This window comes from Micropterus dolomieu, linkage group LG05 (assembly GCF_021292245.1).
Source record: "Micropterus dolomieu isolate WLL.071019.BEF.003 ecotype Adirondacks linkage group LG05, ASM2129224v1, whole genome shotgun sequence".
NCBI lineage: Eukaryota > Metazoa > Chordata > Actinopteri > Centrarchiformes > Centrarchidae > Micropterus > Micropterus dolomieu.
Genome location: NC_060154.1, coordinates 4,911,834 through 4,976,861, shown reverse-complemented (window position 1 = coordinate 4,976,861; position 65,028 = coordinate 4,911,834). Strand labels below are relative to the sequence as shown.

The 65,028-nt window shown below is 40.1% G+C and overlaps 2 protein-coding genes and 1 long non-coding RNA gene across 12 annotated transcripts in view; all 3 read right to left on the bottom strand.

Moving 5' to 3' along the window:
- The window catches only part of fxr1 (fragile X mental retardation, autosomal homolog 1), a 13,820-nt gene extending 3,002 nt beyond the window's left edge, over window positions 1–10,818 (bottom strand). Inside the window, exons 1-16 of one of the 6 annotated variants that reach the window (XM_046049422.1) lie at window positions 10,515–10,815; window positions 6,669–6,721; window positions 6,468–6,561; window positions 6,297–6,368; window positions 5,906–6,054; window positions 5,613–5,706; window positions 5,285–5,401; window positions 4,589–4,759; window positions 4,186–4,264; window positions 3,741–3,850; window positions 3,488–3,583; window positions 2,453–2,584; window positions 2,069–2,294; window positions 1,839–1,932; window positions 1,550–1,671; window positions 1,214–1,423 (exon numbers count right to left, since the gene is read on the bottom strand). In XM_046049422.1, coding sequence (XP_045905378.1) covers window positions 1,214–1,423; window positions 1,550–1,671; window positions 1,839–1,932; window positions 2,069–2,294; window positions 2,453–2,584; window positions 3,488–3,583; window positions 3,741–3,850; window positions 4,186–4,264; window positions 4,589–4,759; window positions 5,285–5,401; window positions 5,613–5,706; window positions 5,906–6,054; window positions 6,297–6,368; window positions 6,468–6,561; window positions 6,669–6,721; window positions 10,515–10,649 — 1,954 coding nt within the window. In that variant the 5' untranslated portion in view covers window positions 10,650–10,815. Of the gene's footprint in view, window positions 1–1,213; window positions 1,424–1,549; window positions 1,672–1,838; window positions 1,933–2,068; window positions 2,295–2,452; window positions 2,585–3,487; window positions 3,584–3,740; window positions 3,851–4,185; window positions 4,265–4,588; window positions 4,760–5,284; window positions 5,402–5,612; window positions 5,707–5,905; window positions 6,055–6,296; window positions 6,369–6,467; window positions 6,562–6,668; window positions 6,722–10,514 lie in introns of all 6 variants that reach the window. The other 5 variants (XM_046049425.1, XM_046049423.1, XM_046049426.1 and 2 more) reach the window with 5 other exon arrangements.
- A 22,113-nt stretch (window positions 10,819–32,931) lies between these two features.
- ttc14 (tetratricopeptide repeat domain 14) lies at window positions 32,932–46,022 on the bottom strand. Of its 5 annotated transcripts, none has more exons than XM_046049984.1 (12): window positions 45,398–46,021; window positions 44,904–45,034; window positions 42,000–42,199; window positions 40,783–40,867; window positions 39,675–39,804; window positions 39,373–39,528; window positions 38,620–38,691; window positions 38,178–38,297; window positions 37,417–37,539; window positions 36,791–36,908; window positions 34,939–35,042; window positions 32,932–34,805 (listed from the first exon to the last, which is right to left on the bottom strand). In XM_046049984.1, exons 1-12 carry the CDS (start codon window positions 45,529–45,531, stop codon window positions 33,833–33,835), a joined length of 2,346 nt encoding a protein of 781 aa, XP_045905940.1. In that variant the 5' UTR covers window positions 45,532–46,021; the 3' UTR covers window positions 32,932–33,832. The 5 variants fall into 5 exon arrangements, with proteins under 5 accessions (XP_045905940.1, XP_045905941.1, XP_045905943.1 ...); XM_046049985.1 differs by having other exon boundaries at window positions 44,904–45,031; XM_046049987.1 differs by having other exon boundaries at window positions 34,663–34,805; window positions 34,939–35,020; window positions 45,398–46,022.
- Window positions 46,023–46,419: 397 nt separating this feature from the next.
- On the bottom strand, window positions 46,420–48,000 carry LOC123971574. The gene is made up of 3 exons (XR_006825229.1): window positions 47,444–48,000; window positions 46,745–47,340; window positions 46,420–46,673 (listed from the first exon to the last, which is right to left on the bottom strand). It is a non-coding gene; the product is annotated as an uncharacterized LOC123971574 (long non-coding RNA).
- Window positions 48,001–65,028: the final 17,028 nt, after the last annotated feature.

The following is a 65,028-nucleotide window of genomic DNA, read 5'->3' as shown; positions in this document are numbered from 1 at the left end:
ATTTGAGGATTATGGAGGCCACTGTGCTCTTAGGAACCTTAAGTGCAGCAGAAATTTTTTTTGTAACCTTGGCCAGATCTGTGCCTTGCCACAATTCTGTCTCTGAGCTCTTCAGGCAGTTCCTTTGACCTCATGATTCTCATTTGCTCTGACATGCACTGTGAGCTGTAAGGTCTTATATAGACAGGTGTGTGGCTTTCCTAACCAAGTCCAATCAGTATAATCAAACACAGCTGGACTCAAATGAAGGTGTAGAACCATCTCAAGGATGATCAGAAGAAATAGACAGCACCTGAGTTAAATATGAGTGTCACGGCAAAGGGTCTGAATACTTATGACCATGTGATATTTCAGTTTTTCTTTTTTAATAAATTAGCAAAAATTTCTACATTTCTGTTTTTTTCTGTCAAGATGGGGTGCTGAGTGTACATTACTGAGAAATAAAATGAACTTTTTTGATTTTTGGAAAATGGCTGCAATGAAACAAAGAGTGAAAAATTTAAAGGGGTCTGACTACTTTCCGTACCCACTGTAAGTTAGAGGTCAGGCTTACTCTGACACACCACACAAACCAGGACTATCATTGGTGTAAATGAAAGCCTGACAACATGAAAATAAACAGCCAAGCTGTTAGTGAGCAAGTATTGCGCCTGTGAAATAATACAAGAAAAAAGATGCATACTTTCAATTTGCACAGCAAACCTTTGTGGACAGTGTACATCAGTCAGTCGACAACTTTGTGGTTTAGTATGTTGTTGGTGGCACACAAACAAACACCAGGCCAGGTGCACCTTTTTTTAGCCAAGCCATTAGGAGCACTGTTCAGGGGAGGGGATGCTGGCAGTTGCCATGGTTACCTGGCTGCCTTTCCTCAGGCAGGCGGATGCGGCGACGTCGACTACGGTTACGACGCTGAGATTTAGCTTCAGGGTCATCTAGGGTTTTTAGGTCATCACAAAGAGAGGGATTTGGGGCTTAAATTGCTTTTAAACCAGAGACCCGTCTTTGAACTACACCGGCTCCTTTACACTCAAATGGGAAATGATGCACTGCTGCACATTCTGGACAGCTGTGATAGCTAATAACAGCACTGTTAGCTCTATGACAGACAGACTTTCTTGCTAAGATAATCTTCTTAAAGCATTGACTGTTTTGTGACTATGTTTGACTTTGTGGGTGGAAGCCTTATTCCAAACAGTGTTGAGTTCCCTACCTATTCCATTTTCACTCATTGAGGCGTTGTCCGACTCGCTCATTCCATCCATGAGTGTGGCATCCTCGTCTGTTCTGCGTCGTCGAGACCTTCTGCGGCGGTTTGCAGGCAAGTTGGACTCGCTAGCATCTGTATCGGCTGTCTGGTCTGTCTCCGTGTTTGTCTCCAAGACTCCATAGGCTTGGCTGTCCTCGTGGTCTCGAGGCCCTGCTGCAGAGTTATGTAAAATTCACAGAAAATTGGTTATACCTAGAGTCAAACTACCTTATTACAAGACTTTTACAAAAGAAAGGTATTTTTGTGTCCATCTTTAAATCCTCTAAGAGTGAGTTTTACCAGAGCTGTTGTTGTATCCTCCTCTTCCCCCTCTTCCCCGTCCTCCAGGCCCTCCTCTGCCTCTGCCAGGTCCGATCCTCCTGCGACCATCTCTTTGTGGTCGTGGGCCTCTCTCCCTCTCCCTGCAAGTCAGTCAGTCAATAAATCAGTCAATCGATCAAGAACAAGTCTAAATCTTAAACATAAGCCTGCTCAACGCTAATGGAACGTAACAGCCAAGTGAAATGCTAAGTTGCACAGATTTGCAGCTATCACACAGCTCCCACTATGTACTAAAAAAACAACTAACCTGTCCTGGTCCTCACCAGCAAGGGACCAGTCACTGAGCTCATCCTTGCGCTCTGAATCTGTCTCAGAGGCGTTGGACTGCTCTGAGTTGGTGCCTAGAATATTCAAACAAACACATAAGAAAACAGAGACAGTCGCACAATAAGATTAGGACAGATTCTTTCTTTTTTTAAGGAAATTTTAACTCGTGCACTGTTTTATTTCAGATTTCTTGATTTTAAAGGTGCCTACCATATCCAGTGCTGTAGCCGTGGCCTCTGCGCCCACGCCCTCGACCGTTATAGGAGCGACTGCCATGTAAAGAGGAGGAGGAGGCATTCGCACTGCCATCTGTATTATACCCTCCTCCTCTTTCCCCTCTCTCTCCTCTCTCCCTGTCAGCGGGTCGGTGACCCTGGGTGATCTGACGTAACTGTTCATCAATCTGCATCCTCTCCAGACGAAGCTGCTCAACCTCCTAGAGGGAAAAAAAGAAATAGGACAAATGATAAGAATAAAGAGAAAGAAAATAAGACTAAATGAAAGGCAAGAAACAGAAAACGTGTGTGATTGTAATTCTTCTGCTGAGATTGTTTTTTTTTTAAGAAGAGTTATCACTGGATACATCATACACACATCTACATCACATCCAGTGTGCCTTGTGTTGCTTATTCTGAATCTTGCTAGGCTGCTTCCTTGTGTATAATCCACAATCTGCCTCAGCTCTTCCTCTAGATGCTGGCCCTCTGCAAGAAGCTCCATCATGTCCTACACACACACACACACATACACAGTGCAAACACACACAGTGCAAACACACACAAAGCACCAACACAGCACAAAACATGCAAAGAGGACGGGACACACAAATACATGCAAAGTGCAAAATGTATACACAGTGAAATACACACCGCAGAACAGCTAAGTGTTTATCTATGAAGATGATCATACTTTTGATTAATTTGTATGGCATTCACAATTAACATTACTAAACATGAAAAAATAATACTCAAGGATACCCACCAGAAAATGATTTTCTTGAGGTGGTAATAAAACATATGTCCAGCTGGTCAATATGGAAAAATCCAAGCCACTGGCTAGCTGGTGATTATCAAACTCCAAACCAACTTGCTCCTTGTACTCCTATGCTTGTGTAGTGGGCTTTTTCTTTACAGAACTTCTTTAATTTAGAGCCAAGATGTTTAATTTAGTGACTAGACGGCCTTGGCTCTTCCAAAGTTCAGTATTTCACAAAAGTTTATCAGATTTTTATGTTAGCAGAGGCAGTCGGTATTTCAGGCAAGGTGGCTGCTGCCACTATAAAATATATGTTTGTATTTACTACATACAAACATATATTATGTATTTTTGTATTTTGTATTATGCATTCTAAGTTATTTATTATTCCTATTAAATAAATTTGACATACTTACCTATCAAGTATCACTTAATTTAAGTACAGCACAAAATCAAAGCAGTATTACTATTTAGAATTTAGCAAAGCGTAGGAAGTGCTATAGACATGCTGCTGGTGGGAATGGCTGGAAACTGAAACTGTGGCATTGAATGAAAGCAAAGAATTGGCAAAAATCAAAAACATCAAGCCGTTTATCCCCCATTCAACACACACACACACACACACACACACATTACACATACAGGTATTCTTACATTGAGGTAAGAGATGTGGTACTCCAGCAAAACCTGAACATTGCCAATACTCTCTTTAGTACCGACAAAGGTGAATGGGACCATTCCCTGTGTCAACAAAACACAAAAACACAACACACATGTTAGTATGGGACTGACTGAAGTGGAAAGAAAGTGTGTACATCATTTGTATAACATAAACACAACACTGGAGACACTTATCAGTACTGTACAAGAAGCTTTAGCAGTAACGATGTGGCAGTAGCAGACTTACTTCCTGTCGTGGCTGCTTGTTGTCCTTGTCTCCTTCTATCCTGACCCTCACCACCCCGGACTTGTCCACAATCTCCTGGATGACCTTACCGTTCTTACCAATCACTTTGCCTAGGGGCACAGAGCAGGGAGAAGATGAAAAGCTGACTAGTAATGATGAACTAATTAAGCTGAGCTTCATAATGGAGTAAATGATTATGGTATATAAATAAATTGTATTGATATTTTAGGGGGTTTGCTTTCCTCTTAAGTTAAACAGATATTGCAATGAATATTAGAAGACTGTCTTGCAATGTGTCATACATAATTATCTGTGATGTGGTACTACTGTCATGACCAACGTAAAGAACATCTCATTTTCAGCTACTCAGTGACTACCCCTAGTAAACAGATGTTTTGGGGATTTCCCAGCTCAGAAAATAAATGAGTGTGATGTATCTACATACCAACAAGGTTCCTGGGAACCTGGACAGAGTCCTCCAGAAACTCTAGGTAGCCCCTAGCCTTCTTCACTGCCTCTGCTGACTGAAAGGCAAAACAGGGTTACTTTACAAAATCTTTAATATGCTCAACTAACACACATGCATAGTCAAAAGTAAGCATGTTCTCCATATAAATAACACAATCAGCTTATGAATGCAGTCATTTAATCATAACAAGAAAATGGTCATAATAACAAACACAACCAATGTAAAAATTAAAAGAATACAGCATAAGCACACTCACCCATATACACCCCTGCTTGTTTCAGTATGAACACAAGTTGAAATATTTGCTATTTCTCCCAACATTTGTTGTAAAGACTCATTCATTCCTTTTCACATTGCCTCCACCCACACTCTACCTTACCTCTCCATAAATCCTGAAAGTGCCAGTCTCCTCATCCAGCTCAATGGCAGTGACACCTGGGACTTTCCGTGCTTGCTGGATGTTGCTGCCATGGCTGCCGATGGCCAGGCCCATCAGATCCGTTCTCACCATAAACTCCTCCTGGAAGGATGACACCAGCTGTCTGGAGCTCTACACAAACACAAGAGCAAAGTTTTTATTCATCACTCTTTAATTTATCGTACAATATAGCCAAAAATCACAGATGTTAAAAGTTACTGTTATCCAATTTGGGGGAAAAACTGGCTTAACAGAATTCTGCAGTGTGAGAAAAAGTGAACTGTCCATAGCACATATTGTTTCCTTTCCATTTACTTCCATTGTCAGGAGTATTAGCAATATTTATGTAAAACTACCAGAAACTCCACATAAAGCCAATTTAGTCCATCAGAATACTCTTTAATACCTTTACGATTACTTTTCCCTCTTTCATTGGAGGTCTAACCATTAAACGCTACACTTTTCAGCGAGTATTTACAGGCTAATAACATTAATTTCTTTACATTATTAAAATATTAAAACTGCAAAACATTTTGACTGCTGTGACAAGTGTTTTATAGCTTTAGTGCTTTTTTAGGTAACTTCTAATGGTACAGAGTGCTAAACCCGGAAATTAGTAACCTTTGCAAAACCACGGTGTTCTTGTTACCAACTGACCTCGAGGTGTTTTGTGGCCTCATGGTTGCGTGACATTAGCAGCAGCTTGGTCTTGATGCTGCGTAAGTGCATATCACTCAGCAAAGACACACGCTTCACTGTTGTCTCATTCATGGACTACACACACACACACACACACACACACACAGAGTAAATAAAACAAAGAATTAACAAATGTCGAGCTGCTCCCTTGTTGATGACAACTAGAAAGATGAATAGCAGAGTCAACCACCTACAAACATACTGAGCAGGACACAGTTGCAACATATCATGTAGATGCAATTATAAATACACAAATGCCACCAGAGGATTATAGCAAGTCAGTTACCACAATCACTAGTTGGCTGGTCTCAGGGCAGTATGAGATGCGACAGGCTCCCACAGCTTTCTTAAAGTCCTTATGGGCGTTCTCATTCTGGCATCTGTAATATGAGAAAAATGACTATAATACAGCTGACAGGGGATTGTGACTGCAGAAACATCTTAAATACAAGCTCTCAAAGCACAGATCATATATAACACCAACAATAAACAATCTATTATAGATATGCATGTAATCATTACTTATGAAGAGAGATTCATCGCTCCTTAATGTTGTTAGTGCAAAGCTGCTGGACATACGCTTCTTGTAGATCCTGAGGAACAGGGACAGTGCACTTGTGAAAGGAGTTCTTGGTGATGGCCTTATTAGGATTGACTGGACGCAGGCGATCAAAGGTCACTATCTCATTGTAAGTGGCGTCGCAAGCTGCATATTCTATCACATAGAACTGAAAAGACAGACAGGAACAGTGTGTAAAATACAACCTACAGATTCCAACATTAATTAATCTTACAGCAAGTGAAAAGCAGGTTTTCAACTAGCAGTTAGATAAAACAAAACAAAAAACGATATTTTAGTCACATTAGCATTCTTCATTCAACGCTCTGCTAGTTACCAGATAAAATTAATTTTCATATAAATAATGATCGTATCGTATAGAAACTTGTTTTCATTAGGAACAATACTCACATCTCCCTTCATCATGCAGACTTTAGCCAACCACCAACCACAAGGCTCCTGATCATTGGCTCTGGACAAGATCTGACAGGAGATTAAGATTAAGAGTGAGACACAGACAGAAAGGGATAAGAAACAAAACAAGGAAATAAAAAAAGAAGACTATTTGTGTGTTCTACTCACCTCCACCTCCTCGCCTTCGCCAATCTCCTTCTTTCCGTCAGCAGGTGGTGGCATTCTGACATCACTGAAGGGCACCTGGCGCTCTGGCTGCCAACTGAAATTAAAATAGTAACTTTGCTAAAATATGGTAGTTCTACATTTGACTTAAACATTTTAACTTGACACAAAAACAGCTGGAATACAGGTGAAAGAGAGACTGACTTGTTCTCAAAGGCAATGGTGAGAGAGTCATCGTGGATGTCTTTGACAAAGCCCTGCAGGACAGACAGAGACACAGAGAGATGTAAGCACATAAGAACATGACACCTATTTAAGTTACACTGACAGGATAGGACAGGAAGGATCCATATAGAGTGGTCTTTGCTTTCTTCAAGCAAGTTAAAAGGGGCTGTACCAAATAGTACATTCATAAAAAGAACTAACATTATCAACAGAATGTGAACAGTTCTGACGTCATGTCAAAGATGTATATGTATTGTCGTGCAGAGACTTCTACTAGAGTTAGATGCTAATCAGCTAGACCGGGCCCATCCTGTGTTGTAATACCACTTGTGCGTCCAGTCTGCCTTCAGTCCAGCATGAGAGGATGAAGAAGTAGCGCTGCCCCGAAGGCTTTTTAATCACAAATTCCACATATCTTTGCCCTATTAGTTAAAGTTAGTAGTTGTTTTTTAAATAACTGATGGCTAAGTAAGATTGTATGGACCCATTAGTAAATCAACCAAAATGTTTGTTGACTCACCATATTGTAACCACTTGGCATTAATACTATGAGATGAGGCAAGATTGTAAGTTTGGAAACTTCGTTATACATTTTTGAGGACACTGCAAGATTTATTATGGATGTCTAACTATACACAATCCTGCAATTAGTAAATCATCTGACATCTTTGCACAAGGGGAGATGCTGCCCCTAATTTCTTTGGATCATGTGGCCAGGAATTACAGATTGTATCTTTAAAGAAATTAGATTTAATAAAACCAAAAAACTAATTTAATCCAATAACAAATGTATAGGGTGATGACGTCATAAAATATGACGACAGACATTAATGGCATTCGATACTTCCCTATTTTTTCTCCTTTGTTATTGATTTAAAAAACTAAAAACATTTAAACAGTATACTTAATTGCAATTTTAAGGTACTACAATGTAAATCGACATTAATAGATATAGCTTATAACCGACTTGTTTTAATATTTCAATCATTGTGCTTTACTAATTAATAGTGTTTAATAGTGTCCTTGGTCAAGATAGACAACAGTTTCTTCACAGCAAGTTCTATTGATTATTTAGAGTATTTCTTTCTGGAAATGTTACATCACTCTTCAATGCTTTTGGGAGTCTACCACAAACTCCATTCAGCCCCATTGTTTTTGGTTGGCAGCAGAGTCTCAGCAAGTCAAATAAAACCTAAGTATTTGCATGACAAGAAACCCACAAGAAGGAAGTGGGATTTAAAAATTTGAAATGAGGCTTTAAAAGCTATTGTATCAATGGATGTTGAGTGTGGTTACTATTTTAGTAGTACTTTCTTTGCGTTTCAGACTTACTTGGTCAGATAAAACACTTTGAAATTGTAATAGGCAAATTTATTAATCAAATTATAATCTGCAAATTAATCAGTGATGAAAAAATCATTAGATGCAGCCTGTATTGAGCGTATACATTTCTACTAGTGTTGTAGTCAAGACCGCCCAAACCGAGACCAAGTCAAGACCAAGACCAGAGTTTATCGAGACCGAGACAAGACCAAGACTTCTAGGGGCTGAGACCAAGTTGAGACCAAGACCGAGGGAGGGCGAGACCGAGTCCAGACCAAGACCAGTTCCCCACATTACATGACACACAATAAAATGTGGAACGAGATCATAGGTACTTCTCATATTGATCTGAAAGATCCACATTCCCATTAAAAAATCCACATACAAACACTAAGAGCTGAAATCAACATAAGCATCGCAATCACCAGGAAGGGTTAATGATAACAACACATTTTAATTAGGGTTATTGGTTGTATTTGAAGCAGTATGTTTTGCATCCAATCAAGTTAGGATGTTAACAAATAAATCAGACGATGCAAAAGCAATTTATTGATATTCCCAAAGTTATGGTCTTGAAATAAAATCCAGAGTCCTCAATGTCCAGGACGAGACCAAGACCATCAACAAGTGGTTTTAAGACCGGTCTTGAGAGCAAGACCAGTCTCAAGTACTACAACACTAATTTCTACTGTCTTTTGCACATCATAAATACACTACAAGCCTAGCTGAAAAGAAGCTTATTGATTAAAGACACACCCGGCATTGAACATTTCCTTTCATTCGGGAACCACTTGCTTATCCTGTGTGAAAGTGTGTTGTGAGTCAAATTGCATGCTATAGAATAACGCTGCCACATAACTCAAGAGTTCAATATTCAGGCCGGGCAGCTGACAAGCAGGGAAGTGGACAAAGTGAGTCATGAAACCAGGGTTGGGCTGTACAACTAAGTGGCCTACACTGACTCAAGTACTGTATTTAAGCGCATGTTTGAGGTAATTTTATTTTACTTGAGCATTTCCACTTCCACTATGCAACGTTATACTTCTACTTCACTACACCTAAAACATAAATATTGTGCTTTTTACTCCACTACATTTGCCTGACAGATTAACTTTTCAGATTACAATTTGTCATACCCTTCCTGTCAGTGAAAAGCAAGTTTCTTCAAAGCTTAATAAATAAATAAATAAACTTGTCCAAAGTCGAATTACTCGTATGTGTACAGATACCTGGCGAATAAAACTGATTCTGATTCTATTTAAACCCCCTTGGATAAGCAGGTAAAATGCAATGTCGATGCTACAAACATATGATGAATATTCTATAATCACATAGAATATGATACATTATATTACACTACCCAGCAGTATATAAAGTAGTTCAAATTAGCACAACCTTAAACAACTGCAGCAGTAAAATGCAACATACACATTATTGCACAAGTACTATTAATCCAAAAGCATAATACATAATAGTAACACACTGACAGGGGCAATTTTTCTGCACAATAAGTACTTTTGATACCTAAAGTAAATGTTGCTGATAATACATCCTTTAACTTAAGTAAGGTTATGAATGCATGATGGTATTGTTACGTGTAATTAAGTAAAGGATCTGAGTACTTCTTCTAATACTGGTGTTGGGCAGCCGGAGAATGACCGTGAGGCCAGTGTCAAATAGTTGTACAGGAGTCATCCGAGGAATGGAAGGAAGTAAGGAAGGGAAAGGCAGAAGAAGGAAGGAGTTCGTGTAGTGGAGGAGATGAGAGAGGAAACACACAGACGAGGTGGGAGGAAAGGAGACAGCAAGTCTAGAAATAGATTTTAAGTCTACGGTATCAGTGACCCACTCCTGACATGCCAGCTGGTCAGGATTGACAAGGAACAGCTGGCTCACACGTACACATACAAAAAATAGCTTCGGCATGATGAAGTATCAAATAATAGACAGCCGCTGAGTGGGTGCAGTTCAGAGAGAGCTCAAAATCACTGATTTAACAAGCCATGGTGTCTCCCACGAATCACACACTTATACAAACTCTATGATGAAATTCTGTGGGTGTTTCTAACAGTTGAATAACTCCAATAACTGAATAAATGATTACAGTCGGCTGCACATACAATATTTACTTGAGCCACATCTTTTGACGTCAACAGCAACTAACGTTAGCAAGCTAGCTAACTTTTGGCTCGAGGCAGCTGCAACCGATCAATAAGAATTAATAACAGCCCTTATCGTTTATATATTCCAATCATCGGTGACAAAATCACATTTCTTCCACTCTGGTTATAAAGAAAGGTCGCTAAAATTGACTGCTGCCGAAGACTTGCACACAAAGCTAGCCTAGCCAGCTAATTTTGGCTAGCATTGCTACTACAAGCTAACGGCAAGCAGTTAAGTGCTTTCAGAGCAAGTGGGAGACTGTTGCTGTGGTCCAAATAAAATACTGTATCGTGTAACAGGCTGTCGTGTTAATTGGTGAATTAATGATCCAGTATTTACCTTGTAATAAGCCCCGTTGGAGCCACGGACCTCCACCGCCAGTTCTTCCATATTGGACACGCAAAGGATGTTGGGACGACAGGTGCTACTTGAAGCATGAAGTTTAAGGGCTGGAGAGATATGTAACTGCTCCATGGAGTTGGTAGCTAATGTTTACGGCTCACTGTTTTATCTCGATACAAATGTAGCTCACTACAAAGATTTATAACGTGTCCTTATGCTGAGAATTTAACAAACTGAAGCCTCGTCTCAACAAAGACACCTACCTTCCTGCTGTATTTTGGTTGTCATATCCTTTAAGGGAGGAGGGAAATAAAGGTTAACTCCAATCAAATCATCATATTAATCATTTCACAATCTGCTTGTATCGCAATCTATGACATTTACTCAATTACTTGACATACTTTTCAGAGGCAAATATTGTTCTTTTTCACCCCACTATATGTATTTGATAACTATAGTTAGGGTGAAAAATCACACATCACACAGAATGTATCAGATAGAATGGAAGTCAAGAGCAGTGTGTTTAGTTTGAGGTATGTAATAATAATGGGTGTCAGTGTCCAGCAGTTAGAAAATGTTGTACAGACTGGTGGCAAAGAAGGATCTCCTGTGGAAATGCGGTGCACCTTGGTAGTGTCAGTCATACACTGCTTCTGCTGCTCATTCAGAAAGCCGTAAAGGATGTGCAGTCTTGTCCATGATGCTCGATAATAATCTAATAATAAACTTTATTGTCAAATACATTTATACACAAAACAACACATGCAAAATTTGTCCTCTGCATTTAACGTATCCTAACTCATCCTTTAATCTATTACTCTATCTTACATATAGAGTAGTTCAAATGAGCTCCCTCTCAACCATGTAAATGCATCATTAATAACAATCAAATAATATAATACATAGTAATATAACAGAGGTCATTCCTCTGCATGAGTACTTTTTGATTATACTTACTCGGTTTAGTTAAGTAATATTTATGGGCAGTTGTGGCTCGGGGGGTATAGCCACTTACAGTTAACAACAGTTATATTTTTTAGTAATTAGGGGGGGTTATAGCAGGGTATTAGTTTGCTCACCTGGACTCTGCAGTGCCACCCTTTGTGCCGCCCAGGGCAAAGTGCCCCAGGCATCAGAGGCAGCAAAGACAATAACAGGATGAGAGGCTAGTACACCACTGTCCCGGCTCAAAAGTTCATCCCACTGTTTTTCATCATGCCTCTTTGCCACTCTTCGATATGAGTGCCATGGCAGCAGAGCCAGGATGTGACTGTATAGACTGTATAAAAAAGGATTCATTCTATACGCTGTTGTTGGCAAAGGCAGATAGGCTGTTCTTTTATTGCTGGTGGTTGTCTGTGAAGGTTCTCAGTCATCCAGGTCATAGTATCCAAGGAAGGTTAAGTCGACAACTGGACTTGGTTGAATATTCTCAAAGATGTTTCATCTCTTATCTAAGAGACTTCTTCTGTTCTGACTGACTGGTAGGGAAACTCAGCTATTTAACCTCTGTGGGGTTGTTGTCAAAATGATCGATCCCGTTGATTTGTTAGTGCTCCTGCATGTTGTAACGACAGTTGTTACAGCCGTTGGAGCCACCTGAGGCCAAGTCAGAACAACCATCGTTGGCATCCTCTCCTGAGGCCAAAAGTGAACGTTGGTTTTGTTTTCTGGGAAGTGATCAAAGGACAGCATTATAAGTGGGGGATAAGTGGTGTTGCAGACCCCCTCCCCTGTTAAGCAATGGCTTCTCAGGTGGTTTCTCAGCCACTGTGTTTGCACAACTTTTGAAGGCACGCTGAAGATGTTGAGCTAGATTGAGTGAGAGCATGCGCAAAGAGGGGAGCTGCACAGCGTGTGCACGAGCAGTGATTGACACTGTGTCAGAGCTCCTGGCTCTGATTGGTTGTTTTGTCTTGGGAGGGGATTATTGCAAATAGCATTAGGAGCACTAGGAGGAGCCAGAGCAACCTGATTATTTTTACAGAATTTCTGTCTCATGTACTTCTGTCAAGATATGGTGACAGTTCCAGCAAATATGCTGAAGAATTCACTACTGCTTCTTTAAAAATTTCTATTCAAGGTTTAGTCACTTTCAAACTTTAGACACAAATAGATTCTGTGGTCTCTAGATTCTGTGATCCTCTTACATCTTAAAATGTGGCTTTACAGGTGATTTGATACAATGAGCAAGAGGGGAAAATCATATTGGAAGAGGAATCATCCTTCATCCTGTTATGATAAAGAAATCTTCATGTTGTGCTTCAGAAGTGATTCAAGTAGGAAATACAGAAAAAGAAGAGGTGCCTGGAGACTTTACCTCTCTTATGTGAAGAGTTCTGTTGGATCAGGTCCAGCAAAACCCTGCATGACCACTGCAAATGCAAGTCAGTTCAAAGTCATACTGGGTGATGACATTTATCCGCTTGTGAACAAGCTCTGTCCTGATGAGAGTTCAGAGTTTCACAGCTGTATCCACATGGCAACAGTGGTTACTGAATTGACTGATGAGCATTAAAACAGTGGAAAACTATGCAGATGAACCCAGTTGGGCAAAAATTATCAATATTATGAGAGATTTTGAAGCAGTTCCCAAGAGAACAACCTTTTTTAGAACACTAGGTTGTGTTTTTTCATCTCTCACTTGTAGCATTTAGACGGAATCACTTGAGCTGCTATTGCACCTTGTCTTATTGAGATACTTAATTCTGTTGTTCCTGTTATTATGTGACTGACATGTACAGTAGATCTGGATGTACTAATGCAATATAATGAAGAATCACTGCACTCAGCCTTGTTTATCTGGTGTATTAAAACCAGTTAAATCTACAATTCTAACAGGCTGTAGTAATATAATCTACTGTTTTGCTATTTTTATTCTTTTAATTTTCTAGTGCTATTTCCCACTATTGAGCCAGTTAGGCTAGTTTACAGATGGAAAATAAAGTTCAGTCAGATTCATCATATTAATTCCAGCAAATCTTCACTTATCCTTCACAGAGGAAATCATGTGGTACAGTGTGAAAGTTGTGTAATACAAACCATCCATCTTCAAGGCTCAAATGTGCCAAAACATCAGATTTTTAAGACCAAATGTATTTAAAATACCTCGAGCTGATTGTGATTCGAACATCGTTTGATCCTTCATTCAATCAACGATGCATCCCATAAATAGTTGGAGATTGGTGTTCGTTTAGCAAGGTATATTGTTCATTCACATTCACAAATTCTTGGACAGAGCTGCTTTAAGACAAACACACATTCAACTGTAGTAGATTAACAGAGAATAGGAGCTGGCTCATCTTTTAGAAACGACCACTGTGACACCTAGTGGTCAACACTCAACCTCCTGGGGACTATTACTCTTGTACATATCCTGTAGATATTTAATCTGATTTGGCTCCACCGTGAGACTGCACCAGAGATACACTACAAAGCTCAATGGTAAAACAGACTTCAATGGGACCTATTAGTTTCCAATCAAGCCAAATATTAGCAATTTATTACAGGAAATAATTTGAGAAATTTTGGACTTGTTCACACAAAAGGGCTCACAAAAATAATCTGTCAAGCTGTGTTAGGTCAGGATTGGGCTGAGTTGTCATCAGTGTGGCAAAGTCATTGCATAGTCATAAATAAATAAAAATTATTGCTGACAATGACATGCTAGCCATTTCATGAATGAATGAACCTGAGAAAAGTTTTCAAAGGTAAACAAAAAAAGAGGCCCAAACACCATAATTGCAAACAAATGACTGGAAGCAGCTATCACTCCTAAATTAAATAGATCTTTACATACTCAGCAAATGCATGATTACTTAATCTATTATCTTAGAGTAATTTATGCTGTAAATTATGTTATTTTCAATTATGATCCATTGATTATTTTTCATATATGGTCAAACTCTCTGCAGTAATGTAAGTGAAAATACCAGTAATTTATATGGTCCAAAACTACTGACTGGGCCTTCTTATGTAATTCCTTGACGGTATTACATTCAACAGGTATGATAGTATAAAAGTGTTGTTTTGTCTTATGCATTTTGTTCTTTCTGTTAAAGTTAATACGAAGACAATGTAAGTGGACATCAACACTTGCCCAGTAACTGAAACCAAACTTGAAAAAAATTATAAGTAAATAATTAAATAAAGATATGCAAATGAGCAAACAGGCACACTCTGGTAAATATTCAAAAGCTACCTAAAAGTAGCCCTTATTAACTTAATAACACATAATGCAATATAAAAATGATTTCATACCAATAGATAAATTACTATTATTTCATACCAGTATCACTTAAAGTGACAAAATCCCTTTAAATGATACTGTATAGCATGTCATCGTGTAGATTTAGATTAGATATATTGTGAACATCTTAAAGGAAATTGTTGATTTCTAATGACATTTAGACAGTTTCAGATTTTGCTGTTTTTGTCTTGTCTGATTTTCTGCAGTGGCTACAAACCCTGTCTTTATCATTAAGAAAAACACATAGTGATAACAAGTATACAATTAAGTATTAACATAATAAACTTCAAAACTTAATAAAATGAAAATATAAATATTTAGGGATGTTTTAAGATATCTTTTGATGTATTCTGACAATGTGATGAGGCTCAGATGAAGACAGCCTGTTCCTGTAGTGTTTGTATTGTGTGTAATTCAGTGTGTGTGTGTGGTGAAAATATTCTGCTTGGTCTGAAGACATTACCACAGACCCTCACAGTCTGCCTGATAGTCTGTTCTCACGTTCTGATTTAAACCAGTTTACCAATTCCATTATGCTAAGCCCGAACACTGGTTGGGAAATGATGAACGATTATGTGAAACACATAATCTCCCTGCTGCACCATCATTGCAATATGACAGCCAAATTTCATTCATCCTATCCAATTTCTTCCTTATTTAAGGAAAGAAAATTACTGGTTCCAGTAATCAGATATGTAGCGAGGCTGTGTGCAAGAGTTAAGCCCACTCCCATTAGGCTTTCTGCCTTGCTTCTGCTGTAGCAAAATACATGCACACGCACACACACACAGGAAGAGAGATACACATGTTCCACATGTCTGACCCTCCTCAGTTCTCACATCCCCTTTCACCCATTTCAAGGACTATTATTTGGCCTTGATATATTCTCTACAACATCATCCGTTAGCGATGCCAGTTTGAAACACAGTGTCCCTTAAGTGGTTTATAGAGCTGCAGACAGGCAGTTCTCCCACACACACATTCTCTCTCTCTCTCTCACTCTTCAAACTCTCTCCTCTTCTGGCCTGCAAAATGTTCTTTTTCCAAACAAAAACATAATTTTTGAAATTAGGCTAAATTAGATAAGAATGCAATTTTGTCTTTTTGGCCGTGATTATCCTCTGGCAAAAATCAACTGTAATGACGAGACATTATTTGCAACCAGTATTCATTCCCCTTCTCTCTCTTTCTCTTTCTATCTCTGTGGAGTAAAATCACCAGCGAGCTGCTATATTAAACACCATGTAATTTATTGCTAATACACTCTGGATATCATAGGCTCTTAGAAAGCTCCAGTGTCACAAACAGAGAGAGGTGTATTGAGCCTATGACTGTTTGTTCTCCTCCACACATGTCCAATTTCTCTCTCCAATCGGGAATGCATTATAGGTGTAATTGAAAATTAGTAGTACATCTTTTCTTTATTTTTTTTTCGGGGGGTAATTTATCAGTCTTCATTGTTCCTGTGTGACACCTCCAGGGCCTGTTTCTAACAAGGAGCCTGGAGCACCGAGAGGCTTTCTGCTTGCCCAGGCCCCGCAGCGCTTTCTCTGCTTTGTCACTAATTGTGGCCTCCTCTCCACTGAATTGTGATTCGGGTAAAAGAGCTTGTTGGCTCGATGCAATGAAGCTGCCGGTGACGCTCTCACCATTATCAAAGATACTCTTGATCTTTTCAAAAGCAGGAAATAGATTTTTTCCCAAGCCCCTGTTCAATCACACAGAGGGTTGGGGGGGGGGGGGGGGGGGGGGGCAGTAATTTGCAATGTGTCCATTAGTTGTTCATTAAAGCAAGATTAAATTGCACCTCAAATCACATCTGCCTTTTCTAGAGTAAAGGGTGACAGTTTTAGGGCCAAAACTAATTACTAGTGCCAATGAATGAGAGAGGAAAACAGGGCTGTTTTTACATGAGATAGTGTGGCCTGTCATTATATTCAGACTAATTCCACTCTGCCTGCTCTCTTAATGAGACCAGAACGTCCTCACATCTCTCTCCCTCTCTCTGTATCTGTATCTGTGCTCGCTCCAAATGTATAATTTTGATAGCACTTGGAGTTTGCATTAATTAATTTTTCTGTGAGACCTGCTGCAAGTGCCAAATCTGTGATGTTTTGAATTATCATTTAGAGAGAAAGAAAAGACAGACAGGCAGAGACAGACAGACAGACAGACAGACAGACAGCTACTGAAAAAGTGAAGGAGCAGAATAAAATTGAGACAGACAAATACAACTTTACCTCATTTCTTTGTCTGTTTGCTTGAGTTCATGTCAAGTGACTGTTTGCCCTGTCATGTTATTGTGAATCACTTTACTGTAACCTACAAATTAGTGAAATATTTAATTTGGTGTCTTGAATAAGAACACAAATGTTGTGTCAGACACAGAAAACTAAAAGGAAAACAAATACAGTTGAGTGGGTGTAGGATTTACTGTAGTGTAAAGTCAAGTGCTAGACTACAGTATACTTATAGCTGGTGTAAGCAGTGGAAGAGACATCCAAAGAAGGTTATAGTCGAGGGCAACTGGACTTGGTTGAAGATACTGGAAGACGTTTCATCCCTCATCCAAAGGACTTCTTCAGTTCTGACTGACTGGTAGGGAAACTAAGCTATTAAACCTCAGTGGGATCGTTTGCCAGGATCGTCGATACAGAACTGAAGAATTCCTTTGGACGAGGGACAAAACGTCTTCTAGTATCTTCAACCAAGTCCAGTTGCCCTCAATCTTAACCTTCTTTGGATAACTATGACCTGGATGACTGAGAATCTTCACAGACATCTAGCAAGATCCCACCCTCCTCCCTTCAAGACACGCCCCTAAAAAACATGTTCATGCACAAAGTGCCTTCGCGTAGGCAGGTTGGCCTTAGGTAGTCTTACTACAGTCCTGCGACTGCCACAGATTGTGGATAGTTTTTTCCATTTTAGTGTGAATATTTGATTGCTGTCTGAAAAGAGATTTTCAACAAATAGAACTGAAATAAATTGCCTACCTTAGCTTTAATAAATAAAATTTAAAGGTGCATGTATAAGATGTGGCCAAATTTTTGTTGAAAACATTCAAAAAATTAACTAACCTTAACAACAGAATGTTGTTAGGTTAGGGGTCCATGTGGGAAGTGTTATTCATCTGCAGTTGTTAACATTGTATGATGAAAAATGCCAGTTTAGGAGGTATTACCTAATTTCATTGTCCTGCTTGCGCTAATGCAAATGTATGTTGACCCATGTGAGTTCATTTTTCGAGGGCCAATGCTGCTTAAACTATGTTAGAACTATGCTGTGTTATTGTCACATTGAATGAAGACGTGCAATGTAATTTAGCGCACCAAAGCATCAGCTTGTTCCATTAGCCAACTTTTACAATGAACATTGAACTAGAAAGTCTAAAACCAGAAACAGAGATCGCTCGCCTTCAAAATAACATTTGTTTGTCATTTTAAGGATAGCTAGACTTAATAAATAAAGAAATAGCCTAGCCTAAATATCGAACATAATAACATCCTAATTGTCATAATAGTTATTATTATTAGGCTATACAACTTTATTTTGATTAAATTGTCAATTGGCTCAAACACTGGAATTAGGCAATTATAGAGTGCTGTGATTCCTGCCAATGTAATCATTCATTTGTATAGCCTATTCATCAATTTATTTATTTGATTAAGGATACTTAATCTGTTACTTTGGGTGAATGTTAAAGGCTATATAATGGTGTTATGACTTGTGATGAGCCTGACTGTTAAAAAGAGTTTTAGAAGAGATTTATCTCCTACTTTGACTTCATTGCTGCGGGTCTGTTTTCATGGCAATAACACTAGTACTCTATCCTCGTAATGCAGGAACAACTGGTGTTGAAAACGCTATTTAAATTAAGGCTAGTCATGTTAAATATGTTATAGAAAATAGTTATGTTAAATATATAAGCATATACGGTGTTTGGTCTGAGCGTTAGTTTAGTTTAGGTTAAAGATTTGCAACTCTTCTGTGTTGTTACAGTAACACAGGATTGTCAGGAGCAGATTCTGACACTTGGATGATCTGAATTATGGAACTGAAACAGTCGGTGCATTCAGCACTGGAGCCGCCATTAATGATTTGTCAGGTTACACAATCTGCTTCATGGTTACTTCATTTCCTTTTCATGTACATATAGTAAATTTATCCCTTGTTTTTTGGTCAATGATAAAGACTTTTGTCTATTTTGTCAATTTTCTGCAAGACAAACATGAGTTACCATCTACACCTGAAAACTCTTATAAATGTGCTGCAGCTCCATGAAAATGTAAAAGTTCCTGGTCACAGTTACAGTTTGCATCTTGTTAAAAAAAAAGCAGCTTTATTTCAAATTTTACCACACTCTGAAGGCCACTTCCAGTATGTTGCTGTTTGCCCCTCAGATTCTTGCTGAGAAGAAAACTATCTTTGCATTTTTCATTTGCAAACTACGCTTTTTAATTAACCTGGGAAAAATGGGAACATTTGAACGTACAGTAAAATATGGTCCAACGGCCCAGCTTCTATCTTCCTCTCCTCTCCTCTCTGCTCAGGTCGAAAGACGCTCTTCTCCTGTGCTCGAGGTTGAGGGTGGCTAGATTAGTCTAAGAGCTGAGAGCAGCCAAGTCTCACAAACAGGATTTAGCATGTTGTCTGACAGTGGCAGCCCTGCCTGGGATCACATGGTACTGATGAGCCCTGGGGCATAACATGCTTATGGCAGATACACAGCGATTTACAGAGACAGGAGAAGTGCAGAGTACACCAACTTAACATGAGTGCATTTGTTAACAGTGCACAAAGTTGAGATGTTGGCATCTTTAAATGAGTCAACAATGTTGCAAGGCTTTACCTCTGCGCTGTGTATAAATCTCTTAATGCACATTACAGGCTTTTCATAGTTGCCAGCTGATTAGCCCTCTCAAGACGATTTTTGCCATCCTTAAATTTTATTTTATTTTTTTACATACAGTGCATTTTTCTCCTCACAAGGTACCAAACCTCCTTTCCTTGCAAAAAAATATATATGCACTAGCACTAATTTTTTAAGCAGAGGAATCACCCCACTGGTTTCTGCTGAAGTGAGATTTGGCTGCAGAGACCGCGGTGGTTCCAGAAATTCAAACCTCATACCATTCCAGGCTGGGCTTATCCTAAGCTTGTTAGTATGTGTGATGCCGGGACCGATAGGGACCTCTACATTACCATAACGCTGCTGAATTAACTATGATCTTCCACTGCACCGGGAGAAAAACTGGCCCACAGAAGTTTTGCAATATGCTGTGCAGGATATTATGATAACATGCTATAATAAATGTTTATAATCTACTTAGTGGAGGACCAGGGTTCAAATATGTTTCTATATTAGGCTTATTAATGCTCCCACAGATTTTCTGTTCCACCATCAGAATGGGCAAGTGAAATGTGCACACTTAACAGGAAATGGGAAAATAAAAGGTCTCAGAGTGGTGATTAATTAAAGTAGAGATGCAGTGATACATCACACAACAGAGAGAAGTGCTACACCTAAAATGTAGTTGTTGCTGCATCAAACACAATTAATGAGGACACTGAGGACATGTACTGGGTATTGTTTCTGAGAAACTGGGAGGCTTTAATTACCTGAGAAGTTTACATTATACTATTTTACATAGATTACGGATAATGAGTTTTTTCAAGCTTATATTTAGAGTCAATATTTGTACTTTTAGCTATTTAGGTAAAAATATAACATGTACAGATATTGAGGGTGATCAAATTCTGCTCTGACATAATATACATAAAGTGAAGAAAACTATCCAAATATTTTAAGTTTCTTGGAAGGAGGTAGTGTTGCAATGGGTGACTCATAGCTCATTATTTCTTAAAACATGGCTACACCTCTGATCAAACAGGTTTTTTTTCAGCTATTGTTTTTGATGTTTTTATGGCTGCAACATTCATCAAAAGAAAATAGCCTTGGTGTCTTGTGCTTAATTTTACACACATTTCCTCAAAATTCAGCCTGACATGTTTGATGTTATTTAGAAAGTTAAATTTTAAATAAAGTTCTGTGCACAGGGTTGTCAAAGTCAGTTTCAGGTTTCAAGGAATTGTTCAACATTTTAGTTAATATGCTTAGTTGCTTTCTTGTCAATGACATATTGTGGTTTTATGGGGGTCAGGTAGGCAGGTACATTTATTTACATTTATTGTCACAATATAACAGGTTATATAATGAAATTGAGCTTTGTGACTCCCTTCTGCTACATAGCAGACAATATACATTAATACAGAAGCAATTATAAAAATGGTAAACAGAAATAAACAATATTCAATGATCAATGGAACAGTGCTGAGGATGAATTTAAGTTTAAGAGCCTGAGAGCTTGGGGGAAAAAGCTGCTCTGCAGTCTGGTGGTGCAGCAGCTAAAACGTCTATATCTCTTCCCAGAAGGCAGCAGGGTGAACAGGCTGTGGCTGTGGTTGGTACGTTACGTTGGTGCGTTTTCCCTCTGTTTCCAGTCTTTAAACTAAGCTAATCTAAGCTAACTGGCTTCTAGCTGTAGCTCCATATTGACTGGAAACGAGGGTGGTAATAATCTCCTCATTTAACTCTAAGCAAGAAAGCGAATAACCATATTTCCCAAAATGTAAAACTATATGTATCAGAATCACGCCATAAAACTGTTCTTTGGCTTCATTTTAAGTGTGCAATTCATATTACATTGCAAAATAGTCTTTTTTTTTTACCTCAAACTCACTGCTCTGACTGTATAAAAAGTATTAATCAATCATTGCAGCAGCTAAAAGTCCTCCTCTGACCTGCTCTGTTAATCTGACTGCTGTGTGAATGTTTCTGTAGAAATACCATAAGGCCTGTACACACTCAAGACGCATTAGACGATACACTCCTAAAGTATCCTTATTATACTGCTCGTATTATTTTGATAAACAGTAATTTGGTGTCATGGAGGACTGTAAGGAGTGAATGGGACTTGTCTATCTATCTGCCTCTCTGCCATTCACACCATTTGTCTGCTGGGTTAAGACTCGCCTCTCTCTCTCTCTCTTTCTCTGTGTTGACACATATACATATCACACACCAGGATTAGCATGACGGTGACTGTAACAAACCTCTCTTTTGAAAAAAAAAGAAAAAAGAAAGGGGGGAAAAAGCACCCTATTCTATAGTGGAGGTGCCCAGCCAGAAAATAGCATACTTAGACAACAATGGTGTGGTAAGTACCTTAGCAAGGATCAGCGCTGGCAGAGTGAAACACATTACAAAACAATGGCTGACTGCCTGCCTGCTTGGCTGCTTGGATGGCTGTCAGGAGCTGTGTGGCTGCCATGAGCTGCCATGCTGTTATTTGTCAGGGGAGAGAAAAGGAGACAGAGACACACATCATCATCTCGCTCCTCATCGCCCATAACGGCGAGTCTAATCCCGCCTGCAGACGGATCTCCCATGATCCCGCTCTGCAAAGTGTGGTGTGTGATGTTGTTCCACTACATGACAACAACAAGGACGTGGATGCAGAAATAACAGGAAGGTATATGAAAGTGTCAGTTAAATGTGGTTTGGTCTTTGCATTTTACGTTTAAAGAGTGCTTTACAGATATAAAAACAGATCCAATTAGATAATCCTCAACAGAAAAACAGATGATAAGTATCAGAGCTAAAGCTGACCTATTGCCAGTTAATCTGATTGTTGTCATTTACACAAGCAAAAATGCCAAACATTTTCTGGTTCCGGCTTCTCAAAGGTAAGATCTGGTGCTTTTCTGTCTTTTATATTACCATAAACAGAATATCTGTGGGTTTGGTAACTGAGATTGTAGATGTGACCTTGGACTCGGGAAACACATGATGGACATTTTTGACTGTTCTCTTACATTTTTTAGACCAAATAATCAATCAGTTAATTAAAATGTGAGAATAATCGTTGCTAAAAATTGAGCTGCAGCTCTAATAAACATGTAAATTAAGAGTAATATAGCTATATATATAAGAATGACAGCTACCGTAAGACTAATAGCATATTTTAGTGGGTTTTGAGGCCAGAATTGGATAAACAAGAAACAGCTTCAATCATGCTGTAACAAAAAACATTGTTTGGATTAACAATCCAAAACAAATTAAAAAGCACAATCCTAATTTTAAAAAATGACAAATAATCCTGATGTTGAATTATTCAAAAATAACACAGAGATTATCCAGCAATTATTAACATCTATATCATGGGTTCAAAATTACACATTTACATTCCAATATTTTGATAGGATCTAAATCAGGAAGTCAAATATATTCCAGTTTTATTATTGGACCAATAATGAGTAGAGATTGTTTAATGCAAGTTAAAAGAGGAAAAGGGCTTCTTTAAGTAGAGGGGGGAGAGGGGCGTTACTAATGATATAAGAGCAAATGTTGGAGCATCTCCTGGAAATCTGGCAGAAATCCTAATGTCGCTCCTGTCCCCCTTTTAATGCAAACCAAATGAGCCTGGACTGTAATAAGAAGCTTCCCAGAATTAGTTTCCGTTTGCAGAAAATTGCGAGAAAAAAACCCTAGTACTTTTATCTATGAATTTCACTCCAGCATAAGCAGGGAAAAAAAGAGGGAAAAAAAGGCAGACCCTCCTCTGACATTATTTGGATGACGTTCCATCAGTAGCAGCAGCAAGAAATAACATTGTGCAAATTCTATGCATGTTAATGATAAATAGGAATCCACCTGCTCACAGATAAAATGAGTTTAATTTCCCCCCACCCACGCCCATGTGCCTGCCTGGCCTTTTAGAAATTACTTATGCACAGCTATTATTAAAATAGGGCCAGAGCAAATGAGAAAGAAGCGCTATCTCTGGAGAGAGTGGCTGGGTTTAGACTGCTGTAGCTGCTGCTGCTGCTGCCAGGACTCTCTGCTTCACACAGTCAGCGTTTCTTCCTCTCACTCATACACACACTCACGCACACGTGCATACACACACAGACTGATGCTTGTGCACACACACCTCACCTTCTCTCAGCTCTTGTGGCAGCTCTGACCCTGTGTTTACTAAATTAACCCAAATCCTTTTTTGGGGTGGGGAGTTTTGAAGTGTAATGGAATTTTCAAGCTTTGTGAGAACTGAACATCTATTTGTATGTGTGTCTATCTGTGTGTATGTGTATGCTAATATGCATTTGTGTACCAGTGGGAGTATGCATGTGTGTGTTCCAGCATACATTTGTTAACTTGGGTGTGCGCGCTTGTTTTGTATCCAAGTGTAATTTTGTTGTTGGAAGGAAATTTCCTTTGGGTGTACAATGTGCCATCCCTGCATCTTCAGAGTAGCTGAGGATGTGACAATTGAATGCCTAGGCTTGGGAAATATCAGTCATAAATGGTGACTAGAATATTTATCTATGCATGGACAAAAAGGGAGGGAAAAAAAGCAACATTGGAAGAGGAGGGGAGAGAACATAGGCCAGGTGTAAAAAGGGTAAGAAAAAAAAAAATAGAGGTCAGAGCAGAGTGTTTTTGTACGCAGGGTGCTGTATATTCTCTGCCACCTCTGCTCCATTAGCAAATCAACAGATTCCTCTCATCTCTCACTTTGGCCTTGAACACTTTCAGAACATTCATCCTTTTTATCCACGCAGGCTGAAGGATGTTCTGATGGCTGGCTGTACAGCCTCTCTCCAACCTGAACTCCTGCCTCTTCTGATTCAATAATGAGTGAAGAAAGAAAAAAAACAACATCATCCAAACTGGAACTCATTAGGTGAAAAAAAAATCTAAATTGGAACTGAATTGAACACTCAAAGGTGACATCCTGACATTGTGTGAAATTAAAAAATGCCTGGCTGCTTGCAGAAGAGAGTGTTCACCTACTGACAATAGTGCTGTCAAAACTGTGGGGCAAAAACAATGTTTTTAGCGTTGCGCATTTTATATTAAAAAAGGGTCAGTACAGTACATGCATAGTAACGAATGTTGAACAATGAAAGCCTCTTGCGAAATGAAATGAAAGAAAGAAAAGACACATATGCCATTAGACTGTGAGGATTCACAGAACAATGATGTTTGCAACTTGGGGCATCCTGCTGTGTGTGTGCTTTCTAATGACTGCTCGCTGGGAGGAAAGCGGCCATTGTGGGATGTTAAGACTAATAAATAAAGGGTTCACTCCCCACTTTATGCACTCTCAGGGCAGCATTTATGTCAAAACAGTGCTTATAGGATAGAATATTTCTTTCCTGTAGAATTTGGCCCTCCTGTGCTTGACATGTTTTCTTTATGCCCGAGGGCTGAAGTTGAAATTGCTATGCCACTTTGCGATGATGTCCCTACATAATGTTTCTAAATGATATACTATAGTTTACAAATACAATGCTTATTATTACTATTATAGAGTGTGCGGACTGAACAAAACGTACTATTGTGTTGAAACAATTCATCCCATGCAGCATATATTTTAAGAAGGAATTATGTATGTACAGCAATCAGCTATAACATTGTGAACACATGCCTAATGTTGTGTAGATCCCCTTTTGCCGCAAAACAACCCTGACCGGTTGAAGCATGGACTCTGAAGACATCTGAAGGTATGCTGTGGTATCTGGCACCGAGATGTTAGCAGCAGATCCTTTAAGTCCTGTTAGTTGCGAGGTGGGGCCTCCACGGACCGGACTTGTTTGTCCAGCACATACCCCAAATGCTCAATTAAATTGAGATCTGGGGAATTTGGAGGCCAAATCTTGAACCTTGAACTCGTTGCTGTGTTCCTCAACCCATTCCTGAACCATTTCTGCTTTGTGGCAGGATACATTATCCTGCTGAAAGAGGCCACTACCATCAGGAAATACCATGAAAGGGTATACATGGTCTGCAAAAATGCTAAGGGTGGCACATAGCAAAGTAATATCCACATGAAAGGCAGGACCCAAGGTTTCCCAGCAGAACATTGCCCAAAGCATCACACTGCCTCCGTTTGCCTTCTTCCCATAGTGCATCCTGGTGCCATGTGTTCCCCAGGTAAGCAATGCACACACACCAAGCCATCCATGTGATATAAAAGAAAACCTGATTTATCAGACCAGGCCACCTTCTTGCTTCATGGAGCAATGGAGTCCTGATATTCACATGCCCAATGTAGGTGCTTTCAGCAGTGGACTGGTGTCAGCATGTGCACCCTGACTGGTCTGCAGCTGCACAGCCCCATATGCAACAAACTGTGATGCACCATGTGTTCTTTCTGTGACACCTTTCCATCAGAACCAGCATAAACATTTTCAACAATTTGACCTAAAGAAGTTCATCTGTTGGATTAGACCACACAGGCCAGCCTTCGCTCCCCATGTGCATCAATGAGCCTTGGCCACCCATGGCCCGGTTCACCACTTTTCCTTCCTTGGACCTCTTTTGATGTACTGACCACTGCAGACCAGGAACACCAAACAACAGTTGCAGTTTTGGAGATGCTCTGACCCAGTCACCTAGCCATCACAATTGCCATAATCAAAGACGCTCAAATCCTTATGCTTGCCCGCTTTTTCCTGCTTCAAACACATCAACTTTGAGAACAAAACCTTTACTTGCTGCCTAATATATCCCACCCATTGACAGTTGCCTTAGTAACGAGATAATCAGTGTTATTCACCTGTCAGTGGTCATAATGTTATGGCTGATCGGGGTATAAACATATATTCTGTATGTGCATATGTATGTATGTTAGGATCAGTATATTACTGTGTAGCAACCTACTGATTTAATGCAACAGCTGGTGCAAATAAGTTTTACTTTACATCAGTCATCTGTACATATCTATAGACCTAGTTGAAATCCAATTGTTGAGAGTAATTACAGGGCCACAGCCAGTCCCCCTCTGTAACTACCACCACACTATGCAGCAAATGTTCTTTTTCCTACAAGATCTTCCAAATGCTAAATCAAATTTTCCCCACTATCTTGTCTTGCAGATTAAAACCCCTCATCAGGTTGTTTAAACCCACAAATTACCTTAGAAGGACCTCAACAGCCACATGTAATTACAAATAGACCATGTAAAGTCTCCTGGAAACCTCATAAAGCTTATGTAAAGAAATGGGCGTCCACCAGTTTGTAGGGTTAGGGTTTTCTAGGGTTTCTACCTGTCTAGGTTCCACTGTCTTTTTCTTATATTTTGCCTTTTTGAATTCCTCATCATCCGCGACACACGTAATTCTTGGCTTCTTGATGATTCGGTCCCTGGTCTGTTTCAGGAGATGATTTTGACCCTTTTGTTTGAAATTTATTTCCTCCAAAACAGGATACATGAGTCTCATATTAGGGCAAATATGCTAATTACCATATTTTATTACAACCTTTTTAATTATTTACATTTATTTTTAATAAATTTCAGGATTGTCCTATTTTTTTGCATAAAAAAGTACCGATGAAGTGAAGATGTCACTCTGGGCTCTGGGAAATTGTTAAGGCATTTCTCACTATTTTCAGAATTTTTACAAACCAAACAATCAGTCCCATTAATAATGGCGAAAATAATTATCTGATGAATCCAGTGTGAAAATAATCATTACTTGCAGCCCGATACAAAATAAGCTTCACCTCAACCATCTACAGCAGTAAAACATGCTTTTACATGAATGCACGAGTAATAATAATCTAATATATAATATACAGTAGTCACATGTGAACTTTTTCTGGATTGAATACTTTAACTTTTAATACTTTACATACATTTTCCTCATTATACTTGTATACTTTTACTTAAGTAACATTTGCAATGCATGACAGAGTATTTTTACACCGTAGTGTTAGTACTTTTTCTTAAGTGAAGGAGCTGAATACTTCTTCCACTGGATTAGCTGATGCCCAAAACCCCCTTAAGACCAGTTCTGGATGACTGCAGAAATTATTTGAAAAATGTGTCTCCCCGTAGAAGAAGTTTGAGCCTCTCCGTGCAGTATTGTGACAGCACTGAGACGAGGGCCAGTGACAGCGAAAGGGTGAGAGTCTGATTGAAGGGAGAGCAGAGGACCGTACATCTTTAAATTCCTCATTATCCACTAACACACAGACACCACGTCTGCTCCTATTCCATTACTTACTCCTCTGTATTGTCATGCTCCGAGAATTCAATGTAGTACCTTTTATTGTAGAAAATGAAAAATGTCATTTTCCCTTTCTCTCTCTCTCTCTCTCTCTCTCTCTCTCCCTCTCCTAACACTAATTTAAAATGTCTCATCTCCTTCTGCATGTTCAACAGTCTGATTGCCTCAGCGCTGAAGAAAGAGGCCTAAGAGGAGGGATACCCTCTCTTTGTGAAAAGGAGTCCAGGTGGGAGCAGAGGCGGAGAATGGAGTAGGATGATTCATGAAGGTGAGAATCTGCAGCTTCATCAGAGTCGGTCAAGCAGGACAGCTGCTGCTGCTGACCTCCCGAACTAGTGGAGAGACCCACACCTTCAGTGGACTAAAGATCTCCTTATTCTTTTTCCTCCAGCAGTCACATTGCTCTCCCTCCCTGTCATTCTTTTTTCTTTCTTTACCACTTTTTCACTCTCAGCTTATTGCAGGGTTAGGGCTTAACCCCCCCCCCCCAGAGAAATAAAGCCCTTCAGGTCTGCAGAAAAGGACAGTGATGAGGTGTCTGCCTGAGAGCATACATGAACATGTGGTTATGCACAGCCCCAAAATAGTTAATTTGTTATTTAAAGGGCGAGTGATGGAGGGGTAAACACAAAGATAATCATGTCCTCCCTCATGAGGCAAAAAAAAAAAGGAAAGAAAATACAGACACTTAAAATATTTGGGTCTGTTTTCAGAAATGCATTATTTTGCTTTTCCTTAAATGGTCATAGCCTCATAATTTACACTGATAACTGATTGTTATGACATATAAGAAACACATTTGTCCTTAACTCATGCTTAAAATGTGAATAAATTGAATACATGCTAAAATTATATGGGATGCAAAACTGTTAATGTGTATTTTCACCATTTGATTCTGATAAAATGATGAAATGTTCTTATAAATATATGTAAATATTCTGTTAAGTAATTGTTCATGCACATATGCCAAGGATTTTCTGTCTCTAACCTCTCAAATGTGAATATTTTCTGCTTATATGATAGTAAACTGAGTATCTTTGTGTTTTGGACTGTTGGTCGGACAAAACAAGTATAGAGAATATGACATCTTTGGCTTTGGGACATTTTTCCACAGTACTCACATTTTACTGTCAAAACAATTAACTGATTAAACAAAGAAAATAATCTTTAGTTGCAGTCTTAGAGGAGTTTCTTTTTTCCCTTTCTAGCATGTTCTTACCTAATGTTCCTAATTAAATTGATTTTCAGATTTTTGCTGTGATGTTTGTGTAGTGCCTTATAAAATGTATTTCAGCACTGCAAAAATTCTTTTGTTATTGCTTTGGTAGTAATACCCAAATCACAAACACTATTTCCCTTGATTTTACAGTTTTTGTTGCACCAAAAACTTACCAAAACAAATCTTATGAATAGGTGTGATGAGTTTAGTGGAGGTAAAAACTTGCTGAGCTGGACATGGCCCTGAGAATATATCAAGGATTACAGATATTTCATTATTATTAAGATATTTTTTTTACTGATTTAGTGTCCCAAGTGAAATATAATTCAGGGACCCAGATTTTTGTTACAGGCTTGATAATAAGAACCACAAAGGCTAAATCTTCATTAAAGCCTCTAAACTGAGAGTCTGTTTCAGATTCACTCACAGATGATCTAAACATAAATTCATATAAAATGCAATTTCTAAACAAAGGCAGATGGCTGGATGAGAAGTTTACTGTGTTTTGCTCCCTTTTCCTGAAATCCATTCCTGGTGTCCTCGGACATAGTGTTCCACTGCCCTCAAGTGGAGAGGTGCAGAACTGCATATCAGATACATCTGTAGCATGGTGAGGAATTTTTATGCCACTCAGAAAGGTTTAAGTGAGCTCCCTAAGTGGAGACTGATTTTCCAGAAGCAGGTGATGGTCAGTGTCTTTCTCAAGGACATGTATACTATGGATAAATTATATAGAGCTATTATGCTATATGGTGCCTCATCTAAGACCCTCTGATGAATACAGCATGGTAAAAGTAGTTTAAAATGCCTCTGAATATCTCGAGATTTGTTTTATATTACCATATATCACTAATTGTACCTATATAAAGGCCATCTTTAATCAGGTTGGTAACAATGTCAGTGATAACAGTGAGTTACCAATACCATTTTTTGGTGCTCTGAATATAGTTGAAGTGATGAAAAGTAAAACTAAAGCCTAGCTGAAAAACCTGTTTTTATTTGTCAAAACAGCTATTTGTACAAGATAACAAATCATTTGTGGAGCTCTTCATGGACCTTCCTCCCACTTGTAATACTGTCCTCACTACTGCAAGTTGTACTTTTGCATAACTAAAGCTGAATTTGTGGTACATACAGTTTATTTTTGCTCAGGTCTGGCTTCATAGGAGTCTTAACAAATGGTTAACATCAGACTTTCTCTCCCGCTATAATAAGTTGATAGTTTAAAGCAATAATCAACTGCAATCTATACAATAGTCATTTTTAGCGCACATAATGGCACCAGGGTAATCCATGTGGTCACTGAGGAGTCTCGCTCAGAACCAAAAACTCCTGCAGTGCCTCTTTTTAAGACTAATGATGACCCACAGAGTAAGCACCAGCGGTATAACTGCAGGGTCTCCTGTAGTCAGTATTTATAAAGATTAAGATGTCAAGCGTCTGAGACAGAAAGGACAGGATCAGGGGTCTGTGTGTACAGTATTAGATGCAGAGGCTTCTTTACAGCCTGTATAATAGTGGTTAATCTGCCCTAACAAGATAGACTGGGACATGCAGTCACTGCATCACCGATGATGGAACCAGTAATGACGGAGGAGGAGAGCGAGAGGTTGGCAGCTAAGCCTGAAGTAAGCTACTTTGGCACGGGGCGACGCACGGCTGGTCGCGCAGCCAATGGTGTGTGTGTCCAGTATTTAATATTTGGTATGTGACACCAAGTAGCTTAAAGCACCAATAAGCCATAATGCCACGTTGGGTTTAATTTGCTAAGTTGAATCTACAGAATAACATGATGAGTTATTCATAAAGGAAATATGCAGCCAGCTCCAAACCGCCAGACAGGTCCCCGTGTTTTTACCATTTAGCAAAAAATAAGATGGAAAAACTACATTAATTCAGCGAGTATGTTACTATTTGCAAAAGGTGAACATTTCCAAAGATGTGGTGTGGTGTTTTCATTCACCATAGCATCGACATTATTCTAGCTCTTCTAAAAGGCTCGGTTCACCCACTTCACAAAACAATCTCCTCTCAAGGTCCTCTTAACGCACTGAAAATAATTGAAAGTTTGAACATCTTCAGTTTTATGACAACTGAGCAAACTTTATCTGCTCATAAAGACCATGGATATGACCTTGAGTGGAGATTGCTTTGTCAACTGCAAGGGAAGAAATGAACTGTCAAGCTCTGTTTTCTCATGTATATTGTATGTATACATGTAATACCAGTAAAATTGCAAGGACTTTCATTTGTTGTGCCCATTATATAGTAAAAGGGCCACAGCCATGCTAGCAGCTCTGTGAGGTTGTACTTGCATCAGCAACATCAACATGTTTACAAAGACAATGCTATCAAGTTGATGCATAGCAGGTACAATATGTACCATCTAAATTAAGTGTATTTTCTAAGTAGCACTAAACACAAAGTACATAATGTCATTAGTTTTGCAGAAGTATTAGTATTTGGACAGACAGGCCTGATGAAGGCGCTAGATAAAAAGTCGGGGAATCACAGTTTTTTCAAATCATCCTCTGCACCACAAATTTCAAAACCATAATGAGACATAACACTGGCATGGCTATAAACTCAACAGAACAAGTCTGTTCAGTTATTCTGGATATTTCACAAAACACACAGTCAACTTTTTTGGTGGAACTAAATTCTACCTAAGAAATACTTCATATGAAAGGAGTTGCTGATCATAGTGAGCACCACAAACAAAATTCCATTCCCTGCCATTTTTTTTGGGTGGAGACACAAATTCGAGATGAATATCTCTTACAAAGTCAAATAAAACCAAAACTACCTGCATAGCTGGATACCACAAGAAAAAAGTGAGAATATATTAATTTTGTCATTTGGACGAACCAGCCCTTGCAAAGTATCCAAGATCAGAGTTGTGTGATGTTGCTGTACACTTTTGGACTTTACCCCAATTTTTGTCACTTAAGTTTAGGTCTGGTGACTGTGGTGGGAAAGCCTCACAAGCCAGCAGTGCTTTCTCTTCCTGGGACATCAAACAGGCCTGCTATACAGTAGCTTACATGCATGTTCAGGATCAATACCCTGCTGGAAAATGAATCCTCTTCCACGCATATTACTGAGCTTGAAGCAGAAGCATGCCTCTGCAAAATACAGTGGTATTCCTCTCTGGCAGGTGTGTAGCTGATCCTGTGCAAGTCACTTGAAACGACCCCACAGATGAATATTTCTGCACTGCTGCATTTACATCATCATGGTCTGCGGCCTTCCGTCAAGTAAAAGCTTTGACTCTTGACAGTACAATGACTATTTGACCTTGGATCCTTATGCTATCCTCCATCATAGAGTTGTTCATTTATCTGCAGGTTGTCTCTTGTCTACATCTGATTTGGAAATGACTTAGGTTTGTGAAAATCCAAACACATTTATCGGTGGTTACAAGTTGGGCTCCATGGAGTTACTCGGCACTATTAACTGTAAGAGGGTAATATTAATTTAGTCAATATCTGATATTATACACAGTATTAGGAGCACAAGTGTGTAAATATATGAATAAAAGGCTTGGTGACAATAAACTTGAAAAGAGGCAATAAAATATTCATATTGTTGCTTTGACACTTCAGAATTAATTATATTTTCTGTAGCTGATATATTACTATAACAGAATTCCTGTTTGTTTAATTAAAGAAATAAACATGGTTTATTAGCATTAAGTAGACTGGTAACAAAACAGGCAGATTTGATTTAGTATCTAATCAACAGTTGTGCTACATCTCTCAAACTCTGACAATCAAACCAAAAACAAATAAGACAGCAGGGAACAAATGTGTGGGAAAGCAACGGAGTTGAAAAAACTTAATTAAGGACTGAAATGACAAAGCATGTAGTTTTGAGTAACTTTATTGATTTAACTGAGATTGTTTTCCAACAGGAGACAATGTGTTGGAATACAATTGGAATATCTGTATTGTGTAAAGCTTGAAAAAGTACTGTAGTACTAACAGTCAGGTTGTTTGGGAAACAAGCCACAGATGAAATGCACAAAAATGGCACAAGGCAGTAAACATAAGGCAGTATCTTTTTGAACAGAAAAAAGGTGAATTTAAGATTAACACAAAACAAGACATTAATGCCTGTAGCAACATCAGACCTGCTCAATAATGTAATAACTTGTCAAAATGTACACACAAATTACCTTCTAAATGAGTAAATTACCAAAGTGCAACATCATTTATAAATTTATTTAGAATTCATTTGCCAGTTGAAGCAATCTACTGCACGGATTCCAAAACCTTTTGTACCTACTAGTCATTTCAACACCGAAATAGGGCCCAGGTTCAAAAATACTGAAATGATCCTTTAATATGTAACGTCTGTCATTGATACTGTCATATTTAAGTTATTTAGATATAAGTGGAACATATTCTTCTCCAGAAATACACTATTAATCGCCAGTTACAATGATGACAGTAGTTTTAATTAGTTTCAACCCTTTAACATTTTAATACATTTTGACCAGCTATTATTCAGCAATGACTACAGATGCTCACAGGCCTTAACTCTACCACACAGAATTAGACATTTCAAATCAGGAGTTAAATCAGGAGTTTCGTCTAACACTGAAGGTTACTTACAACTGTGGACATTCAATCAACAACACATTTGGCCATTCAGATAACAATCTTGATGTACAGTCCAGAATGAATTAATTCATGGTACAAACACACATTTCAAAGTCTCATCTCACTAGTATTGGGCACATTCTGGACTTTTGGTTTTGAGTTCTTATTTTGGCCTGACTCCTTTCTCCTTCTCAAACTGGGCAATCTGATTGAAAATATCTAACAGATTAGAAGGGAGGTCTTTTTTAGGCCCTCCTCCTGACATTGGGGTCAAACCACTCCGTTGTTCCTCCCCTGTCACTTTTCTACTATCCTTCTCTCTTTTTGTCTCTTCTCCCTCCAGATTCTCCTCCCGCCCTCTGTTGTCATACCTACCACCATCGAAGGAGTTCCTCTTGGAAGAGTCATGTCTCATCCTACTCTCCACGCGTTTGGGCGCAGAACCAGAATTCCCTAAATATTCAGATTTGAAATTGGATTTCCGCGAATACTGAGACTCAGCCGACGAGCACGATACTTTTCGCTTGCTGTTCTCATCTAAGCTACTTCTCCTCTTGGAATCGCGGTCTCTCCAGTTGTCCTCCTTCCCTCTCTCCCTGCTCTTACCTCTCCTTTCTCTACTCCTGCTCATCCTCTCCTCTCTTTCTGGGCTCCTACTCAGACTGTTTTTCCCTTTCCTTGTCCTGCTCTCCTCCCTACCCCTTCTCTTCCTTTCTCTGCGTGAGGAGTCAGACTCTTCTTCCTCTGAAGCCGCCGACAAAGAATACAGTTGACAGATCCTTTTATCTTCAGCATCCTTCTCCTTTACCTCTACCTCATCCCTCTCTCCAAACCCGGGGCCTCCCTTCTGGTTGAGAAAGGTGGCGGAGGTGTTGGGTGGAGCAGGATACCACTCCACCTCGTCGTTCTCTTCCTCCTTGCCGTTTTTCTCGCTCTTACCCTCCTCACTCCTCCTGCTCTCCCTTGAGGAGATCCTGCAATGGCGTTTACTTTCCCGCTCAGACCTCCTCCTCTTCTTCTTCTTCTTTTTGGACCGTCTGCGAGAGGAGGAAGACGATGAGGGAGGAGAAGAGTTCCTGGAATAAGTGGAGGATGACGAAGAGGAAGAGGCTGATCTCTTCCGTTTTTTCTTCATCCTGTGGACAAGACATTTACTGAAAATTGTATTCTCATAAAACAGCTGATGCTTTGAAGTTATGAAATGACCTACATGCCTTTATCTACAGTATATTTACCTGTCATACCTTTAAAAGATCAGAGCCAACTCACCTCTTCTCCTCTTTTAAGAGCTTACGCAATTTCTCAGCGCTGGTCTGGCTCTTAGCTTTCGCCTCCTCCTTAGCCAACGCTTCTTCTCGCAGGCGAATTGATTTCTTTATGGTCGCGGCAAGGTAAGACATGACAGGCAAAAGTCCACAGAGGTATATTCAAACACATACATACCATGACCCAAGACATGCACCACAGGCATTCACACATTCATTCATTTATTCAGTCATTCATATTGTAGTAAAAAAGTATGGGGAGGAAAAGGGAAGCCAAATATTTGAGAAGGACAGAAGAACACCACGATAATGAACCATAGATGGTCGAGAAATAATCGGAGTAATTTATTTACCACAGAAAAAATGGTGTGATCCAGGAGCACGGTAGTTGACAGAGAAGCAGACGGATGAATAGAGAGATACAGGCAGAAATGTGCAGAGAAAGCAAACAGCATTTGTTCCCCATTAATAGAGAAGGTTTCAACGTTACCATATTTAGACCAGGCACACGGCGCACACCGGTGTCCAGTGGAGGAGTCGTTGTCATTGTGCAGTTTATTTTTTTCGCCCCCACAAGGCAGGTGACAAGGCAGTGGCAGTTGAAGGATCAAAAGGGCAGAGTCCCAGGGTTACAGACACACATACACACCAAAACACTTCATCAGAATTACAAACCAGCATCAGAGACATGTATGCATTAATGCATTAAACCCAGGATGTTTTAAGATGACATAGCAACATGGAATATACATCCTTGTGAATGCTGTCATTCAGCACCATGGACAGCACTTCATGGTGCTCTGCTCCAGATGTTGTTCACTTGTTTGCGTGAGGAATGAATGAAGACGTGTGAAGATGTAAGATTCATACTTGTCTGCAATATTTAAATTTAAACCTGCTACAACTGATTTTTGGGCCATTTGTGGGAAGTGGAAACAAGCTGTGAACACTGGGCATCACCTTTTAAGTTGATATGGTGAACTTGACGTAAAGAATTGCCCATTTTTAGATCCAGCAGATACAGAGCAACATTTTTATTTATTTGGAGTCATGTTTCTGGACACCTGCCGAATGCAAGCCCAATTTACACTCTCCTTAAAACTTGGCCAACTTCTAAGGGAAATGGCTGGCTCTTTGGGGGCTAACCTAACTGCTTCACTATGTTCACCAGCTACTCATGAACTCTGTCATTTGGTGCTGGACAAGTAGTGTAACTGCTGCCTGCTGTGGCTGAATCAGCACTGACGACACTGAATCAAAACAGAAATATTGACGGTCAGAAACCACAAACAGTGAGCTGAAAGATATCTAAGGGGAACTGCAAAGTTGGTGATAATTCTTTGTGTTTAATCCATAATGAGTGACCTCTCTCACACACAAGTAGTCACATCACCTATTTTTAATGTAAAAATATTCAATTCTATTCTATTTATATAGCGCCAATTAATAAGGAGATTGGATCACAAATCTTTGTCAAAGGAGATGCAAACAGATATTTTTACATCTGTTTTGGGCCACTGACAGAAATGCCAATCAGGGGAAATTTTAATTGTCTTTATGACAAATTAATCTGGCTTTATAACAGTCACACGCTCCCACCATAGCCTGTTGTCTTAACAGTCCCTTCTGGGTGAGATGTTTTGCAGCAAAAAACAGCTGCTCAATATCTAATTCTAAGGTGCTGATGTGAACATGGACGTACAAAACTGATTGATCGGGCAATAAAAATACTGAGTGATCTTCATTAATTTACTTCACTTGTTTTGTTTTTCTGAAGTCATACATAACAGTACATTCAAATTTGGCCTTAACAAAGCGTTATTTGTTTGTGTGTGTGTGTGTTGTGGCCCGCTCACCTGTATAGCATCTGTAATCTTGTGCAGGGCCTGCTGCGCCTCAGGATTTAGGTCATCAAGAGACAGAGCTCTCCTGTACAATCCCTCCGCTGTTACTAGTTTCTCCTGTTCTTCAAGCCTAGACAAACACACACACAAAACCTCTAAGTTAAGGTCACAAGTATTACTCCTGTTACCACAGCCATATCTGCATGTGATGACTAAGCTTGGGAATGTCTAACCCATTTTTTGGATTCTGCGGTCTCCAAACTATGATTTCAATTGTACAATAGAGGCAGCACTAATGCATCTAACAAGACCGATTAGTAAGACTATTGGAATTACAAAACAAGCAGGGTACCTCGAGGCATGGGCTTGACTCTCAGGCAGGTCCTTGTTTCACGCAACAAAACTTTCATTATTTGCCAAAATAAACCTGAACCATAGCCCTGACACTGAACTTGACCTTCTACAAACTCAGCATAAATAATACATTTAATTGGTGGAGCTTTGTGTACAGCCTGTGGGAAAGCACCGCCTGAAAAGCTCAGCTAAAGTCAAGAATTATTTTCCTTTCATTTTATAATAACAGTATTGAATTCAGATCTCACAATACTGAATTATTGCAAAGCAAAGCTGGAACTTACTGTTTTCCTCTCTCCACCAGTGTCTGGCAGAGATACTTCTTTGCGTTGCGGTGATCTGGACAGCTCTCCAGGGCCAATTCAAAGTCTGAAATTGCTTTCATGATGCTGCCTTTGTTTGCATACCTGTGAATACCCAATGAAGGAAAAATACAGTAAGATCAAAAACATCTAAAAAGAAAATCATTCTATATGCAGCAAGTGGGAAAGTGAGGGTAAACTGTTTAGCAAAACCTGTAATAATATGGGCGAACAGTAAAGGAAATAGTCTAGTGACAAACACTTTGCCACAGCAAAACATTTGCAGAGAATGGCAGAAACACATTGAGGACATCCGACGTTAGAAAAGCTGCCACAAAATCAGGCATTTTAGGCCACAACAATCACAAAAAATTTAAATCCTGTGAAATCCTGGAGGGACTGATTAACTATATTTTTAATACATAATTAATGCATACAGGGGAATTATAAAATCTAGTTTGCTGTTTAAATGCGTAAAACACACAATATAAATATATTCAAGTAAAATTTAACAAGTGCACAACATTACTGCAATTATCTGCATCATTTATCTGTTATGTAATTCATAAAATACTTTGCTTTCTCATAGCTCACTGTATTTTCAACCATTTCTTATTAACAACTTTTTTAACATTCACCAAGACGCACACAAAGTAGATGGTTTGTGAAGTATGGTTGCACAATACATGAATGTCAAATAATTCAAGAATTACAGTGCTATAACATCAAAAGAAGCAACTCACAGAGCTCCACGTGCCACCAGCGCTTCTACATTATTAGTGTCAATATCCAACGCTTTGTTGTATTCATTCATGGCTTCCACATGACGACCATGTTTGAAGTGGTCCACACCTGCACGGACACTTTAAGAACAAAAGAACATGGAAAATGGGTTAAATTAAATGTCAAGTGAGAAGAAGCCCGAAGGAGAAAGACTATATAAATTCAAATTAGCTTTATTGGCATGAATGCGTAACAATATTGCCAAAGCATCATACAAACTACATCAATCAACCCCATACATTTCATTAAACAAGTAATTAAAGCGTAATTGAAACTATATTATATATATATATATATATATATATATAGAGTTTACATATATATTAAAACTATATAGAAGGGCAAGGATGGCACTAGTCCATCTACATATTCCAGTGCTCAAAGTTCAGAGTTTAACTTTACCACTTCAAGGCCCACGATGCAGACTGTTTCTTCCGGATTGCAGTCGCAAAATCCTCCTCTTGGAAAAGTTTACTGCGGAGAAAAGAGGCACAGGAAAGAACTCTAGTGACATTCAAAGCAGTCCTCTCTCGACATTGTAGGCATCCGTTTCTTACAGGGTACCACTATTTAGCAGCCTACCTACAAAGCTAATCCTTTCAACTTGGAAAGAAGGTTTTCTGACATTTAAACACTCAGAGACCACTTTTACACCTGGCATTAAAATGTGTTTCGTATCCTGATTGTGTCTAGATATGATTTTAACCTGATTACATTTACACCAGGTATTAATATGCATCTCCAGTGTCTACAGACATCTGATCAGCTAAAACAACTGAACGTCACATCCTCCTCAAGTTTGCGTGGGTCCAAAAATGCTCTATAACTATAGACTGTAAGAACTTTCTGAACTGTGCCTGCACGTGGGTCCAGTGCTCCCCTGCTACAAAGCCCCACCTGTTCTCAGTCTGAGTGGAGCTCTTCTTTGCTACGCATCTTTGTTTGATTTAACATCATCATGTAACACCCGGTGCAATCATTACTGATCCTTTGCTTAGGGTTCTCATTTTCTGACAAGTAAGACAGAGAAACCAAAACACTTGCCAGTTAACTTTCTGAAATTATGAGTCTCTGGCTAATACAATCCTCAACTGAATATGGAGGTGCTTTACTTAATGTCTTGGAAAACAAGGGGTCAGCGAGTCGACATTATACCTCTGAAGTCCTCTCATCATTGATGGTGGGTGAGTGTCACTAACTCCCACCTTCTCCAGCAGGTAGTCCACTACAGAGGGATTGTGGTAACCATGGCAACTCATCAGTATACACTCGTACGTGTCACTGGAATCAGCGGCTGCACGAATGCTACGACTAAGCAGAAGAGAGGAGACGAGAGGACAAGTCAAAGTCCCGCGCTAGAACTGAACACTAACTGGGATCTACAACAAAAACACATCATTATTTTTATTATAATTATTATTATTATTTTGTCGTATTTTTTCATGTTGTGTAGTTACCTATAGTGTATGGGCAGCTCCTCCCGGGGAACGACACCCAGTTTGATGTGCTCCAAGCTGGGAGAAAGAGAGGCCTGGTGTAGGGAAACGGTGATTTTCTCCTGGTAGCGGTCAATATCTTTCACTGCAGCTACAGAACAAAAAAGGGCAGAACTTAGGAAAAATTTCTACTATTTTCCTATCAGAGGTGTGGAGTGATAAAAACAGCAAAAGCTTTCTAGTAGGGAATCTGATTGGTACCAGTCTGAAAGCCATGCACAAATTTTGTGGAGCTTCAATGAAAGTTGATTGACAGAAAATTACTCTTTTCATAATTGATTAATCAAAATGCCAAACAACCTCTGTTACGTATCACAGTAAACTGAAAATATTTTGGACTGTTGGTCAGACAAAACAAAGCATTTAGAGACATCACTTCGAATCAGAATTGTCAAGTCCTGCCTACAGTCGACTGATAGTCGAATCGTGTTTTTGTGCACGGCGATTGCGAGCCGACGCTAAACTGAGGCTTATTGTTGACCATTTTCCCTCTCTCTCGCTCTCTCTCTCTCTCTCTGCCAAAAGACCTCATATTGGCTTATGTATTAGGAAGGACTTCACAATTTTGAAACATTATCACACAGGCAATCATTTTATCCTCTGCCCTGATGATCACAAGATAAACTGCAGAATTTAATTTAACAATGCAGTGTACTGTCACATGATATAACATTTGCTGGAGACCTTTGCATTGCAACCCCCAATGTGCCAACACAGTGGTCTAATTGACGTGAGGGGGCTGCATTTTTTAACACGGAACTAATGTTGGTCTGAAGAAAGCGAAGGTGAATTATAACCCTTTAATGTAATTCTCTAATACTAGAGGGGATGACTAGTGGCAAGAAATTGGTTTTTTTTTGCAATTGAACACCTACTGAAAACTGCATAACGCAAAATAATTGGCCTCCACTCGTTCATATCAAAGTCTATTTTTACCCAAACCTTTGTGAGTCAAAAGTCAGCTTGTTGAGAATCAAAGCCTTGTAATAAACTTAAGAAAAAACAAGCCTTTAATCTAGGTGTCTATAAACAGCTTGGTGTTTAAGACAGAACCAACTAAGACACTAACCTCTTATGAAGTCCCCAATCTGGTAGTAGGACAGGGGATCATCATGGCTGCCAGTGGAGGGAATTTCTCTGATGTGACACAGAGCCTGAAGGTACAAAAGGAAAAGAAAGAAATAAATAACAAATAATTACCGGAGACAATCAAAGACTGAGAATAAGTTTTGTGGGGGAACTGCACTGTGTTTCCTGGTTATCCAGAAGGAGATAAACTCATGGGTTTATTTCTTATGTCTCAGTCATGCATTAGTTTGTACGATGGATGGTGAGCTTAGCCTATTTTAGATATCCTCCATAGTTTAGCCTTCATTAAACAATAACAGAACAGATATGCCTCCAGATCTTACATCAGGTGTGTGGTTGGACAAGAACGTAATAACGAGGAGGTTACTAAAGTAACTATAGTTCAGTGATTTCCTGGAGGACTGCCAGTCGTGCCGGTCCTTCTGAACTTTTAGAGCTAAAGATTCCCAGGATCAAATGAAGCTTATAATGTGGTATTCATTGCTGAGATGCACGCACTGTGAACAGCATGTGACTTTGCTTACCTAAGTTCTCAGTCGGTGAGGCCCATTGTTTACCCCCCCTGCCAATCATTCAGGAACCACAGAGTGTTATTTCCTGTATAGCTGGCCAACTGATAATCTTCTGTATCTACAATGGTTGACTAACTGATTTCAATCCGTTGCAAAGTTTATGACACTGTCAATAATAAGTCTATTGACAGAAAATTACTTGACCAGTTTTTTGATAATGGATTACTCACAATGCCAAACAATCTCTGGTTCCAGCTTCTCAAATGTGAAGAGTGTCTGCTTCGCTCTGTTATATATTACACTAAAGTGAATAACTTTTGGACTGCTGGTCAGACAAAATGATATGGAGATACCAACTTGGACATTTTTCACTGATATTTTGTAAACTAAACAATTATTGAGGAAATTATTGGATGATTAAACAATAATGAAAATAACTGTTTGCTGCAGCCCTAATAAATTTCTCAATCTTCTAAAATTCTCAACCTGCATGGTGTACTAAGTGGCACATAGTTTACCCTTATTGCCAGTCATTCAGGAATTCACAACTGGCATTTCCTGTATAGCTGGCCAACTGACAATCCAATTCTTCTATATGTACAGTGGCTGACTAACTGGTTTTAATATGTTGCAAAGTTTATGACATGGCTCGAGTACATTAAACTGATTCAGCTTGTTGACTTACCGACAACTCTAGGTCTTCTATGTCTCTCTTCAATCCTCCTGCCGTGCACAGCAGAGTGAGAAAGAAGCCGTATTCTCTGATGTTGTTGATCCTGCCCACCACAATGTCTCCTCTTTCCAAGTCTCTGTACAGCATGGCTCTTCTTTCCTCATAAGAAACCTCCATGAATAACTCCACTGGTGGCATGATGGCATAGGGCTCTAGTAAATCACAGGCAGAAAGCTGAATCAAACACAATGTATTAAAAAAATGCATTTATCTATATAAACATGGGCCCTGCATATAATATAATTAATAATTAGTCATTTAGCTGACACTTTTATTCAAAGCAACTAACAATTATAGCCCGACTTATTTGTTGTTTTGCAGATATTATCGGCCGATAAATGCTACTTGCAGATATATCTGCATCAGCATTTATAACAGCCAATATGATTATTAAAAAAGAGAAACAGAGAGTCGGATCCTTCCCTCATATCATGAGTGTTGCATAGTTTGCCCACTAGAGGGCATGCTGTAGCTCCTCTCTTCAAAACACTGCAGCACCACAGAACAAAACATCGGCTCTGCCAGTACAGGAGGAGCGCTCACACTCAGTGTTCCCGGTGAGCATGTCAATTACATGACTTAAATCAGCGGTTCCCAACCTAACTTTTTAGGCAACGCATTCCCTTCTACATCTAGACCGGGTTGCTGCACCCTCAAACCCCGACTCTAGGGTTTGCTTATATATATATATATACACACACACACACTATTACTGAAGCTGCAATAAACATCAAAACCTGATGATCTGTTTCTATGATGACAAGCACAGCAGTGTCCCTGTTACACCAGTGTGAACATGCCCAAAGTCACAGCTAGGGGGTTTCACTGAATGACACTCGAAAGTGACTGCTTTTAAATCAGTCGGTCTCACCTTACCCACTAACTGCGCTTAAACACAACATGCATCTGTCTTCTCTGTCTTTTCACTGCATCGCGATGTAAAGTTATATATATTTATTACTTTAAAAGTAACAGTGGCATTAAAACTTTTTCTCATACTGTGATGGTTAAACTTTGCACACAGTTCACCTGTGTGCCAAACCGTGCAGAGGGAGGTGGGCATTATTTTCATGCCAAAAAATAAAAAATAAACATTTCAAAACACCAGGCTCAGTAGTGTGTTTAATGTTACAGTTTCTGAAACAGTTTGGCAGTTTTAGCGACATGTCCTCTCATTTCTCTCTAATTTATTACTTCAAAATATTTTCTAACATCGCCAACAGCAGCAAACGTTGCCTGTTGCTAAATTAGCCACAAAGCTAATGCCGTGTTTATCAGTGGAGGCTAATGGTGCTTTCAGACCAAAAGCGAAGTGAGAGTTTGGGGCGGTGAGTTTACATACAAAGACAATGCAAAGACGCGTAGAGCCGCGACTTCCTGGAAGGCGGCGCAAAGCAAATATTTGAGTTGAATATTTTCAACTCAAGTGAAGAAGTCGCATTACGCTGAGTCACGATAGCCTTTCAGTAGGGCTGCAGATAACGATGATTTTAGTATTCGAAGCTTCTATAAATTATTTGAACGATTCATTGATGCGTCGTTTAAGAAGTACTTTTGCTTGGCGCCCCCCCGGTAACGGGATCAGCTGTGCACGTTTATAGCAGATAGATATTTATTAGTCTTTTCGGAAAGTCATAGTGTGTCATACAGCAAACATCAGACGAACAACCAGACAGCTGCTTTACAAATACAAACATCACCCGAGTGCTATACAAGTTATACTAAAGGCTCGTGCAAGACTACACGACTTTCAGCGTCGACGGATGGCCGTGCCGTTCACACAACTTGCCGTAATATGACGGCAGTCTTACACGGATTAAACGAAGCATCGATGCAAAGAATTTGTGTCGAAGCATTTTACCAGGTGTATTACACAACACTTAGTTTCAGCCCTACCTATCATTGTTGAGATTGTCCGTACGTCACCGACTGCTTCAGAGCGTTGTGTGGAGAGGACCGGGCAGAGCGGGGAATTGAAAATCTGCTGGCCAGCTGAGAGCTGCTAAACTTGTGGGACAGGAGCAGGGAGCAGCGCTGCAGCTTTTGGACAAATAAACACCCGTGGTCGGGTGGTCTTTGCTAGCAACTACGCTAGGGAGGAATATTTTGCTGTACTTCTGTTCAAAGTACTATTTTTAACAATAAAAGTTTATTTTTAGACTGCATTATGTCATGGTCCCTGTAATGGACTGGCGACCTGTCCAGGGTGTACCCCGCCTTTTGCCCGATGTCAGCTGGGATTGGCTCCAACCCCCGCAACCCTGTACGCGGGATAAGCAGTTGACGATGGATGGATTATGTCATGGTATCTTGGTGAGGTCTCAACATAACAAATATTAGGGATAATCTTTGTTTATGTTATGCGTTTCTTAAAATAAGGGGGAAACAGAATATCAGCCAATATATCGGCTATCAGATTTTAAAATCCTCAAATATCGAAATCGGTATCGGACTTAAAAATCCCATATCGGTCGGGCTCTACTTACAATTGCGATGTATATCAGAGGTCGCACACCTCTGGAGCAACTAGGGGTTAAGTGTCTTGCTCAGGGAAACAATGTTGGATGTGTCCAAAAAGCAGGTGACCTGCACTCAATAATGTGCCTGAAAGCATCCTGTGAAGACAAGTCAGAGCACTGAAGCTGCTGCTTCTCTGTTAATGTACATGTTTGAACGTATTCTGTTGTCTGACACAGAAACAGTATAGCTGATCACAGAAACCAGGAGATGACAGAACAGAGGTTTAACAAGCTGAGAGCTCAGCATCATAGCCAACATCTTACAAGATGTTGGCTATGATGCAAAGTTTTGTTGTTTGACAAATGAGATACAGTATGTGGTCGAACCAACACACACCTGCAGCCTCCTCTTCCTCCTCATGCTCCTCTTCTTGATGAGTGGCAGTCTTCCATGCTGGACAGAATAGGATGTCAGCCTTCCTGGCAATGAACTGCTCCACAAGGGGGCTGTTCTGCTTTTCACCCCTGCTACACAAAAAAACACACATGTTCACATGTTAGTGAATAATCTTTTGTCACACTAAGTGTTGCGTAATGCACCTGGTAAACAGGACGTGCATAGGAAGACAAAATCATGCAAAAGAAACAGCTGAATTCTCCTACACTATTAGCAATGCCTTTATAAGAAGAATTTTTAATAGAATAACGTTACAAGAGAAAAACAGAAATGTAAAGACAGTTTAGACGGGCAATGCATGATATGTGCTTTTTTTTTTTTTAAGCTACAATAGAAATTCAAATAGGATATTAAACTCTGTATCCAAATTGGAAATATATCCATAACCTCAAAGTAGAAAACAATGTTTAGATTAAAGGCACTGCCTAACCTACCTTTCATACGTGGCCTTGCACAGGTCAGACACCACAGCTTGGAAGTCTGGGTTTTCGGTTTGCTCACATTTCAGTTTGTTGAACAATGATTCTCCGTGATAAGTCAGACACTGCTTCAACAATTCCCTGTCCATTCTTTGTTTTTACAGGTGTTCAGTCACATTATTGTCCAGGTCAAACTCGGCAGCTGTTGAGTGCCGTCGGCTAACTAAGGTTAAATCGATTTAGCTGTTAGCAAAATGTAGCCAATGCGATATTTGTCTTATTTGTAAAGATATAATTTTTAATATTCATTAAACCTCAGTTTATCAGATGTATGCGCCAAGTCGCGAAATGTCAAATAAATACAGTTTAAAGGACGTAAGTACGATAACAACGTTGCTCTGTGTCGTTCAGCTAAGCTAGCAAAACAAACGCTAGTCAGTCATGCTAGCACTACGGTACATTGACATCTGAAGTTTGTTATCTTCGTAAAAAGTCAACAATTTTCCAATTGTTTCACACATGCAACTTTTCTCTGTATTCCTATAACACAACCCACAACAATCGCTTTACTTGCACAAACTTTGGGTACAGCAGCAAACTCATCTTGCGTTACTCAAACCTCCGTGCATGGCCAATAAACATGGGCTAATGAGCATGCGCAGAGTGTGTTACACTGAAAGTGTCGGGAGAAACAAGTTCCACCTAGGAACTATAATGTTGACTGATTTGAGAATAAGTTTTTCTCCGTCGCTTTGGTGCATTTCTCAGATCAGAATTTAAATTCTCAAAACTAATCCACATCAACTATTCACTTGTGTACTCCATAATAGCAATTTCTCATTATTATGAACCAATTGCAAATGCTTTTACACAGTGATGCAATTGTCTACTTTTCGCTACATCATCAATTGCTTATGTCATGCTGATCACAATGTATTATACCAGTCTCTGTTGAATAGTCTTATCCCCAAAACATCTAGGCATAAATTCATTGCATAAGTCAGTACATGCAAAATGGTTGAACACATTATCAAAAATCAAAGTTAAACACAGTCAAACTTTATTCATGTTCTTTGCATACAAGCTGGGGTACAGAGAAAAGCAACAGCAAGTTGATACAATATACATGGGGATATACATTTTTTTGTCTTTCCCAATACTCTAGGGGGTTCTCCAATCTTCCGATGTTTGGTTCACCCAGGTACATTTGGACCTCCACTGTTGCATTTGCAGTGGCATTTTTGGTTCTCGTCTGCAGGACTGGTGTCCAAATAATGCCATAGTTTGCTACCTAAGACAGACAAACAGGCTGTAAGTGACTAAATACAGTAACACAATTAGAATGTATGCAGTATCCATTACCTTGAGTCAAAGGCTGAGAAGCTTCTGATATGTGAAGACGACGAGGAGGACGGGCTGTTTTGAATAACAGCAGCACATTCAGCAGAGAGTCTCTTCTCGGCCTCTGCTGCTTTATTGGGGCTAAAGAACCCTATCTTTTTAAACCTGGGATCAAGCAGTTTTGCCAGTGACATGATGCTTATTGATTGCAGTGTGTATAGCTTCTCCCTCAACGGTCTCCTCAGACCGTTGAGCGGACCATTGAGGGGGCCATTGCTTTGCTCTCTGGAGTTTGGAGGATTCCCATTTCCTCCTCCAGTGCATGGTGTAGCATTGATGAAAGGGGAATGACTTTTGATCCAGACACTCTTCTCCTCTGACAGCTCAACTGAACCATTATTAAATGGGACGTTTAGACATTTTGCAATAATGTTTTACTGTTCTGATAAGAGCGGGGCAACGTCAGTGTGAAGGCCTGCCAAAGCTGCTCCTACAGGTTCCTTGAGGTCATAAATACTTTGGAGCATATGGTATGTGCTGTTCCAGCGTGTATCCACCTCTTGAATTAGTTTCAGTGCCGGCTGGCCCATTTGCTCCTGCACCTGTGTCAGCCTCTCCTATAAAATACGCAAACAAAAAGTGATTAATGCAAGTGTCACTGCAGCAGCAACTTAAACAAAAGTGTCATTTAGAATATTGCAATGAAATAAAGGTTTTCACCTTTGCAGTGGTGCTGCTCCTGAAATAGCCCACTGTCTTCCTAGAGTTTACCCAGATGACAGACAACAGTGTTTTGGTCAAGAGCCTTAAGTAAATTTAAAGTATGCGCCACACAGTTTGTGTGACGCAAATTAAGCTCCTTGGCACAAGCACCCATATTTGCTGCACCATCAGCCACAAGGCAAATAACTTTGTGTGTAATACCCCACTGTGACATAAGCGCTGCTTTTACTTTATTTTCAGCAGTATGTGCCTCAGGGAAATGCAGCACCCCAAAAACAACAGAATGCAAAGAGGTGCTTGCATCTATAATATGACACGTCACAGCTAGATATGCATGCGAGTTGATAGAGGTCCACATATCTGATGTTAAGCTAACAGCAGACACCTTCAACACCAAGGCTTTGGCTTTCTCCTTGGATTCCTTATTTTTGTCCTCCACCACAGCTTTCAAAGCCTAAAGGAAAGAAGAGAACAACTCTTGGAAAGGAAAGCTACATAAGAAGTCAAAAATGAAGAGCTGACATGTCCCAGGGGTAGTGCATGATGATGTGGGAGTGGGCAGCGTTGGCAGCCATCTTAAATACATCTAAGCCAGGCTGAACAGGTGAGCCACATGTCTTGATGACCCTGGCCTTGGCTCCGCCTATAGACAGCCTGGAACACACAAACACCAAACCAGCACAACACAACACAGACAACCACAGGGTCGTCACAAAACGAATAAACGAATATATACTTATAGATATAGATATATATGAGAGATTCTATACATGTCTATTTGACTTTTTTTGTAAATGTGATCTTGAAATGATGAAGATATCTGTTGTGATGTGGAAAGAATCTGTGACATGACAGGCAGGAACGTCAGCCAAGGGCTGTATCCTACCGAAGCCCTAAGTGCCATCCATTCAAATATTTAGCTTACTCCATTTTCCTGTGATAACAGGATAATTATCCCGAGATCTTGGCAGGAGCGTTTCTTAATAATAATTTCAAAAGGGTTGGTAGAGCATGGGCTGCACAGTCAAAGGGATGTGTGTTCAATCCTCACTCAAGAACATTTTCTTTCTTTTTCATGTTTTTTATAATCCTCTTCAAAAAAGTTCTTTGAAGCGACTGTTTCACATGCTCACAATAAAGCGCATGCTGGACTGTGCGCATCCTGGAGATTGGTCCACATCCATCAACCTATGGACTTTTCATTTCCCCATCATTAGCAGGCAGAGTAAATTCCTGTGCTTCTCATTTAGAAGAATCCATTTAACGTTATACATTTTATGACGGCTATTTTGGAACCTTTGAAATAGCCATCGGGAAATGTGTGATTGGATTCCCCTGAATCTCTTTATTATAACAACTTTGTTGAAGAGGATGATAAAAAAAAAAAATACAAAAGAAGGGGAAAAAAACTCTAAGAGAAGGTGTTGAACTTACAATTCTTAGATTGCTAGTTTTATGCTATACCAACTGAGCTAACCAGTGACTCTAGAAATTTTACTGAAATTCTCCTAAAGAAACCCACCTGCTGACCATTGTATTCAGCTATGGTTTGTTATCTCAAGCAAAACGGTATCCTGTTATCAAGGGAAACAATATTCATTATCTCAAGATCACAAGATAGATATACCATTATCACGGGAAAACGTGGTAAAATAAATATTTGAATGGATCCAGCTTAGGGCTTCGGTAGTATCCCCCATGCTTACATTTCTAATTTTGTAATTTTTACCATTGTGACATGCAGTGCTGTCTTTTTCTTTTCTGTATCACAATGACATGCTCTGTCAATAAATTACAGTACGAACAGTCAAAGCATTACTGTGATTCCTGTCCTGTCTCCTGCAATGTATGACTTTGTACTGGTGAAAGTGATATATACACCATACAGAAAGTGTGCAGCCTTGTGCATTTTCAATCAGTCACAACTCTAGCTGTAATTACCACAACTCCAGCTGTAACTTCCACAGCTGCAGCCAAGATAACCCCAGCTGTAACTTCCACAGCTGCAGCCAAGATAACCCCAGCTGTAACTTCCACAGCTGCAGCCAAGATAACCCCAGCTGTAACTTCCACAGCTGCAGCCACGATAACCCCAGCTGTAACTTCCACAGCTGCAGCCACGATAACCCCAGCTGTAACTTCCACAGCTGCAGCCACGATAACCCCAGCTGTAACTGCCACAGCTGCAGCCACGAAAACCCCAGCTGTAACTTCCACAGCTGCAGCCACCACAACTCCAGCTGTAACTGCCACAACTCCAGCTGTAACTACCACATCTGCAGCCACGACATCCCCAGCTGTAACTTTCAATGGTTTGAGCACAACACATCAAATGACATTGTATTCCACTGTACTGCTGTGATCTTCAAAATCTCTAAAGTACCTAAATTGCACTGCAGATGAGAGAAAAAGTGTTTTTTATTAAACACAGAGGATTTTAGGCTCAGTCCCCTCTTATGTCTAATATCATTTTGTTAAATTAAATCTTTAGAAAAGTCTTGACAAGTCAACAAAATGACTCATAACCACACTGTTGGCTGTATTTCCCAGAAATGTGAAGAGTGGAGATGTGCAAGTGTCAAATGATTTACACAGTACAATGAAAAGCTCAAACCAAGCAATCTGACCTATTAAAGAGGGATTTAAGAGGTGTCAATAATTCCCATGCTTTGTAACTGAAGAAGCAGCTGTCAAGCTAAAAGCCTGGGAACCAGGAAACTAGTGAAGTGTTTCCTGCTCACTCCTCCCTACATTGCAAGTAAATAAGGACATTCCTCATACAAAACAATGGTTACCTTTGCAAGTGCCTCATAACAAGTTTATGACAATTGTACCCTGAATCAGGATTTTGAACGGTCTGTCGCATATTACTTACATGCACAGAATGCACAGAAATGTCTATTGATCATGAATCTGTTTTTTCTTGTGTCATCAAGAATAAATGTATTAGTCTTAAAGAATGTGTCTGTCCAATTAATTGAACAACCAGAATATGAAAGAAGAAATGCGCCAGATCCGGCTTTTTGTAGCCTGGTATGCAGTATGAGGAGCTGGATACCTGCTTAAACGATGTGTTTTACAGTAATTCAGTCCTTGACCGTCTTTATCATTTATTCAATTATGACAAATGTTACAAAAGTTCTATTGTGTTTGTGTGTGTGTCTGGTACAAAATGATTTCCGTTTTATACCACAAACACAATAGAACTAGAATCAACTAGCAGTGATATAGATGGGATTCTGTGCAACATCATCACGAGATGAGCAGCACTCACATATCTAGCTACAGTGTTGGGCAAATTACTCAGTAATGGTGATTAGTTACTTTTTACTAATATTATTCATTTAAAAAGTAACAATATTACTTTACTTATTACTGGGTATTAAAAGTAAATAGTCACGTTACAATTACTTTCAACCACCGCACCCCATACTTAAAAGTGACAGGAAACCTGTTCAGCAGTGCATTTTAGATATGAATCCACTTTACTGGAACAGTAATTAACCGGAGGTGTCAACAAACAGCCGAAATGAAAACACTGCAGAATCTCAGACCAGAGGATGCTGTATCATATAGGCTATGGATATAGGCTATTTAAAAACAATAAAAAACAAAGCAGGTTACTCCCAAACATTTAAGCTAATTCAGCATCAATGAGTATGACTTTTATGAAGCATTATGTTTTTTAACGCCACTGAGATAAAAAGAAAATCAAGCAAGTGTCTCAACTTTAGGACCAACGTTACTGTTTTGCACATATATTTATAAGAGAAGTATTTTCTGTTTTTTTATTTATCTGTTTTTTTGTTAATTAACGTCACTCTCCCCTGCCAAGAGGATGCATCACTGGCAGTAGCAGCTGGAATTTCTTTCTACAGCCAAAGTTTCACATTGCTGTGCTTCTTTAGCAGATGCTTCAATACAAAATTGTTTGCAGTTGTAAACTTTTTGCTGGTCGCACAAAGTTTACAACGGAAAACAATGTTCTTTGCATCTCTGAGTATGACACAGCTAGGCCAAATAGCAGTACTTATAACTGTGGAAAGAATGCCTCTGGCAGTCAACAAGAATTTACAAACAATGGGTAATCTACGCTGATTACAGTGGTTGACTACAGTCTTCTGACCGGCTACCAAAGTGCTTTTGCCCCCTGGCTGCGCGCTCATCGAGTAGTGTTTAAGTAGAAGAAACCCGTCTATAATGTATGTAAAACATGTAACCATGCTTTCAAAAAAAATATGCTAAGCATGCATTCATATTTTTTTCCACTTTGGGGTAGTACAACAAGCTTTAAACACCATGTTGACAATTTATTTTGTTTGTTTGTTTGTTTGAAAAGCTGGATGCCTGTTGCCTTTTGGTTTTTGTCTGTCTGTTTGTGTTCTCTCTCTTGCTTTTTCTTTCTCTCTCTCTTGTTTCTCCTGGCAGCAGAGTTGTTTGTGCCACAGCTCCCAGGTATGCCACCTTGACACACCTGCTGATTTAAATTCACCCACCTGATGCAAACCTGCTGTAATTAAGGCAGAGCCTGACATCCAGTCCCTGCTAAATCGTTGAGTTATTTACTGTATGTCTCCTGACAAACCTGCTTTTTGCTAACCTGCTAGTTTTGGCCTGCTTGCTTGTTGCCTTTTGTTTGACAGTCCATTGTATGTATATGGTTTTGCCGTTGAAACTGGATAGGCTAAATGGACATTTTACTCTGCACGGTAAAACAAATACACTTATTAATCAGCAACACAACATAGCTGGAGATTCTTAAACGATACAGTACGGTAACACAAAGACAAAGGTACTGCGCATCAGACAGGGCACTCCTGGGCTAAACCACCTCAGTAGCCCTCAGTATTAGACTGAGCTACTACAGTAGTGATGACAGTAAAAATAAAAGTAATATTGTAGTAGAGTTTAAAATGACCAAAAAGCAGAGAGCGCAGATGAAGAGAGGAATTGTATTGGGCTACGTGAATAAGAAATCTGTTTTACAACCTCGATGAAGGTTTCATTTTAAAATTATTTTATACCAGCTAAAGTAGTTCTAAAACCATCTGTTACTAGTAGTAGCCTAATACATTCTGTATTCGTGATCTTTAATCTCTGTGGAAATGAAACACACCCTGACTAATTATAAACTGTAAATAATATATTTTGACTAAGGATTTCCCATCTTGGATCCTGCCCCTTTTCCACTGCATGGTACCAGCTTGACTCGCCTTGCCTCAACTTGCCTTTTTTGGTTTTCCACTGGGGAAAAGTTTTACCTGTACCTGCTACCTGGTACTTTTTTTCTAATCACCTCCATCAAGGTTCCAAGTGAGCTAAAAAGCATGCACATTAACAAAATGTACATGTACAATGTAACATGTTTTTCATTAAAATTTTATTGTTGTGATCATTGTTAACATGAGACTATCCCCTCCCTCCATCAAAATTTTAGACCAATTTCAAAACTGCCTTTTATTACAAAGATTCTAGAAAGAATTGTGCATAATATGCGTATCTGTGACTTTGCCGATTTTTCAAGCTACGTGAAAGTGTCACACTGTCTATTGTAATTTACAAACTAAGTGCAATATGCAATCACAGAAACAGTCTGTACCTGGAGTAGTGAGAAGTAACATTAGTCAACATGGAAAGAAAAGTCATTTGTTGGATATTTTTCTTTGGATATTTACATGCATCCTCTGGACAAGGTAATTATTGGCGTGATATTTTTATCCGGTCTTTTGTTTGTTTAAGTTGACGGAGACAAATAGCTAAACACCACAAGTCATAATATTTTGTCTATTAACACCTAGATTGTGTTGTTACAAAATGTAAACAGACAGACAGACAGACAGACAGGTCATGGTAGTGGTGATTGTAGCCAAGTGAAGCAAAAGCGCATTACAATACATGTGCAAAGATGGCACAGACAGTACAATACCTCAAATTCACCAAGGTAGAAATTGGAAAACAACATAAACCCCACGGCTGTGAGAGGCAGCGACGATGGTTATGCGCTGTAACAGTGTGGCAGAGAGCAGAGTAGAGAAAACAGCTTTCCATGTGCCCAGACCCACGAGGGGACACACACAATTAAAGCAAATTAAAATAATAGTCTCTCAAAACTGAGGAATTTGATTTAATTGTGTTCCTGAAAATGTTAAATATTAATTCTACTAAACTGCCACTACCATGTCTCCAATTTAAAAAAACTGGACAGACAAAGAAATCCAAAATAGAGCAGGCAGGAAGCCAAAAAACATGTAAAGGGTCAAACACACACAGGTCAGGCAGGCATAAATAGGTTCCAGATTTTTTTTCAGGTGAACAAAATACAGGTGCAGAGGCTAGAGCCAAGACAGAAAACAAAAGGTAAAATAATATAGGAGAAACACTACTTTAATAAATGTTGTCATAGGGGCACCACCCAGTTTATAAAAAAAGTTATTATATATATATATATATATATATATATATATATATATATATATATATATATATATATATATATATAAAAATATATTATATATAGAATTATTTCAATACATTGACCGTGTCTTCTGCTTCAAAGCAGACAACTTCTTGCTTATTAAACAAGGGTGTTTATTTATAGCTAAATAAATAAATAATAAATAAATTGAGATTAATTAAAAAAATAAACAAACACAACAGGTTACCAGCAGATATTGTGATGAAACAAACCTGATCTTACTTGAAAAAGTGAAGTATGATCTACTACTGAACACAATGGTAAACTTTTATGTTATTAAAATTTGTGAGTGAATGAGGTCTTTTGATCATGTAGTCGTGTAGATGACTTTTTTTAAGTCTAGAGATACATCTGTCTCCCACATTTGGTACAATCTTAAGACTTAGACTCTTAGACTTAGTTATCATTGCAAAGGTCTTAAGATTGCACTGCCCACATTTTAAGTCGATTGGACTAATTCTCTAGGAGGAGTTTGTCAAAGTACAGAGTCTGTAAATGGTGAAAGAATTCCTAAAAAATTCAAAATGGCTGACTTTGCGTTGGGTATAGGGTATGTGACTCTTTTTTAAGTCTGGAGATGATTCATCTGCCCTCCCAAGTTTTGGTGGGGGGGAGGGGTTAGTAGTGGTTATGGTTAGGGTAAATCTCGGGGGATTGAATGTAAGTCAATAATGTCACCTATAGTGATGAAAATACAACTGTGTGTGTGTGTGCAAGGCATGGAACAAAGGAAGTGAACTGGTATGGTGAGTAGCTGGTGAGAGAATTATTTGCAGAACATGAGGGAAAGCCTGAGGGCATATGATGGACAGCTTGAGGATCTGGGGAGTTGGAGCTAGAGACAGGGACAGATAGAGAGCATAATCCAGAGGGCTTGAAATGAGAGTGTGTGGCTTTAAATACGTACTTAAAAGCTATTTCTTTGTTATATTTAGTGATTATGTCCTGCAGTATTTGTATGTTCAAGGACATGTAGCAATTACCTGGAATCTTTTAAACCCTGACACACAACTCCCAAATTATTCGTTAGTATTTTATTAGTATCCACATATAATATTCTGTTTTAATCCCTACAGGCTCACTGGCATTTTTACAGATGCAGATAGCTTCCTATGGAGAGGTCAGCAATGGAACCATCACTGAACTTGTTGAACAGGTATATAAAAGAATATAAGTAAAATAGCAGTTTTGTTAAGGCTGTAAAGCTAACATTATTATTGTTTTCTCTCAATTTAGTTCTTTAGAAAGGTAATCCTGAACGGAACAGCCTACAAAGTTACCGTGACAAAAATTAGGGTTAGAGCTCAAACTCCCATAGCTCCAGTTCCAACCACCACAGCTCCCCAATTCCAGCTCCAACCACCACGGCCCCCATGACTCCAACCACCCTCACCCCTAAGACTCCTGCTCCAACCACATCACACCTCACAAATTTGGCGCTAACCACCCAGAGTCCGCCTCCAATACTTAGGCTCCAACCACCACAGTCCCCTGTTTGAATCACATCATCTCCAACCACCACCTGTCAGGGTCCAACCACCATCTTGTGCTGCAAGACTATGCAGCAAAGTGTTTTTTAATTGTTTCACCTGCAGACAGAATGTATTTATTTTCAGAAACACTGATTTTTAAAAATTATTTTGTACTAAAATGTCTATTTTGCTCACATCTGTACCAACATTTATATGTATGATAACTAGGGCTGGGCACGCATTAATTAAGGACAACAATTATTTTATCATGCATTAACGCAGTTTTTATTTTTATTATTATTTTGAAAGTCCGTTGCTCACTGGCTCTGAATACACATACAGTCAAACCATGGGTCACAGGAGTCACCCACCCAAACAAGCAGCGGAGGGAGGCTTCGGCAGACTACACTATGCAGCGTGTGGGAGCAGATAAACAAAAGCAAGATAAGTGATCAAATGCCATAGCGAAGTGGATAGCTAAACAATGCATGCTGATTAGTATTGGGGAAGATGTCGGTCTTAGGAACACTGTTAAAATCACAACGTAGTTGCTTGGCCCCGCGGGGTTGCTCTGCTCTTCTCAGGTAAACAGGAGCCAAGCGCACCGCCATAAACGGCAGGCACTCTATGGAGAGTAACCACGGCAACGGCTTCTGTGCACTACATAGCTGTAGCCTATTTGACTTAAGTTAAAATTACAGGCTACATAACTTTACCTGATAGGCCTACATCTAGGCGGACGTGTTCGTATTTTTGTTCCTTTTGTGTTCTTTCATAAATCCTTTAAAATAAACTTTAATTGACATTTGATTTGAAAACAAAGAGGATATTATAAATACATTATTTATTGTGATATGCCTTAAAACATTAAGTGAAAATGAAAAGATAATATCAAGCAAAAATGTTGCTATTGTGTATAACAATAAATAAAAAAATGTACCTCAATATATAAAGTTATAAATATTAGCAGACACAATGCCAGATGAGAAATTATAAAAATAAGTGTTCAACCAGGTGAAGATGAGGTAGGCTGAAAATGCATGTGTGTTGGAAATGTATGTGTGGTAATGCTGCATGACTTTAGAATTTTTACAGTGGCCTATATTGGAGATTTTCTTAAAAAACAACAACAACATTTTCAAGTTCACTTTCCTGTATATTTCAACAACTGAGTACAGGAGGAGAACAAAAAACATAAATCTTTTAAATTGTATAACCTAAAATTACTTTCTAGAATTTTCAAGAAATTCCAACCACAAATATCTGGTAGATGGTTTTCAATAAAATAAATCAGTGCTATAAATTCAGAGATAATTAAATTCCATCATTAAATAATGAATGCCATGTGACGCATGCAAAGCAAAAACTAACAGTGTTTTTGTTTTGGTATTTTTATTAAAATATTTTATACAGTGGAAATAACACATACAATTGTACTGTTCATGTCGCCATATTTACTTTGCGACAACTCGTGGTATGTTTTCCGCATCAACAGTTGCTTTGGACTGAAAATAAGATTGTAGTGACGTTGCATACATTCTTAACATTTTGGATGATCATGTGATGACATACTTTTATTGTGTGGAGGTGTGCCATACAGACTATTATTTTTATTTTAAAATCACTGCAAACTAACTATCGATACTGACACATAGCAGAGTGCATCAAATCTAATCATATAAATTATAAAGAGATTCCGCCAGAGTATAATACAAATTGTTTGATTTTCTTTTTGTAGCCGACTCAATAGAACAAGAATCTATACTAGCACTGATATAATACCACATTATATGTGAGTATATAACCATCTTTAAAAAAATTATGTTAAACCTGCTTTAATAATTTTGTCAACTTTGAGGCAGTGCAACAAGTTTTAAACACTATGTTGACTTTGTTTTCCATACATCTTATATGATGTGGGTTCATCACTAAAGCAACTCCTTTCATATTACATGTAGTAAACTGTTCTGAGGCACGATGCAGCCAATCCTTGCACTGAGAAACAAAATCCAACACATTAGTCATAGTACCTCAGTACCAATCAGACATAAACCGCTCTTTCAGCACTTTCATAGGGCCACGGATACCATGCCCAAACGCAAGTTCAGTGGGGCTGAACCCGAGGGACTTTTGTTTGGCTTCACGACAGGCGAAAAGAACAAAAGGCACCCCTTCATCCTTTTCAGTGTCGTAACATACTTGCGTAACATGGATTTAAGCATTTGATTAACTGTTCTTTGCCACTCCTCCACATGTAGTTATTTGATCCACTGTTGTTATAAAAGAGTTTAAAATTCAATTGAATTCTAAATCAAATGGAAAAATGTATCCATTACAATAAACCATATTACTTCCTCTTACAGCAATTATGTTGATAATATTAAGAAGTAAAATATCTTACCACATTTTAGTCCTACAGACGGCCTTCACATGCACAAGATTTTCCAGTTCAGTGAACACAGAAACACAGAGAAATGCATCAGAAAAAGCCAACAGCTAAAATATGCTGTAAAGAAACTGCAAAAATGTTTTCAAGACTTCCACTGTTCACAGGATGTGAATGTATAGGCTAATAATGTAGAACAGTAGAGTTTGAATATACCAAAAAGCATAAAGAACAGATGGAGAGGAACTGCATTACACAAATAAGAAACCTGTTTGACAACCTTGATGTCAATGGGGATGAACTTTGCCCCTATTTAAATTCCAATTATTTGATACCAGCTAAAGTTGTTTTAAAAATACCTTCTGTTACTAGTACCACATTCTGTGTTGACATGTGTGTCTGTAACTTAACCTGTTTTTTCAGGTTTAGTGAAAGGAGGATCTGTGACCAACGCTTTGTAACTTCCTCCATAGTTTAGGGAGGAGCAATTCTAAACTAAGTGCAACATACAATCACAGAGTAATTGTCTGTACCTGGAGTAGCAAGAAGTAACACCAGTCATCATGAAAATAAGATTCTCTTGGTGGATATTTTTCCTTGGATATTTACATACATTATCTGGACAAGGTAACTACTGGAGGGATATTTATACTTTGATTTTAAAATTATTTCAGTATGTGTTTTATATGACAAACAAAATATACAAAATAAAAAAGATTGTTATAAGTTATTGCTTGTTTTTTTATCTCTTCTTTATAAAAGAAATTATATTTCTCTAATTAAATAAACTTTAGTAGTTTGCCACAAACAAGATCGGACAAAGAAATTGGACTTGGATTAGAATACAATGACTAATAATTATAAAATGGCCATTCTGTTTGCCTTAATTGTTTTAAGATGAAATTATCAAAATTAATTTAATGAAATATGTAATGATATTAGGGTAAGTAGAGTTGATTACTTTGCTTTGGTTCATTTCCAAGATGGCATTTACTGCCTGAATGGATCTGTCAAGGACTTTTTTAAAACATACAAAAAAAACTAAGACAAAAAGTATAAAGGTTTTTAATTTTATTTACCGTACCGGTTAAAAAGCATTATTAAACATTGAGAATTTATTTGCAAAACATTATATCTGATTGTGGTTAATACTAAATGCCAAAACATTAATTCCAAATTTAAGTTGCATATGGTCATCAGAATCACCTTAGGCTAAGTCTGAATGGCCATTGTTAGTTCTATCACATGAGGCCAAATGTGAATGTTAAGTTAAGTTTCCTGGGAAGGCAAGAAAGGACAGCATTGTAAGTGGTGGATAAGTAGTTGCAGACCTTCTCCATCTGTCCACCCTATGCAGAATATGTACATAGTTGGATAAGTACACATTTTCAAGGACAACAATGTATATAGAGGATTAGGGATAGGGAGCACGGAAAGTCAGAACTAAGAAGCCCCTTGGATGGAATGCGAAATGTCTTCAAGTATCTTAAACCAAGTCCAAATGCCTTTGATTTTAACCCACCTCGGATAATAGATCATATTATTTTCACTCCTTGATGAAAGCCCATATATACAGTATGATGAAAATTTCAAGAACCGAATACCTGAGATCTTTGATTTCATTGTTTACTACAGCTGCTGCACAAAATACAACATCAGCCACCACAACTCCAGCTCCTACCACCACAACTGCAGATCCAACCACAACAACTGTATTCACCACGCCAGCTCCAACCACCACAATTGCAGATCCAACCACCACAACTGAAGCCACCACTCCAGCTCCAACCACCACAATTGCAGATCCAACCACCACAACTGCAGCCACAACTCCAGATCCAACCACGACAACTACATTCACCACTCCAGCTCCAACCACCACAACTGCAGATCCAACCACAACAACTGCAACCACAACTGAAGGACCAACCACCACAACTGCATTCACCACTCCAGATCCAACCACCACAAATGCAGATGTAACCACCACAACTGCATTCACCACTCCAGATCCAACCACCACAATTGCAGATGTAACCACCACAACTGCAGCCACAACTCCAGCTCCAACCACCACAATTGCAGATCCAACCACCACAACTGAAGCCACCACTCCAGCTCCAACCACCACAATTGCAGATGTAACCACCACAACTGCAGCCACAACTCCAGCTCCAACCACCACAATTGCAGATCCAACCACCACAACTGCAGCCACAACTCCAGCTCCGATCACCGCAACTGAAGGTCCAACCACCACAATTGCAGCCACCACAACTTCAGATCCAACCACCACAATTGCAGATGTAACCACCACAACTGCAGCCACAACTCCAGCTCCGACCACCGCAACTACATTCACCACTCCAGATCCAACCACCACAACTCCAGCTCCAACCACCACAACTGAAAGTCCAACCACCACAACTGCATTCGCCACTCCAGATCCAACCACCACAATTGCAGATGTAACCACCACAACTGCATTCGCCACTCCAGATCCAACCACCACAATAGCAGATGTAACCACCACAACTACATTCACCACTCCAGCTCCAACCACCACAACTCCAGCTCCAACCACCACAACTGAAAGTCCAACCACCACAACTGCATTCGCCACTCCAGATCCAACCACCACAATTGCGGATGTAACCACCACAACTGCAGCCACAACTCCAGATCCAACCACGACAACTACATTCACCACTCCAGCTCCAGCCACCACAACTGCAGATGTAACCACCACAACTGCAGCCACAACTCCAGCTCCAACCACCACAATAGCAGATCCAACCACCACAACTGCAGCCACAACTCCAGCTCCAACCACCACAATTGCAGATCCAACCACCACAACTGAAGCCACCACTCCAGATCCAACCACCACAATTGCAGATGTAACCACCACAACTGCAGCCACCACTCCAGATCCAACCACCACAATTGCAGATCCAACCACCACAACTGCAGCCACCACAACTTCAGATCCAATCACCACAATTGCAGATGTAACCACCACAACTGCAGCCACAACTCCAGCTCCAACCACCACAATAGCAGATCCAACCACCACAACTGCAGCCACAACTCCAGCTCCAACCACCACAACTGAAGCCACCACTCCAGATCCAACCACCACAATTGCAGATCCAACCACCACAACTGAAGCCACCACTCCAGCTCCAACCACCACAATTGCAGATCCAACCACCACAATTTCAGATCCAACCACCACAACTGAAGCCACCACTCCAGCTCCAACCACCACAATTGCAGATGTAACCACCACAACTGCAGCCACAACTCCAGCTCCAACCACCACAATTGCAGATCCAACCACCACAACTGCAGCCACAACTCCAGCTCCGATCACCGCAACTGAAGGTCCAACCACCACAATTGCAGCCACCACAACTTCAGATCCAACCACCACAATTTCAGATGTAACCACCACAACTGCAGCCACAACTCCAGCTCCAACCACCACAATAGCAGATCCAACCACCACAACTGCAGCCACAACTCCAGCTCCAACCACCACAACTGAAGCCACCACTCCAGATCCAACCACCACAATTGCAGATGTAACCACCACAACTGCAGCCACAACTCCAGCTCCAACCACCACAATAGCAGATCCAACCACCACAACTGCAGCCACAACTCCAGCTCCAACCACCACAATTTCAGATCCAACCACCACAACTGAAGCCACCACTCCAGCTCCAACCACCACAATTGCAGATGTAACCACCACAACTGCAGCCACCACTCCAGCTCCAACCACCACAATTGCAGATGTAACCACCACAACTGCAGCCACAACTCCAGCTCCAACCACCACAACTACATTCACCACTCCAGCTCCAACCACCACAACTGAAAGTCCAACCACCACAACTGCATTCGCCACTCCAGATCCAACCACCACAATTGCAGATGTAACCACCACAACTGCATTCACCACTCCTGATCCAACAACCACAATTGCAGATGTAACCACCACAACTGCAGACCCAACTACCACAACTGCAGCCACAACTCCAGATCCAACCACCACAACTGTAGATGTAACCACCACAACTGCAGCCACAACTCCAGCTCCAACCACCACAATAGCAGATCCAACCACCACAACTGCAGCCACAACTCCAGATCCAACCACCACAATTTCAGATCCAACCACCACAACTGAAGCCACCACTCCAGCTCCAACCACCACAATTGCAGATGTAACCACCACAACTGCAGCCACAACTCCAGCTCCAACCACCACAACTGAAGGTCCAACCACCACAACTGCAGCCACAACTCCAGATCCAACCACCACAATTGCAGATCCAACCACCACTACTGAAGCCACAACTCCAGATCCAACCACCACAATTTCAGATCCAACCACCACAACTGCAGCCACAACTCCAGCTCCAACCACCACAACTACATTCACCACTCCAGATCCAACCACCATTTCTCCAGCTCCAACCACAACAACTGCAGCCACAACTCCAGCTCCGACCACCGCAACTGAAGGTCCAACCACCACAATTGCAGCTACCACAACTCCAGCTCAAACCACCCCAATTGCAGATCCAACTACCACAACTGCAGCCACAACTCCAGTTCCAACCACCCCAATTGCAGATCCAACCACCACAACTGCAGCCACAACTCCAGCTCCGACCACCCCAACCGGAGGTCCAACCACCACAACTGAAGCCACAACTCCAGCTCCAACCACCACAATTTCAGATCCAATCACCACAACTGAAGCCACAACTCCAGATCCAACCACCACAGTTTCAGATCCAACCACCACAACTGAAGCCACCACTCCAGATCCAACCACCACAACTGCAGCCACAACTCCAGCTCCAACGACCACAATATCAGATCCAACCACCACTACTGCAGCCACAACTCCAGTGCCAGCCACCACAATTGCAGATCCAACCACCACAACTGAAGCCACCACTCCAGATCCAACCACCCCAACCGGAGGTCCAACCACAACAACTGAAGCCACCACTCCAGCTCCAACCACCACAATTGCAGATGTAACCACCACAACTGCAGCCACAACTCCAGCTCCAACCACCACAATTTCAGATCCAATCACCACAACTGAAGCCACAACTCCAGATCCAACCACCACAGTTTCAGATCCAACCACCACAACTGAAGCCACCACTCCAGATCCAACCACCACAACTGCAGCCACAACTCCAGCTCCAACGACCACAATATCAGATCCAACCACCACTACTGCAGCCACAACTCCAGTGCCAGCCACCACAATTGCAGATCCAACCACCACAACTGAAGCCACCACTCCAGATCCAACCACCCCAACCGGAGGTCCAACCACAACAACTGAAGCCACCACTCCAGCTCCAACCACCACAATTGCAGATGTAACCACCACAACTGCAGCCACAACTCCAGCTCCAACCACCACAATTTCAGATCCAATCACCACAACTGAAGCCACAACTCCAGATCCAACCACCACAGTTTCAGATCCAACCACCACAACTGAAGCCACCACTCCAGATCCAACCACCACAACTGCAGCCACAACCCCAGCTCCAACCACCACAATATCAGATCCAACCACCACTACTGCAGCCACAACTCCAGTGCCAGCCACCACAATTGCAGATCCAACCACCACAACTGAAGCCACCACTCCAGATCCAACCACCCCAACCGGAGGTCCAACCACAACAACTGAAGCCACCACTCCAGCTCCAACCACCACAATTGCAGATGTAACCACCACAACTGCAGCCACAACTCCAGCTCCAACCACCACAATTTCAGATCCAATCACCACAACTGAAGCCACAACTCCAGATCCAACCACCACAGTTTCAGATCCAACCACCACAACTGAAGCCACCACTCCAGATCCAACCACCACAACTGCAGCCACAACTCCAGCTCCAACGACCACAATATCAGATCCAACCACCACTACTGCAGCCACAACTCCAGTGCCAGCCACCACAATTGCAGATCCAACCACCACAACTGAAGCCACCACTCCAGATCCAACCACCCCAACCGGAGGTCCAACCACAACAACTGAAGCCACCACTCCAGCTCCAACCACCACAATTGCAGATGTAACCACCACAACTGCAGCCACAACTCCAGCTCCAACCACCACAATTTCAGATCCAACCACCACAACTGAAGCCACAACTCCAGATCCAACCACCACAGTTTCAGATCCAACCACCACAACTGAAGCCACCACTCCAGATCCAACCACCACAACTACATTCACCACTCCAGCTCCAACCACCACAATATCAGATCCAACCACCACTACTGCAGCCACAACTCCAGTGCCAGCCACCACAATTGCAGATCCAACCACCACAACTGCAGCCACCACTCCAGAGCCAACCACCACAATTGCAGATGTAACCACCACAACAACTGCAGCCACAACTCCAGCTCCAACCACCACAATAGCAGATCCAACCACCACAACTACAGCCACAACTGCAGCTCCAACCACCACAACTGAAGGTCCATCCACCACAACTGCAGCCACCACTCCAGATCCAACCACCACAATTGCAGATGTAACCACCACAACTGCAGCCACAACTCCAGCTCCAACCACCACAATTGCAGATCCAACCACCACATCCGAAGCCACCACTCCAGATCCAACCACCACAATTTCAGATCCAACCACCACAACTGAAGCCACCACTCCAGCTCCAACCACCACAACTACATTCACCACTCCAGCTCCCACTACAACTCCACCTGTAACAACAACAACTCCACCTACCACAACAACTCTCCCTACAACAACTCCCCCTACCACAACAACTTCCTCTACAACAACTCCACCTACCACAACAACTCCACCATCCACAACTCCCTCTACAACAATCTCTCCACCTACCACAACAACTCTCCCTACAACATCTCCACCTATTACAACGGTCACTACAACAACTCCACCTACCACAACAACTCCACCAACCACAGCTCCCTCTACAACATCTCCTACAACAACAACTCCACCTACCACAACAACTCCCACTACAACTCCACCTGTAACAACAACAACTCCACCTGTAACAACAACTCCACCTACCGCAACAACTCTCCCTACAACAACAGCTCCATCTATAACAACAACAACTCCACCTACCACAACAACGTCCTCTACAACAACTCCACCTACCACAACAACTCCACCTACCACAACAACTCCACC

Excerpts from the sequence above, each read along its gene's own strand:
- ttc14 (XM_046049984.1), bottom strand. The coding sequence starts at position 45,531 with ATGGACAGGGAATTGTTGAAGCAGTGTCTGACTTATCACGGAGAATCA. Across the intron at positions 45,035-45,397 it reads TGCAAGGCCACGTATGAAAG|CAGGGGTGAAAAGCAGAACA; the intron begins GTAGGTTAGGCA and ends TTTTTTGTGTAG. Across the intron at positions 36,909-37,416 it reads CTGGTGGAGAGAGGAAAACA|GCTTGAAGAACAGGAGAAAC; the intron begins GTAAGTTCCAGC and ends GTGTTTGTCTAG.